A 59,076-nucleotide genomic window follows, 5' to 3' on the forward strand; every position below is an offset into this window, starting at 1 on the left:
GATTCAATAACCATCGTTGGAGTAGTTCCACTTCTGAAGGTGGATAACCGTCTCTTTATCTTAGGGTTGTTGATATATATTTTCTATAAGTGGATGAGAGATTTTAGGGGGCAGTTACTTATTTGCATAAGCGTTATCTGCCAGCTTATATCGAACCCGTCCTCTTTGGGGAGGAGCTTATGTCGAATCCGACCTCCTTTAAAGAGGTTGGGTAGGTAGTAAAGGCCAACCTTTAAATTGAACCTTTTTAACTTACTTAGACCTGTGCTATAATATTAGGCCAAGACATGAACAATTCTATTATTTCATCTTTTTAAAACTTTTTTTATGTTTTTTTATTGTATCTTTTTAGTTTGGCATATCAATAATTAATTTATTACAAATTTAAATTTAATTTAAAAATTTATTATTAGCCAATAAATTGTTGCATAATACAAGACTCCCGAAACATGCTTTAACGGACTAAATGAGTTGGTATCGACGAAACAGTCCAACTTGAGAGAAAGAGCAAAATCCAAACCAAACAAGAAAAAGAAAGAGCGAAACCACAGAGGCACAGAATATTTGGCCCAATATATGTGTATGCAAGCCCAACTTGAGCCCATTAATCACCAAAGTGAGCATTACCACAAAATCCAAACAGCAGAGCTCTCTCCATTTCTCTCTCTCATTTATCCGATACACCACCGCTCTTGTTGGCGCGCTTTGCAGTTAAGCAATGAGCAGCTTAATGGCGAGCTTCACAGCTCGCATCTCTGCTTACACCAACCACCTTTTCCCCATACGACGTCGTCCCCTTCATAACAGACGCCTCACTCTTTTTCCCAACACCACCACACTCAGACCTCACACACTAAGAATCACCTGCATGGCGGTCAGTAACTTCACTAATTAATTAATTAATTAATTAATTAAATAAATTTTTCATCTAATTTTAGCATTAGTTCAGCTCAATCCAATGGTGTGTTTCTGTAATTTTATATATTTGCGTTGAATTATAGGAACCTTATCTCATAACGAAGCTGGAATCTGCTGAGAAGACCTGGCAAGAATTATCGGTATCAAACTTGTTTTTCTTTTTTGTTTCTATGAAATTTTGTTGCAACCAGTTATCTAAATCGATTTATTATTATTGTTATTAAAAGTTTGGTTGGTGTTTTAGGTTAAGCTTGCTGACCCTGACGTTGTGTCTAATCCGAGTGAGTACCAAAAATTGGCACAATCAGTGGCAGAGCTTGATGAGGTACTTTCATTTGTAATGTGCACTTCACCTGATACTTCTCTTGACACTGTATTAAGGTGAAAATGTAATTTTAATATTTCTAAATTTCAATGCAGGTTGTGTCCACGTATAGGAGGTTTAAAGAGTGTGAAAAGGCTCTGGAAGAAACGAAAGGTTTGATTAGGTTTCACTGCTTGAGTGCTTGTTCATCCTTCTTAGTGACTTTTAGACAATTGAAGTGTGTTTGATTTTGGTTTATTTTTTATTTTTTTTTCAATCTGTTATGGATGTTAGCTTTGGCAAAGGATGATGAAAATGAGGAGGATATGGTTGAAATGATATCTTCAGAAATAGACTCTTTGTCAAGGCAAATCGCAGAGCTTGAGGATAAGCTCAAGGTTTCTCATTTACTCTGTATCAAGTATCGCTAGTTCAATTTATGTCATGTCATGCCATTGCTTATCTTTTAAAGTCCAACATTGATGATGAAGTCTATTCATATGCTAGTTGGGAAAATTAACTTCTTTTTAATATTTCAAATTCACTAATTCAAAATGTACAATCTGCTGAAATTCCAAAACCGTGAGGAGGAATTGTAATTATTTTTTATGTACTCTTTATCATCGCTGACCATCATGAGGTTTTATTCCTCTTATTTCAAAACCATGCCCCGGAATTACTTTCTTTCTCTTTTTCGTCCTGAATGCCTATTATGTTGTTGGTTATTGTGGGTTTTCAAAGTACTTCCCTCCGTTTTCTCATTTCTCCTGGTTTTTAGAAACTTACTAGTATCTTTGACAATGGTAGGTTTTATTGCTTCCCAGTGATCCTCTTGATGCAAGAAACATAATGCTTGAAGGTACACCATCTTTTTCTTTATGATATGAGATAGGGCCAAATGATCTTATATTTTTGTTTATGGCTTAGTTGAATGTTTCATCACTAAGACTTTGGTAGAGACTAGAGAGCATACTGACTTCTAAAATTTAAATATTTGTGATGATTTGATAAAGCTTATATTGCAATGTAATCTACGGGTAAGTGGATTGAATGATTGCACTTGGCTTGTGCAACTTCTTTCTTTTCTGTTCCTTCTAGTTGTCATTCTCAACTCTGAAGATTATTGTCATTGTCATTACTTTTGCAGTACGAGCAGGTACTGGTGGTGATGAGGCTGGAATATGGGCTGGTGATCTTGTAGGTACATGCTTTTATTTGTCCTTTCTAGTCCAGGGACTCAAAATAGGGCAGGCCTTTCATCAATGCCCCACATCGAATGCCCCACATCGAAAAGAAATCCTAAAAGTGACATTATGTCATATTGGATGAAACATGCTTAAAGAGCGTGGATGCGCATACACACAAAGATAATCCTATTATTGGATCATTTTCTGAATTGTTTAACTTTGACAAAAAATTATTTCTTTAATTTCTCTGTAATTGACCTTTTGATTGGTCTAGTTTAAATGTTTATTAAATGAACTGTTATTATGAAGTTGAATTCAATGTAATCTGATGCTGTTTTCATGTTAAATCAGGTTCGGATGTATGAAAAATACAGTGAGCTGAATTCTTGGAAGTATTCTGTTATCTCAAGCTCTCCGGTATACCTCATTAAAACTCTGCATAAACTAGTTTCTAATTGATTCTTATTTGTATAATTGTTAATTTTGCCATCTTTTTAGGCAGAGAAAGGAGGGTACAAAACTTATGTGATGGAGATAAAAGGAAAACGTGTCTACAGTAAATTAAAATATGAATCTGGTGTCCATCGAGTTCAACGTGTTCCTCTAACAGAGACACAGGGTCGTGTACATACTTCTACTGCAACAGTGGCAATCATGCCAGAGGTAGAGTACATATTTCAGCCTTTTAGCTAAAAGTGTATTCACAACTCTTTGACTTCTAGGTCTGAAAGCTTTATTTTGTGTCTTTGCATTTGGACAGTTGTTAGTTTCATATCACTGCTTTTGTATGCCTGTCCATATTCTGAATAATTGAAGTAGGTAGCTAGCTTAGGCCTATAGGGATTCAAAGTAGTTCTAGATTTAATATTTTCTCAATTTTAATATTTTCTCAATTTTTTGTTGCCTAACCATGTGGAGGTTAGGTTCAAAGCTGATGCTTTATTAAACTATGTCTTTTTCTAAATTCGTTTAATTTAATGCTTGGAGGTTGTATTCTACTAAATATTTATCCAACTAGAATATTCCTTCCTTTAATCTAAATATATAAATCTGAAATCTTTGTCTAGGCTGATGAAGTTGAAGTAGTAATCGACCCAAAAGATATTGAACTTACTACAGCACGTTCTGGGGGTGCTGGAGGTATAGAAATTTAATTTAAATAATCAATATTTACATTTCCTGGATCAAGAGGTTTCATACCCTCTATCATTTCTCTTGCATGCAGGCCAGAATGTTAACAAGGTTGAAACAGCCATTGATCTTTTTCACAAACCAACGGGAATCCGTATCTTTTGTACTGAAGAAAGGACTCAACTTCAGAACAAGAATCGCGCTTTTCAATTGCTCCGTGCAAAACTGTAAGCATTAGAATTGTCTCTTGTCAACCTTTTCTTCTCATGCTGTCATAAATCTTCGCAAGAGAGATATCTCAATTCCTTTCTTGAGTTTAGTGGTAGATGAGGAACTAAAATGTTGTGAAACCAAAACTGACCAAATTCTAGCAGCACATTATTAGTTGTTTCTGAGTGTTCTCTTTAACTTGCATTCAAAATGGCACGACAATCTTTTTACAGATACGAGATGAAGGTAAGGGAGCAGCAAGAGTCAATTCGAAATCAAAGGAAATCACAGGTATTCTTGGCATTTGATCCATCATGATTTGCTTCAGACATAATTTATTTCGTGTACTTGCTATATGGGAGAGCTGAGAGCCAATGGATATTGAATTAAATCTTTTTTTTTTTTGTAATATCTCGATCTCCAGGTTGGTACAGGTGCACGTGCAGAAAAAATTCGGACATATAATTTCAAGGTACATGATACAGAAATCTCAATATTTTTCTGTTGTCACTCACTCATACTTCTATGTATTTATTTTCCCCAATCTCCAACCAAAATTTGAAGTGTTTCTGTAAATTATATGCATTATAAATTTCCCTCTATAAGATGCTAGGTGAGAAAAACTGATGCTGTTTAGTTAGAAAGAAAAGTAGAAGAAATATGGCGTTATAATTTATCTTTTAAGATCTCTCATAATAACAATTCTTCAAGGGAAATGGACTTGATTAAGTGATCTAGAATTATGTTGTTCAAGTCAAAATAATCGTACAATGGTTTGAGGTAAAAACGCTGCAACACTTTTAGTGTCTCGTTTTGTATTGTTGAAATGATGGTACTTACAGGCAGTTTATGACTTTAATTTTGTTTTTCTTCTAATTAGGACAACAGGGTTACTGACCACAGATTGAAGATGAACTTTGAGCTCACCTCCTTTCTTAATGGTAACATAGAAGATGCTGTTCAGGTATGCTATCTAGCACACCTCTCCTGCCATGAACTCTGTTCTTTTGGTGTATTTACCAGTGTGCTTAGGATTTCAAAAGGAATATAGTTGGGTGTTGATTGCTGATAAAAGGCTAGGCTTCTCTAACTGAAAAATTATCATTAACCGAAAAGAAAGAAAACTAATTTCCTACATTATACCATAAAGCTGGGACCTAAACCTGCAGAGTTGCACTCTGCTTGGGCTTTTGAAAGAAAGAAAACACAATTAACCCACCGCAAAATGGCACGCACTAGATGACACTGATCAAAAGTTGCATCAATTGTACTTGAAGAAGAATGCACTATATATACTGACTACGCCTTTAGTATAAGTAAATGAACGAAAATGTTTGATCAAAACTTGGTTCCGCATCATCGAGAATCTTTCTTCTTGCAGTCTTGTGTTACAACGGAGCAGAAGGAGCTCTTGGAAGAACTTGCTGAATCTGTAGGTGCTCCTGCTGGCTGATGTAAAAGCACATTTCACCATGTAATTTTGAATTTTTTACTGAACTATCCATTTCGCAAATGGAAGAAGTGTCATATTTGTTCTCGTTAATGTCCCATTATGTTCCAAGTTTGAGGCATGGTTTGATTACAAATCTGTACATGGGCACTTCTTATACATTTAACATTCCGCTAAGTAGTTGAATGGTATTTTATGTATGTAAAGTGATGCAATTAACAGTTTTGCTGCAATGCCAATGTATCATGTATGTGCTATTGAACTGAGTTCAGTTACCACTTATCAATGACGTTTTATAAAATTTTATAATTCAAAAGACACAAATCTACAAAATTTTATAAAACGTCAATGATATTTTCTTTTAAATTAATTTATAAAATTTTTTAGATTTGTGTCTTTTGAAAAGTAAAAAAAAATATAGTAGAGTAAAACTTACTTGAAACCAAATAATATAGTGTAACACACATCTTTGATCAATATTAAAAAAAATTAACCTAATTATGTACATAAAATCCTAAAAAATACAGTTCTATTTTTCTTAATTAAATTAGCTTTAAAATACCAATAATATTTTTTCATGTGCTGCTTTTAATCTACAATTCTAGAAAAAAATTGATTTAAAATGTTATAATGTTATTATATTTGGCACAACACTTTATTTTTGTATGATAAATACAAGTACATTTTTATACAAAGTATTTAAAGTATATAAAAATGTACTCCTATTATAAAAATAATATTTAAAAAGTCATTAATTTTTATATGTTATTAAAATTTAATAAATACAAGTACATTTTTATATGTTATTTTTAATTCAATGTATTAATAGGAGTTAAAATTAATTTATATTTAATAATTTTATACTAAAGTTAATTTACTATAATCTTATTTTATACTTCTTTTAGTATATATTTTTTATATTATATAGTATTTTTTCTAGTATCTTACTGTACAATGTGTAATTAGCCATTTGATTCGAAATGTGAGTAATTCAAATCAATTTGATTCGAACTACCCTAGGCCACGTGCTCCAAGTAATTCGAGTTAATATAACTCGAACTATGCATGCAAAATTCGATACAATTTGATTCGAACTACGTTCGAATATTGCTTGGGAGTAATTCGATGTGATTCAATTCGAATTACGTGTAAATATAATTTGAATTTTATTGATTCGAATTATATAAAAGTCATATTTGGTGGAATGGTGTATCAGAATTCATTTTGGCTGAATTGCGTAAATAGTTTCCTCCCATGGTTTAATAACGTTTTTTACCCTTTTTTTTATGTACCTTTTTAACTGATTTATATTATATGAACAAAATTAAAAATTTTATATGTTACGGCCCTGGATTCCCGCGGGTCAACCCGACCCGAGCTCCACCCGGCCCGACTACACGCCTCTCAACCGACCCGGACACGCGTCCCGTACGGCTCTCCCACAGCTATGGGACAGCGTCCTTGGGAATATGAGCCTGCCCTCCAGAGGGGCCCAATACTGACATGTATATAAGGGGAAGACTGGCTCTTCCCCCAAGGTACGTCACATCCCTACGCCACATTTACTCCGCCTGCACGTATTCTGACAAGAGCGTCGGAGTGTCTTTGCAGGTGATACCCCCCTCACACAAAGTGCTCGGGACCTCGCGCTCCCGGACTGGAAGACCGTGATCAGACGAGCCCCTTCCTTCACCCCTGATCCTGACCTGAACCGTCCGGTAACCGACCTACCGAACATTGGCGCCATCTGTGGGGATCTCGTCCATGGACTTCGTACTAGTCCAGACCGGGACCGGCAGCGAGGCCGCGCCTCCCGTGCTTGGGGGAGGCGCCGTTTCGACAGAAACTCGGCAATAGCAGAGGTCGCCTCCGAGGGACACGACGCAGACTCACGAAAGACGCCCCTTCGGAGGAACTGGCGACAACCACGCCAGGATAATGCAAGAGTTACGCCATAGGATGCAAGACTTAGAACGCCGGCTAGCCGAAAGAGAACGCGACCAACGCACCCCGGAGCGGAGCCCCACCCGCTCCTGTTCAAGGAGCCGCTCGAGGCGCTCACCCAGCCCCCAATATGAGTCGGAGAGCACGGGGGGACGGGGACGAGCCAGAAGAAGAAGTCGGGACCCCATCATTTACGCCCGACACGAGAGACGACGTGCGTCGAACAGAGGCGACGAGGACGCCCGTCGGGAGAATGACGAGCCGGGGAGAACTACCCGGGGACCAGTGATAATAGGAGCGACCCCCTTCCACCGTTCCGTACTCGAGGTCCGGCTGCCGAAACACTTCGACAAGCCAACGGACATGAAGTATGATGGAACACAAGATCCCCTGGAACACTTGACGGCCTTCGAGGCCAGAATGAACCTGGAAGGGGTGGGAGACGAGGTCAGATGTCGCGCCTTCCCGGTCACCTTGGCGGGCCCAGCGATACGGTGGTTCAACAACCTCCCGCAGGGCTCGGTGACTCAATTCTCCGACATCAGCCACGCCTTCTTGGCTCAATTCACGACCAGGATTGTCAAAGCCAAACACCCAATCAATTTGCTAGGGGTGACACAGAGACCCGGAGAGCCGACCAGGAAATACCTGGACCGTTTTAATGACGAGTGCCTGGAAATTGACGGTCTAACGGACTTGGTGGCAAGCCTGTGCTTGACGAACGGGCTCTCGAATGAGGACTTCAGGAAACACCTCACCACAAAGCCCGTTTGGACAATGCAAGAGATCCAGTGCGTGGCCAAAGAGTACATCAATGACGAAGAGGTTAGCCGGGTCGTGGCTGCCAATAAACGGCAGCCCGCCTACAACCAAGCACGACACTATGAAGGCAGAGAAAGACCAAAGGAACACGCCAGGGACGGCGGTCCGAGTAAAACACCCAAACCGTTCTCCCGAGTTGGGAAGTTCACCAATTATACCCCCTCACGGCACCAATCACCAAAGTTTACCAACAGATAGCGGAAAAGGGGATACTGTCAAAGCCCCGACCTCTGAAGGACAGGACGGGAGGAAACAAGAACCTCTACTGCGACTACCACAAGGGTTACGGGCACAAGACCCAAGACTGCTTCGACCTAAAAGACGCCCTGGAACAAGCTATCAGGGACGGGAAACTTGCCGACTTCTCCCACCTTATCCGGGAACCAAGGAGACGCAACCGGGACCACGATAGCGAAGACAGATCCCGGTCGACAAGGCGACGGCAGGAACCAGAGGGTGACGATCACGGCCTTACAGTGGTAAACGTGGTAACGGCCAGGAATACCGCCCCAAGGTCAAAGTCAGCACAGAAAAAAGACGCCAAAGTCCTAGCAGTCTCCACCTCGACTGTTAGAAGTTTCCGAGGTATCCCACCCATCTCCTTCGGCCCAGAGGACCAATGGTTGACGAGGCACCGGAAAGTCCGCCCATGGTCATCACGGCCAGGGTCGGAACGGGCCTCGTCAAATGAATCCTGGTAAATACGGGGGTAGACTCGAACATCATGTTTCGAAACGTTTTCGATGCCCTGAGACTAAGGGACGCCGACCTGACGACCCACCAACACGGTGTGGTAGGGTTGGGGGACCACTTCATCAAGCCGGATGGAATCATCTCACTCCCGACCTCTGTGGGACAAGGGCAAAAACGACGAACAGTCATGGCGGACTTCGTGATATTACGAGACTCCACGGCTTATAACATCATCCTGGGGAGAAAAACCATCAACGACCTGGGGGCGGCCATTAGCACAAAGCTGCTGGTGATGAAGTTCGTCACCGATGACGGATCCATAGGATCCATCAAAGGCGACTTGGAAACGGCAGTCGCTTGCGACCACGCCAGCCTTTCTCTCAGGAAAAAATCCAAAGAAGCATCTGGGGTCTTCCTTGCTGACCTGGATGCCAGGATAGACGACAAACCTAGACCAGAGCCAGAAGGAGACTTGGAAAAGTTCAGGGTCGGTGAGGAGGACGATAAGTTCACATTCATAAACAGGAACCTCCCCCATGAGATGAAGGAGCCTTTGATGGAAATGATCAGGGCTAATGCCGACCTCTTTGCCTGGACGCCTGCCGATATTCCCGGGATAGATCCCCAGCTCGTATCGCATCATCTGGCCGTCAAGGCGGGAACCAAGCCAGTGGCCCAGAGGAGGAGAAAAATGTCGCAAGAAAGGGAAGAAGAGGTAGCCAGGCAGACGGCCAGCCTCCTAGAAGCAGGATTCATCCGAGAACTAGACTACTCGACCTGGTTGTCGAACGTGGTCCTGGTTAAGAAGCACAATGGGAGATGGAGAATGTGCGTAGACTATTCTGACCTCAACAAGGCGTGCCCCAAGGATTGCTATCCCCTACCTAACATCGACGCACTCGTCGACGCAGTGGCGGGGTACCGGTACCTGAGCTTCATGGATGCCTACTCAGGATACAATCAGATACCGATGCACCCACCCGACGAGGAAAAAACGGAGTTCATAACGCCAGGGGGAATCTATTGTTACAAGGTAATGCCTTTTGGTTTGAAAAACGCTGGGGCCACGTACCAAAGGCTGATGAATAGGATATTCAGTGAACTTATAGGCAAAACAGTAGAAGTCTACGTGGATGACATACTCGCAAAGACCACACGACCCGACGACCTCCTGAGCAATCTTGATGGCGTTTTTTCGTCCCTACGGCAACACGGCATGAGGCTTAATCCGCTCAAGTGCGCGTTTGCCATGGAGGCCGAAAAGTTCCTGGGATTCTTGATTACTCAAAGAGGAGTGGAAGCCAACCCCGAGAAGTGTCGAGCAGTTCTCCAGATGAAGAGTCCAGGTTGTATCAAAGACGTCCAACGACTTGCTGGGAGGTTAACGGCTTTATCCCGATTCCTCGGCGCGTCAGCAGCAAGAGCCCTGCCTTTCTTCAATCTAATGAAAAAAGGAATGACGTTCGAATGGACCCCAGCATGCGAAGAGGCATTCAACCACTTCAAGCAGATCTTAGCGGCACCACCAGTTCTCGGAAAACCCAAGGCCGGAGAACCGCTCTACCTCTACTTATTAGTAACCGAGGAAGCACTTGCCACAGTGCTCGTTAGAGAAGAAGGGAAGACCCAACAACCCGTTTACTTCGTGAGCAGGGTCCTCCAAGGACCAGAATTGAAATACAGCAAGCTGGAAAAACTGGCGCTGGCGCTCCTAGTCTCTTCCCGAAGGTTAAGACAATACTTCCAGAGCCATCGTATAGTCGTGAGGACGGATCAGGCGATTCGCCAAGTACTGCAAAAACCTGACTTGGCCGGTAGGATGATGACCTGGGCCATCGAGCTCTCCCAATACGACCTACAATATGAACCCCGACATGCAATCAAAGCCCAGGCGATGGCAGACTTTCTGGTAGAGGTGACGGGGGACCCCCCCGAGGAAACGGGCACACGGTGGAGGCTCCACGTTGACGGGGCCTCCAACCAAACGTCCGGGGGAGCAGGGGTCATCTTAGAAATCCCTGCAAGGGTCATCTATGAGCAATCGACTAAGTTCGAGTTTCCAGTGTCGAACAACCAAGCAGAATATGAAGCTCTCTTGGGCGGACTGATACTAGCCCGGGAAGTCGGAGCGACAAAGGTCGAAGTATGCAGCGACTCACAGGTTGTCACCTCGCAGGGGAACGGAAGCTACCAAGCCCGGGACCCCCTCCTGCAAAAATACTTGGAAAAGGTTAAAGAAATAACGAGTCAGTTCCAGGAGGTCATCGTCCAACACGTCCCAAGAGAAAGGAACACACGGGCGGACCTCCTGTCTAAGCTGGCGAGCACAAAGCCAGGGTCGGGTAACCGGTCCCTTATCCAAGGCATGGTAAAGGAACCGACGGTCGCCCTCCACTTGACGAAGTCGAGCCCCTCATGGATGGATCCCATCACCAACTTCCTGGAACTCGGCAAGTTGCCTGAAGATGAGAAAGCAGCCAAAGCTTTAAGAAGGGAGGCGGCCAGATACGCAATCATACAGGGACAATTATTCAAAAAGGGACTCAGCCAGCCCCTATTGAAGTGTTTGCACCCCGACCAGACGGACTACGTGCTTAGAGAAGTCCATGAGGGGTGTTGCGGACACCACATCGGGGGCAAAGCCCTAGCAAGGAAGCTCATCCGAGCAGGATACTACTGGCCGACAATGATGAAGGACTCAAAGGAATTTGTCAAAAAATGCATAAAGTGTCAACAAAACGCCAACTTCCACAAGGCACCGGCCTCCGAGCTAAACTCTCTGACGACTACTCGACCTTTCGCACAATGGGGAGTCGACCTCCTGGGGCCTTTCCCGATCGGCCCAGGACAAGTCAAATACCTCATTGTCGCCATTGACTACTACACCAAATGGGTGGAGGCTGAACCGCTGGCTACGATATCGTCCTCCAACTGTCGGAAGTTCATGTGGAGGCAGGTGATAACCCGTTTCGGTATCCCGGAGGTCGTTATCTCAGACAACGGGACCCAGTTCACGGACAAGAAGTTCATGGAGTTCCTCTCTGGCCTAGGGATAAAGCAGAAGTTCTCCTCAGTAGAACATCCCCAAACAAACGGGCAGGTAGAGGCCGCAAACAAAGTCGTCCTTCTTGGTCTAAAGAAGCGCCTAGACAATAAGAAAGGAAGCTGGGCTGACGAACTCTCCTCCGTCCTATGGTCTTACCGGACAACCGAGCAAAGCGCTACGGGGGAAACTCCCTTTCGCCTAACATACGGGGTCGATGCGGTGATACTAGTCGAAATCGGCGAACCGAGCCCCCGACTACTACTCGCGGGCATGAGCGAAGCGGTCGAAAAGGACCTGGTTGAGGAAACAAGGGAGATGGCTCACCTAACAGAAACGGCGCTGAAACAAAGAATAGCCCTGCGTTACAATGCAAAAGTCCTCAAACAAGATTTCGAGGAAAGGGACCTCGTCCTACGACGCAACGACATCGGCGTCCCGACCCCAGGGGAAGGCAAGCTGGCGGTAAATTGGGAAGGTCCCTACAAGGTAAGGGAGGTACTCGGCAAAGGTGCTTACAAGCTCGAAAGACTCGACGGCAAGGAAATACCCAGAACATGGAATACGGGTAGCCTAAGAAGGTTCTACTCATGACCAGACGACTCGCCGACCTGAGAACCCAAACAAATAGTAAATACTCACCTTGTTCGCATGATGATCTGTCTTTTTATTTTATCAAATGCTCGCCATATTGATTAATTTGTTTAGCTAACGACTAACTCATACTTGTCAAAAATTTTCGTACTTGTCCACTACTTTCCTACGTGCGCCGCGCACGAGTGCCCCCTAAAACGGCAGACCGGGACTGATCACCCCGGGGGCCATCTTCCTTATGGCCAAAGCCAACTACGACGACAACACGACCACGGCGATCCAAGCCATAACAAACATAAAACGGGAAAACGGGCGCGAGCCCGCCCCCGAAAGAAACAACGACAACAAATATAGCAAACGGCAACCCGGCCAAACGACTGAATAAGTATAACTTATAAAGAGTAAAAAAAAAAAAAAACGAGCAATAAGTTGTTCAGCGAATGCATTACAAAATATCCTAAGTTACAAGACTTCACTTCCTCGGCATGTCAACAATCTTTCCGTCCTGGATAGTCTTGAAAACGCCAATTGACGACGTGTCGAAATCAGGAGCTGCGATCTTTAGCTGAGCCTTCAGGGCATCTTCGGTCATCGAGATGGCGTTCTTCCCTTGCTCCTTGGTCACCTTAAGCTTCTTCTTAAGCTCTGCGGCTTCGGCTTTAGCGGTTTTCGCCTCCGAGACGGCCTGCTCCCGCTCTTTCTCCAAGGCGGCAACCCGACCCTGAGCGGCATTCAGCTGACCCTCCAAGGTCATCTCACGTTCAAGAAGCCGAGCCACGGTCTCATCGGACGTCTTCAACCTCTCCGCAACAAATGACGCTTTCTCCTCAGCAACGCTAAGCTTTCCCCCCATCTCGGACAGCTGACCCTGGAGGAGTTCAACTTGAGCCTTGAAGTCATTGTTCGCCTTAACAGAGGACTCAAGCTTCCTCCGGAGCGCCTCCATCCCCGATAACTCGAATTCAGCCTTCCGAGCTATCACGGCCCCACGAAGCAAGGTGTGGTACATCCACCTCACCTGCCTGGACAGTTCGGTCTCGTGAAAATGCTCCTCTGTCCTGGGTATCAACTGTGAGTCAATAAATTTGGTAGCATCAAAGTTCCTTTCCATTATGGTAAGGGCCCCTTCCGGGCTGGAAGACATCCTTCGCTTCTTGGGAGTATGGATGAGCTCCACGTCACTATCCGGCTGGGGGGTGAGAGACGCGTGCCCTTCAGCGGGCCCTTCCTCCCGAGTAGGGGAAGCCTGGACCCCTGCAGCCTGTTTCCCCAACACGTCGGCATCCTGGGGAGAAGGCACAGCCTGATTCTCCTTCTCCCCTGAAAGACCCTCCGACTTACCGGCATCTTTCTCTTCGGCATTCTCGTCGTCACTCGCTTCAAAAAAGGTCTTCATCATATTCTCAAGACCAGTAACGGTGGCAGACATTTCCACTGCAACAAACAACAGGCGCATTAGTCGTTAGATCGGGAAAAGAAAAACAACAACAAAGAAACATAGGCAAACAAAGAAGACAACTCACGAATATAGCTCCTGGCGGCCTCCCGTTCACCCATAAGAAGATGAGGGTTCATGGGGTTCTTTTCAAAAATGGCAAAAAGTACGTCAGCTATTTGCTTATCTACAGGCGACAACCTCTTGTACGTCACCTTGATGAAAGGATTCGACCCCGCACCAAAACTCCAATAAGTCTGGATAAGGCGCTCCCCCTCTAACGACAACCAAAAGGGGTGACGACCTTTGACGGGACGAACTTTGAAATACTTATCTTTAAAACCATGGTAGGAGTCCTCAAAAAGGCCAAATATTCTCCTACCCTGGGCGGAACGGAAAGAGAGAAACCCTTTCCTCGCTTTCCCCTGTTTGGAAGGATTGGTAAGGTTGAAATAGAAGAGGAAGACGTCCACCGACACCGGCAGCTCCAGGTGCTCACAAACCATTTTGAAGCAGCGGATCGAGGCCCAACTGTTCGGGTGAAGCTGAGAAGGGGGGACGGATATCCGGTTCAACAGCGCCATTTGAAAGTCGGAGAACGGTATCCGAACGCCAACTTGTGTAAACATGGACTTGTAAAACCAAATCCAATCGGGGACACGAGGAGAGTGGAAGTTGAGCTCATAAATACGCTCATGGGGGGCAGGGACAATGGCCTCGTAGTTGGCCCCCTTGTCAGTCCCCCCACACAAGTAGCCGGCTTGTCGGAACTCGGTCAACTCCTCCAAGTCCATTTGGTTGGGCGAGCTCCTTATATCGTCAGTCACCCAGGCGTACGGGTCGTAGGCGGCGCCAGATCCAGAAGATCGGGAAACGATGCGAGGCATACCTACATCGGGGTACCACTCCGTTAGACTATGAGGTCGGGAATCCATAGAAACCCAGAAACTACGCCTTTTCAAACTCAGATCATGGCCAAGAACAGTTAAAAACTACGCCTATCACGCAAATCACCTAAAACCTACCCGGGAATGGTACCCCTCCCTTAATTCGTCTACCCCACCACTGGAAGGTCATTCGGCTAAAGTAAACCAAGCATGCAACAATCGCAAACAACAACGACGCAGCAGTAAAACATAGCATAAACACAAGGGAAGAGGAAGCGAAAATTACCTGAATTGGTTGCAGGAACTTGAGAGAAAAAAGAAGGCACGAGAGGGCTCGAACAAGGAATTTTGGATATCAGGGAGAGAGGAAAGTGAAAATGGCAAGGGTAGGAGGAAAAGAGAAAGAAACTGTTTAAAAACCACCATAAGGAGCGCGAAAAGAGATAGGGGCAAAATGGTCTTTACGCATGGGGTTTTAACTCATTATGAGCATTTAATGCTCAGCGCGAAGAACGAAGCGGCGAACGAACGCCTCAGCAGACCAAGAGACACGCGCACAAGAAACGCGCCTCTCCCACAGTCAGCCGACTCGACGACAACACACGAACAAGGACACCATGCGCCACCGATCGCCTCACGACCATCACTGACGCGTCGGGGGCACTGTTACGGCCCTGGATTCCCGCGGGTCAACCCGACCCGAGCTCCACCCGGCCCGACTACACGCCTCTCAACCGACCCGGACACGCGTCCCGTATGGCTCTCCCACAGCTATGGGACAGCGTCCTTGGGAATATGGGTCTGCCCTCCAGAGGGGCCCGATACTGACATGTATATAAGGGGAAGACTGGCTCTTCCCCCAAGATACGTCACATCCCTACGCCACATTTACTCCGCCTGCACGTATTCTGAGTGTCTTTGCAGGTGACACCCCCCTCACACAAAGTGATCGGGACCTCGCGCTCCCGGACTGGAAGATCGTGATCAGACGAGCCCCTTCCTTCACCCCTGATCCTGACCTGAACCGTCCGATAACCGACCTACCGAACATTATATATAACATTAAAGATGATCCATGAGTCCATATTTTGTTTATCCGTTTGTGCGGGGAAAATGGAAATAGGAGCCACCTGTCACAGGAGGAAGAAGCATGTAGCAGTTTGTACAGTGTTCCGAAGATGTACGCATGCCAACGTACTCATTCTCTCTTACTCACACAACCGATTCACTCTCTTCCTTCTTCTTCGTTTCTTCTTCTCCGTTTTTCTTCTATGCTCCCTAGACTCACCCACAAGCTCAAGCTTCTACACTTACATTCTTTACCTCCTCCTTCTTCCTTCCTCCTTCGCCGCCGCCACTATCCTCCTCAATTTTCCAAATTCCCATACTACCCTTCGTCTTCAGCACCCTTTCTCCCTCTCAAACTCCCAATGGCATCTTCTTCTTCTTCCTTATCGCATTCGCAGCACAAGCACTCCAATCGCCTAGCTTCCGAGCAAAGCCCCTATCTTCTCCAACATGCTCATAACCCCGTAACTACCTCATCTACTTTCTCTCTTTTACTACTATTCCATTCAATTTTGCTTCTTTCTTCCTTCTTTTTTTCATTTAATTGCTTTCGTTATTCAATTGAAGGTTGATTGGTACCCTTGGGGCGAAGAAGCTTTTGCTGAAGCGCGCAGAAGAGATGTACCTATCTTCTTGTCAAGTACTCAATTATCTTTTCTTTTAACTTCTCCTTGTTTCCTTCCCTCTTTCTTTGCGTAATTAATTAACTGCTGGCTCTTTTGTTTGTGCTATTAATGGTGATTCCTTTCGAAGTTGGTTACAGCACTTGTCACTGGTATGTACTATATATCACTGAGAAACTGATCTTGTAACTGCTTTGATGCGCTTTCCATGGATGTTATTTACATTTTTGGAATCTAAACTGTTTTGATGCTAGGTGTCATGTTATGGAAGTCGAGTCTTTTGAGGATGAAGGAGTAGCCAAGTTGTTGAACGATGGCTTTGTTAGCATTAAGGTAATAATAATTCTAAAATTGGTTCCTATTTTTGGTAATGTGTTATTTCTGGTCTGGCATTCAAATGTGAATATTGCTTAATTCCATATTAATAATTATCCATGCCACAGGTGGATCGAGAGGAGCGACCAGATGTTGATAAGGTGATTTAATTTAAACAAACGGTGCATTTAAAGATACGTTTTTTGCATATATTTCAAAATCAGCAAATATGTTACTTATATACTAAGTTGTGCAGTATTTTAAGGGGGGAGGGGGAAACAAAAGAATTGCCTTTTATTTTTGTGGATCTAGAGCTCTGGAAGTCACCCTTTTTTGCTTAAATGGTTTGCTTGGTTTCATTGGTAGCATGTGGTTCCCTCTCCCTTTGAATCATCAAGGTGCTTAAAGTGTTCACTCCACCGGTGACAAGGTGCACTAAAAGATTTTCTCTTTTATCAGGTGTACATGACATATGTGCAGGCTTTGTATGGTGGAGGAGGTTGGCCACTAAGTGTTTTTCTTTCGCCTGACTTAAAACCTTTAATGGGTGGAACTTACTTTCCCCCTGAGGATAAGTATGGACGACCTGGCTTTAAAACTATTCTGAGGTAAGAATTATTCCACCGGAAGCTTTTGTCATCAATGTGCTTGGACAAACTATATTTTTTTTATTAAGGCTTCAGTGAACGTCAATAATTTAAAAATTCAAATAATTATTGTGGCCTTGGAAGTTCCTATTCATGTGTATTCTCCCTATACTCTCCAGAAAAGTAAAAGAGGCTTGGGATAGCAAGAAAGATTTGCTAGTTAAGAGTGGAGCAGCTGCAATTGAACAGCTTTCTGAGGCATTGTCTGCTAGTTCAGTTTCTGATAAATTGTCCGATGGAGTTCCAGATGATGCATTACGTCTGTGCGCTGAGCAGGTATGGCTTTGACCAAGTAGATAAGAGCAGTTGCACAATCCTGTTTCTTACATTTGCATGTATCTGGATCTTCTTTTTTTTTACTAAGTCCTTAATTTATATTCATGACCTTGATTCTTGAGTATCATTCAATCTACTATTTTCTTTATAGCTCTCTGAGACCTATGATTCCAAGTTTGGCGGGTTTGGGTCTGCACCTAAATTTCCCAGACCAGTTGAGACAAACTTGATGTTGTACCACTCCAAGAAATTGGATGATACTGGGAAGTTAGATGGAGCTAATGCAAATCGGGAAATGGTTTTCTTTACCTTGAAATCTATGGCAAAAGGGGGCATTCATGATCATATTGGAGGTGGCTTTCACAGATATAGTGTGGATGAGTGCTGGCATGGTAAGTTTATCTTGGACTGAATCTTTGGTATGTATCTGGTTTGTCTACGGCTGTAGTTCTACTTCTCAATTGCTCTGGCTTAACAGATGCATCATGCATTCCAATTTTGATTTTTCCACCTTAATTATGATGTTCTTCTGTGCATATTTAATGCTTTTGTTCTGAAATATTCTGGACATTTTAAATTGTTGGGCTGTGATATTTTTGCAGTTCCACATTTCGAGAAGATGCTATATGATCAAGGCCAGATTGCTAATGTTTATTTAGATGCTTTTTCTATCACAAAAGATACCTTCTATTCATGTGTAGCGCGGGATATTCTTGATTATTTAAGGAGAGACATGATTGGTCCAGACGGTGAAATCTTTTCAGCAGAGGATGCTGACAGTGCAGAGACTGAAGGAGCTACAAGAAAAAAGGAGGGAGCATTTTACATATGGTCCCGCAAAGAGGTATTTCATGCGCGTAGTTTTTCCTTAACCTTTTAATTAAGGATAAACAAACTGTAGGTCTGAAAAATGCACAAATTTTTCATTCTTCTCCCTAAAATTAAGTCGATTTGGTTATCGGGACCTAAATCAAACGGATTCCTGAATCATCTGTTGCTGAAATGGCACAATAATCTGCAGATGCGGTCAGTCAATTGAATATTTTCAAGGAATCAATTAAATCTATTTATTTTATTCAGGCAAGATATTTTTTATTGCGCAACGTGTTGTTTATCCAATTCCTAGTTACTAACTTATAGTTTTCTAAAATGACAAGCTACCTTCTAGAGTTTGTTACTGCACAAGCATACAACAACAACAACAACAACAAAGCCTTGTCCCACTAAGTGGGGTCGGCTTGTTACTGTACAAGCATGATTTAGGATAATAAACTTGCTTATTTGTTTGGTTAAAATAGGCCTCTTTTGTGTTCATCTAAATAGAATATTGTTGTTGATCTTGAGTATATGACAGTTCTGCGTAAATTCTTTCGGAAGATGTCTAGCTCTCAGCATCATGGCATTCTGTCCTGCTTTCCTTTTGTGATTTTGTAATTATATCTACAGCATCTCAACATGTAATAGATGTGTTGTAATTTATGATTTATTGTTTGCTATATTTGCAGTTGGCTTTCAACTTTTTTTTTCCCCTTTGAATATTTGGTTTCAACCATTTTGTTAATTTTAATTTTCGGTTTAGGTTGAAGACATACTTGGAGAGCATGCTGATATTTTTATTGAGCACTATTACATAAAGCAGTCTGGTAACTGTGACCTATCTAGCATGAGCGATCCTCATGATGAATTCAAGGGAAAGAATGTCCTGATTGAGAGAGAAGAATCAAAAGATCCTTCAGAGATCGCATCAAAGTACAGCATGTCAATCGAAACATATAAAGATATTCTTGGAGAATGTAGGCGTAAGCTGTTCGAAGTAAGGTCAAGGCGGGCAAGGCCACATTTGGATGATAAAGTATCCCCTTAAACATGGTTATTAATTTATTAAGAATCTTCTATGATGATACTGGTTTCAACTTTTTATGTATGAGTCTCAAGAGATCCTATGCTTCTAGGTTATTGTATCTTGGAATGGACTGGTTATCTCATCTTTAGCCAGGGCCTCCAAGATTCTCCTGGGTGAAGCTGAGGGCACTAAGTTCTACTTTCCTGTTGTTGGCACTGAAGTAAGTTTCCCCTTATACAGATGTGTCCATATATGTAGTTAGAGAGCCTTTGATATTTTAGTTTTGCCCTTTTGCTGAATGACTGTTGGTATTTAAAAAGACAGAAGACACTCTGCTTTGATATCATGGATGTCTGTAAATTATCCTGTTATGGATAAATTTTATATTGTTGTGTTGATCAAAATGGGAATTGGCAGTTGATGAGTTAGTTGGCATTGGCAGTTATAAGGGAATTGTGGATGAAGCTTGTTAAAGGAACACCTGGAGACAATTAGATCCTCTTCTTTTTTTCAGTTTTGAGTAATTGCTAATATATTTAACTTTCTCCTTTTTGTTTTGCAAATTCCAGCCAAAGGAATACATGCAAATTGCGGAAAAAGCAGCATTATTTATTAAGAAGCAACTTCACAATGCTGAAACCCAAAGGCTGAACCATAGTTTCAGAAATTCTCCATCTAAAGCACCTGGTTTCTTGGATGATTATGCTTTTCTGATCTCTGGATTACTGGATCTCTATGAGTTTGGTGGTGGAATCAACTGGCTTCAATGGGCAATTGAATTGCAGGGCACTCAGGTAAAGATTGATCTCTGAATCTGAAAGAAATTTCACAGTGCTTTGCCAGACATCGAGTTCCTCCTGAGATGTGTTACTTGCAGGATGCTTTGTTTCTTGATGGGGATGGAGGTGGATATTTCAATAATACTGGGGAAGATACATCAGTTCTTCTCCGTGTGAAAGAAGACCATGATGGGGCAGAACCCTCTGGGAACTCGGTGTCAGCTATAAATCTTATTAGGTTGGCTTCCATGCTTGCTGAAAGTAAGGCTGAGCACTATAAGCGAAATGCAGAGCACCTTCTGGTCCGTAAACTGCCACCTCTTTCCTCCTAGAAAACTTGTTTTCTTCTTTGTACAAGTTCCCAAGGGTGGAAAGTGATTATCACTTGGTAGTTGTCTAAGATTCCCCTTTACATGGTAGTGCAGGCTGTTTTTGAGAAAAGATTGAAAGCTTTGCCTATGGCAGTGCCCCTCATGTGTTGTGCAGCAGATATGCTGCGTGTACCTTCCAGAAAGCAAGTGGTTGTGGTCGGAGAAAGGAATTCTGAGGAATTTGAAAGAATGCTTGCAGCAGCACACGCATCATATGATCCAAACAAAACAGTGAGTATAATTAACTCCGTTATTGAGTTGATACTGCATATTTATTTTTGGTTGTCATCAATAACATCTGTGCGGATGTTGGTTGTAGGTTCTTCATATAGACCCCAACAACAAAGAAGAGATGGAATTTTGGGAACAGAATAACAGCAACATTGCTCTGATGGCGAAAAATAACCATGCAGCAAACAAGGTTGTAGCTCTTGTATGCCAAAACTTCACTTGTAGCCCGCCTGTGACTGATCAATCCTCACTTGATGCTTTACTATCCAAAAAATCGTCCTCTTCATCAACATGAGATATCGGTTCTCACAAGTGGATGTTAGCTAAAGCTTAGAAGCCATATTATACCCAACTTGTTGGTTCTGACTTCTGTGTCAAATTATTTTCTTCAGTGATATAGAGATTACGCTTGTCTTTTTACTCTCTATGCCAGCATTGTCTTTCAAATTTGATACAGAATGATGGAACTCTGTATATTTTTATAGTTAAAGGTTGAATAAAATAGTTATATATTAAGTTTGGTTTAGTTAAATAAGTTTGTACTTCATTTTCCTGGGTGAACTAGCACAATAAACTGAATAAAGTCACCATGGCGGGACTAAAAATTGTCTCCAATTCATCTTAGATGTTTGAAAAATGTGAGATCACATTTTGCCAAATAAATGAGATGTCACACTTTTTTTTGGTCTAAGATCACATAATTTTTCAGTAGTCAATGCATATTAAATTTGAAAATAAAGAAGAGCATAATTTCCTAAGATATTAAACGAATGGATTATGCTGATTCCGGTCATATTCAGAAGTCCATAAATCTATCTCCAAAGGAAAAAAGGGTCCTTTATCTGCTAGCTTCTAATTTGCTATCACTTCACACTTCCCACTTCCATTCTGAGACTCTTATCCAGTGAGTAGTGAATACCATGAAAGCAATCCAATTCCGTACGCCTAGGTTGTACTATGACACATTTCATCCCACAATCCACTTCCAGATACCATCATCATCATTATCACTCCCTAAACCAATGATCTCCCGCTGCAGCATAGTCCAATCTCACCACCCCAATTTCACAATCTCATACCTGATTGACTCATGTGGTCTCTCTCCAGACACTGCTGCTCTTACTTCCCAAAAGCTTCACCTTCCTTCTGCTGAAAGACCAGACTCTGTTCTCACCCTTCTCAGGGAGCATGGTTTCACAGATACCCAGATTTCAAACCTCATCAGAAAACGCCCATTGCTCCTCTTAGCAAACCCAGATATCCTCTTGCCAAAGTTTCAATTTTTCCTCTCCATTGGGATTTCCAATACCAACCTCGCAAGAACCCTAACCGCTGACCCAACCCTTTTGACCCGGAGCTTGGAGAAACAGATCATACCCTCTTACAATTTCCTCAAGAGTGTGTTGATCTCTGATGAAAAGGTTGCAGCTTCATTGAAGCGCACATCTTGGGTCTTCCTCGAGGATCACAAGAAGAACCTCGTACCAAACCTCAATCTCCTGAAAGAGATGGATGTTCCTGAATCATGTGTTACGCTGTTGCTGACTCATTTCCCGGAGGCATTGATGCAGAAAAAGGAGAACTTTGCAAAGCTTTCTAAGGAGATTAAAGAAATGGGGTTTAATCCAAAAAAGACAACTTTTGTGTTGGCCATTCATGTGCTCTCAGGTGAGGGTAACAAATCCATATATAACCGCTGTTACGAGGTTTATAAGAGGTGGGGTTGGTCAGATGATGACATCCTTGTGGCATTCAAGAAGCACCCACATTGTATGATACTTTCAGAGGATAAGATCATGAAGACAATGGATTACTTGGTGAATAAGATGGGTTGGCCTTCAGGGATGATTGTTAGGTGCCCAGTGGTGTTGTTTTTCAGCTTAGAGAAGAGGATTAAACCTAGGTGCTCTGTTGCTAAGGTTTTGTTGATGAAGGGATTGATTAAGAGGAAGTTGAGCTTGTCCACTTTGCTGTTGCCTGATGAGGACAGTTTCTTGGAGAAGTATGTGGTCAAGTATGAGCTGCAGGTGCCTCAGTTGTGGAGTGTGTATCAGAAAAAGTTGGATTTTATGAGTGTGATTTGATTTGAGTTTGCAGATAGCTATTGCCCGTATTCTAATCTTGTCTTAAATTTTTACATGATTAATAGAAGTTTACATAATGTGGCCTTGCCTATTTTTTTTGGCATCCTGGTTTCTCTGAATGTCTTGTTTGCTATATATGAATGGTGAATGCTGAATGGCATGTGTCAAGAGAGTTCAAAAAATGGAAGAAATAACAGTTATCAACTTGATACCTGAATTCAATAATCATCACATATGTAGTTAGTGATGTAAAAATGTAATGACAGCACATCCACTGAGAATCCTGATCATAAAATGCCTTAGTTCTTCTGTACACACTGCATTTGTTTAACAGAGGAACACAAAATCATATTTAATAGATGAAACAAAAAATATTATGTTTATAGACATTAAATTAATATATTTTATACTATTTTTGATAAAAACACTAATTAAAAATATATTTTATTTTTTATTTTTTATTTTATTAGATTTTTATAATTATTATTTTTTATTATTATATATTTTTTTAAATTTTTTTGTATAAAAAAATAAATTAAATTTTCATAATTTATTTTAATTTATTATTTAATAAAATACAAGAATATTAATTTTTGTGTTTTGTTTTCAATATCTTATTCTATTCTATTATCAAAATTAAACATAGTCTAAGAAACATACATCCGAATTAAGAATCAAAATAATTCCGAAAAAATTACTCGAAAATTAATTTACTCCTAAAAAATGAGATATCTCCAATTAGTCTATAAAAAATACAATCTAAATCAAATTAATTTTTTTATTAATTAAATAATAATATATTAGGTTAAGTATTATGTGTCATCTAAATATAAATAACACAAAATAACTTTAAAAATACATTATAATATAGAACTTTAAAATATTTCATTAAATAAAATGAACCTTTTTTTCATGAGTAATTTAAAATGGGCTAATTTTTTTGTTATGGAAGTAAAAGTGGTGATATACTTTAACATGGTAATTTTTTGTGTTTTTCAAAACCGTGGAAGTACACAAATTCTTGACACCGATTTCTGTACTTAAAATTTTTTAATTTTTTTTAACACAAATCCGTGGGAACGATTTGTGTACCAATTTGTGTCCAATTTCTGCTTCTCTAGTTAAACGATCGGACATTTAAGTATAACACCCCAACAATCTACATTTAACAAAAACACCACTACCACTCCAATATTAAAAAAAAAAAATTCTTTAAAATGTTCTTATCCTAGCATAATTTTTTGATAAAAGAACTGCATGAGTAAGCTCCTTGTTCTTTGTGCTCCTAACATCATCCGCATAGAGAATTAGAGATAAACAACTGAAGCTGAAATTGGTAACAATTTTGGAATTTTCTCTGAAAAAGGATCAAGAAAATGGTGGAACAGAGGAAGCCTCTCGTTCTCTCTTCCACCAAACACCTCATCAATTCCTTGTTGAGCTCTTCCCCAAGCAACGACCCTGCAACCGCCACCGCCACCGCCACTACCACTCCCCTCTTCCAATTACCTGTGGGGATTCTCCGATTCTCCGACCACCCGAATCACCATCCCCAATTACCTTCTCTTGACGATTCTGCCCTTGTTGGCCTCTCCACTTTACTTCTTAAGAGGCTCTCTGTCACTTCTGGTTCACTGGTAATCCACACTCACAAGCTCCTCTAAACTTTAACTTCAATTCTGATACCCCTTTATCGAATTAAATCTCTTCGATGTTAAAAGTATTGTTTTTTGGGATAAATTTTGTGTTTTTTATTCATTTATTTGTTTTTAGGTTCTGGTGAAGAATGCTGAGATGGGTGTGCAGAGGGTTGCTGTGGCCATTGCTCTTGATCCTCCAGGAACTACTACTACACTTGAGCCTGATTCTGATTTGAATTTATCATCATCTTCTTCTCATCCTGCCAGAGTAATGCTTGTGTTTCCTTCTTGTGATTTCCCTGCTAGTGGGGCCTTGTTGTTTGATCATGAAGTTGCTTATTTGTCTCCACTTTTAGCATTTAATCTAAATTTGCACATGTCATGCTTAAAATCCATTCTACAACATGGAGAGGACACTTTAGCTTCTTATTTCAAGCCCCAATTTTGTAATGAGGATGCTGCAAAAAGCAATGAGGATTATGTTATCAATGTTGAGTTGGCACCTTTTGCTCAAGCTCTTAGGTTTGCATCACATTTGAGGGTTTCTTTTGTGAAGATGCCAGAATGTGGCATCCTTGAATCTATCAGAGAAACTTCACCTATTGAATCTAAAGAACGGCAAGACATGATTGACTTAGCATTACAAAAGTACTTCGAAGTCGATAGATATTTGTCAAGAGGAGATGTTTTTGGGATTAACATAAACTGGAAATGCAATTCAACTATTTGCATTCCGTGCAACCAAAAATCAGATAAGAAAAATGACAGTAACCTTATCTACTTCAAGGTATATTTAGTTCATTTTTTTCCCCATAAATCTCAAGAAATATGTCAGGTTCTTGTTAGAGTGTAACTTATATCCTCAGGTCATTGCTATGGAACCATCAGATGAACCGTTCCTTCGAGTCAATAAAACCTCAACTGCTCTGGTCCTAGGAGGGAGTTCACCATCCGCCCTTCCTCCAGATTTGTTAATTGCTGGACCAGAAGGACCTGTGCCATTGCAAGGAGACACAGTAAAGATATTGGGTTCAATACTTACACCAACTTTCTGTCCATCGGCCCTTTCTTCGAAGTTTAGAATTTCAGTTCTATTGTATGGCTTGGCAGGTGTGTTCTCCGTTGCCTTATACCCTACTTTCCATGTGAATCACCATTTGTATTCACAGTTATTTTTCTTATTTGAAATAAATATACCTGGTTTGAGAAGTCACATGTGGTGCTGTTTGAATTCATTGATGGCCTATATTGTATTTCTGATCAACAGAATTATGCAGGTTGTGGGAAGAGAACTGTAGTTAGATATGTTGCTCGTCGACTGGGCTTGCATGTGGTGGAATATAACTGTCATGATCTAATGGTGTCTGAAAGAAAATCTATTGCTTTGGCTCAAGCTTTCAAGACAGCTCAAAGGTATATTTTGAAACTACAAGTACATATATGTATCTAACTATGTATATATGTTAAGCTGATTGCCTGTCTCAGGCCAAGAGGAATTTACTTCTTTGAATATGTTTTCTGATTTTTATGCACTTCTGGGATGTGATTGTTACAGATACTCACCAGCAATACTTCTTCTACGGCATTTTGATGTTTTTCGAGATTCACCTTCTCCCGATGGTTCACTAAATGATCAAAGAGGCAATACATCTGAAGTAGCATCTGTTATCAGGAGATTCACTGAACCAATTAGTGAACATGATAGCAACTCCAGGGGAAAATCAAATGGTGAATTTGTAAGATTTAACTTATATGAATGTTGTTGTTATTCTTTGATGATTACCCTTTAGTAAACCTTAAATCTTTATCATATTACAAATCAGAGAAAGAAGCAAAACAAGATAACATCAAAAGAAGCAACAGGCCAGATAAATAGTACATAGTTTTCGTAGTTTCCATAACAGGAAAAAGAATCTAATGAAAGTGAAACAGCTTGTGGGAACTCTATTAAGTTGTGCCAACCTCTACCATTTCTTTTTTTTTTTTTGTATTTCTAATATATAGGATTACAAAGATATTTACTTTTGCAACATGCTGGTGAAGGTTGAGAAGAATGTTGAGAAAACAAGCGTGCATCAAATCCTCTTGATTGCTGCTGCCGACAGCTCAGAAGGTCTACCTCCAACTATCAGACGCTGCTTTAGCCATGAAATAAGTATGGGACCTTTGACTGAAGAGCAAAGGACTGAAATGTTATCCCACTCACTTCAAAATGTTTCTGGACTCCTCTCTGATGTAAGTTTGGAATGAAGCTTCATCTTGTGTAAACCTTCTTTTGCTTCTTTTTACTTGTGGCATCGCCAATGCCAGTTCTCTCTAAATTTCAAAACTTAATTAAACTGATTTAAAAACTAAGTTATGAATAAATGATATTGAAAGCAAGGAGTGGGTAGAAGAGTTGGGCCATGTGATTAATTTGTTAAACTTTCTCCTCTCTTCTTTGTTAAAAATTAAAAATATAATAGTGGGCTCTTATGCAAAAGAAAAAAATGGGATACTAAATTTAGGATCACCATTTGTATGGTAGTATAGAAATTTTTATCCAAAAAAATATGTATAATATCCCTCAAATTATTAGGACTGGCATTTAATTGCACATTGGACTTCTTTGATTATTACTGCTGAATTTGATCAATCACATTGTTGCTTCTTGCAGCCTGATTTGGAGGGTTTTGTAAAAGAAATAGTTGGTCAAACATCTGGTTTTATGCCCAGGGATATGTGTGCTCTAATTGCTGATGCTGGTGCCAACTTATTTCCCAGGAACGATACTGAAGTGGACAAACATAGGTTTGAGGATATAGATGCTTCTTCTAGTTCCAAAGTGACACAGGAGAAGGAGAAAGTTTCACCTCAAATTCCTAGGAAGGAAGATTTGATGAATGCTTTAGAACGATCAAAGAAAAGAAATGCATCAGCATTGGGCACTCCAAAAGTAAATTAAACTGCTATTGTTTTATCAATGAAGAGTGCACACATTAGCTCATTATTTGTCTTTGAGATGAAAACTTTTCCTAACTTCATGGAGATATTAAGCATGGAACTGATTTGCAGGTTCCCAATGTGAAATGGGAAGATGTCGGTGGGCTTGAAGAAGTCAAAAAATCAATCCTGGATACTGTTCAGGTGAGCTTCTTGTGTGGCATAACTATTGATTTTACATCTTTCTTCTTATATAAAAGCACAACTCCACCCTTTTATGTTGGAGACAAAGCAACTTGAACATACATTCAGTGAAACTTGTGTTTAAATGTTCAACATTGTATATTAATCATTAGGTTGTCATATTTGTAAGTTGGTTGAGTTGAAGTCCATTCAAGTTTCTATTCATGTATAAAAATAAAAGTTAAAAGAGAGAAATGAGGAGCTTTTGAAGAGTCTAGCCTACCTCCTAAACATGGAAGCTATGAAAGTGCAATTCTGTTAAAATGGATATTGAAGAGACTTTCTCTGCTATCTATCATCTCAGTTTATTTAGCATATCTTAGCTTTTTCTAATTGATGGAAAATAATATGCTTCTGCTTCAAGTCAATTTTTTTTGTTTCAAAACATTTTCAGGCTTGTTTCTTATATATTGGTGTATTTATCTTGTTAAATAATAAGCAATCTCGGATATACTGTTTATGTAGAATATCTAATTGTTCTGAATTTCATATTTTTAGTTGCCCCTCCTGCATAAAGATCTTTTTGCATCTGGATTACGCAAGAGATCCGGCGTTCTTCTGTACGGTCCTCCTGGAACTGGCAAAGTAAGTTGCAGGGTACCCGTTAATGACAATATTCAACCTGCCTTTTACATTTTTCCCCTTACTGAAGTTTTCTGACTCCATTCTATTTTCAATTATTTTTATTGCATTTCAGACATTATTAGCAAAAGCTGTTGCTACTGAATGTTCTTTAAATTTTCTTAGTGTAAAAGGTCCTGAACTGATAAACATGTACATCGGAGAGTCTGAGAAGAATGTTAGAGACATTTTCCAGAAGGTATAGCACTAGTTTTGCTAATTTTATATCTGAAATGGACCGTTTTCATAGCATATTTGAATGTTTTAAACTTTCAATGTAATTCACAGGCCAGATCAGCACGCCCATGTGTTATCTTCTTCGATGAGCTTGATTCTCTCGCCCCAGCTCGGGGTGCTTCTGGAGATTCTGGGGGCGTTATGGACAGGGTGGTTTCTCAGGTATTTATTTACCTTTTCTAAATAATGCCATGTTTGTAGAAAACCTTCCCCGAGTTTCCTAATGCAATATGTTTCCCTTGTTAATAGATGCTAGCCGAGATCGATGGCTTAAGTGATTCGACACAGGTTTTATTCTCTTTCTGGAAAATTTATTTTAGCATTCATGTGATATTTTATTTTCCTTCTAAAAAATGGTATCTCTCTATGTGGCCTACTAGGATCTGTTTATTATTGGTGCAAGTAATAGACCGGATTTGATAGATCCGGCACTTCTACGTCCCGGTAGATTCGATAAGCTTCTATATGTTGGAGTTAACTCCGATGCGTCTTATAGGGAGCGGTAAGCACTCTACGTTTCCGGTTCTCTGTTTGGTGAAGAATCTATTATTTGATATCTTTTGTGATAGATTGTTATGCACTTCTAATATCGAACTTTCCCAGGGTCTTGAAAGCACAAACTCGAAAGTTCAAGTTGCATGAAGATGTTTCACTGTACTCTATAGCGAAAAAATGTCCGCCGAACTTCACCGGAGCTGACATGTATGCATTGTGTGCAGACGCCTGGTTCCATGCAGCGAAGCGCAAGGTTAGTACACCAAGATCATTGGATCTGCACCCATGATTCTGTGATTTTAGACTGTACTGATCCTTGGTGATTTTTGTCTAGGTTTCGAGCACAAATCCGGAGTCTTCCAGCCAAGATAGTGAAGCAGATTCTGTAGTTGTTGAATACAGTGATTTTGTCCAGGTATCTAGAATCCCCCCTTCTAATTTGGTTAACCATGGTTCAAAGTTCAAACTTTGAAGCATTTTTCCTACTGATATTGTGACTGCCATTTCCTGAAAATTTTAGGTCTTAGTAGAGCTGTCTCCTTCCCTCTCCATGGCTGAGCTTCAGAAGTATGAGAAACTTAGAGATCAGTTTGAGGGCACCTCAAAATAATTTCTCTTCTTACGTTCTTGTTCTTTCATGCAAATTGTTTTTGGCAACAGTTGAAAAGTGTTGTTAAATTAAAGTAATAAATTTTCAATATTTGAAAACACTTTAATTTAAAAAATAAAAGTAAAAAGTGTTGTAAAAATATAAAAAAGATATAATTTTATTTTTAATAATATTTTTGAAGAGTCGACAAAGTTGTAGAAGTGCTCTAGTCACAATAGACTAGACTGCAACTATATCTATAAGAAATTTATATATTACATACCTGATAGGCATAGGTCTTATATTTGGCTACCAACTACATAAGCTCATTGCCACGTTTAGATGATGAACAACTCATTGTAAACATGTTTCCGTGAATTATCTTCATTATTTTATTCCTTTTCTTTATTATGAAGACGCTTTGATATCATTGATATGTCATGCTCACGGTTGATTCTTATTTATTGAAGATAAGTAGTTTATAAATATTTGTATGAGAGTATAAAAATTATAAAGTTCATTTTAGTACGATTATGTTACGATGTTATGATATTTTAAAAAATATTGTTAAAATTAAAGTAATATTTTTTTATTGTTAAACAATATTTTTCTAAAAAGTGTTACTTAAAAAAAGTATTATCAAAATATATAAAAAAATATAAAATTTTAATTTTAACAATACTTACATAATCATCGTAACATATTCATACTAGAATATATCAAATTATAAATTATATTTTTAATATCATTTCATATAATCTACTTAAGATTATAGCACTTGTTCACTTTTAATGGAGAGTCTTCTTAATTACTAAATAAGAAAATAGTTATGCTATAAATACAAGTTTTTTTTAGCAACCAAGTCTAATTAAGTTAGCTCAAACCCAATAAAAATCAACTTTAGATTAGATAGCGTGTAAACACGTGCTCCCGCAATTGTTCAATAGCGCGAACATTAATATGAAAAATGTTTTTTCTCCCTTGATCAAAGCTGAAACTATCAAACTTCAAACGACGTTCAAAATTTCTCAAAAATCTATTAAAATCTTCGCGAAAACTTAAGGAAATCTCAAAATTACGTTCCAAATCTTCACCAAAAAATACAAAAACAAAAGATGAAAGATTATTGAAGGTACTGTCCACTAATCGTCTAGTTTTTCACTTTTTTCTTTTGCATTTTTAATTGTGAAACACTAAATAGTCATATTTCTGTTTATTTGGTATATTCATTTTGTGTTCTTACGTTAAAGTACATATTATTGTTCTTATTATACTTTTCATTTGGTGATAACATTGTTAGGTCGGTGTAAAAATGTTACGTAGTATTTCTCATATAGTTTAACCTATATCTGCATGAGTTTGAGGAATTTGAATGTGTTTTTTGTACATGTTTGAGTATTTGCATGTTTTGAACTGAGTTCGTATGTAGTAATCAATAACAACATTCGGTGTATTTTGTCTGAATTGAGATGCAGTTGGTGTTGTTATCCTCTTTTTGTTGTAACTAGACAACAAAATATTGTTGTAGTGTTTCTGATGTTATTTTGTGCATGTTTGAGTGATTTGCATGTGTTTGAGAGATTTTGTTCATGGATTTGTTGTAACTAACTTGTAGAAATTTGTTGTGGCGCTTTTGGTGTCATTTTGTACATGTTTAATTGAGTTGCATGTTTTTTTGAACTGACATTCTGTGATGTAATCAAGAAATAATAACGGTGTATTTGGTTTGTCTTTCGGCGTATTTCATGTGAATTGAGGTGCACTTGATGTTGTTGTCCTCTTTTTGTTATAACTAGACAACAGAATATTGTTGTAGTATTTCTGATATTTTTTTTTGTATGTTTGAGTAACTTGTAAGTGTTTTTGTCCATTTTTGAGGAATTTTGTTCATGGACTTGTTGTAATTAGCCCATAAAATTTTGTTGTAGTGCTTCTGGTATCATTTTGTGCATGTTTGATTGATTTACATATTTTTTTGAACTGATATTATATGATGCAATCAAGAAATAATAGTGGTGTATTCCATATGAATTAAGGTGCACATGGTGGTATTTTTAGCTATTAACCTAATTTTTTATTCCTTATAAAAAAATGACAATAAAAAAAGTTGTTGAGAGGAGTACCATAAAAAAGGAAGGACCAAAATATAATATAACCATATATATGTTAGAACAACTCAATTTTTTTTTTATAAATATAATTATGTAACATAATTTTCATTTATTTACAAAAAACTCATAATTTGAGATGTTCCACAAGATCTATTTATGATATATTCTACAACATGAACAATGATAAGAAAGCTATTGTCGAAGAATTGGGATTTGCTGCTATAACGCATATCCCAGTTTTGAATGTGCCACATAAGCTCCTGAAAGAATTGGCATATTCATTTAATTAAGAATTTCTATACTAGTTGTCTACTGAATTGTCTGTGCAATGTATAGTTAAAACAAACACATACTTTGTATCTTTGTAAATATTCAATCCAAGCTTTTCATATAATTTCTTTGCAAAATTAAACTTCTATGAAATTGTCTGTACTGTATTGAAATCCTGTTAATCTGAATGAATCCAGGTTCACAAAAATGCAGAAAAAGAAGAATTATTTCTGTAATACACCGAATTGCTACACCGAATACACCAAAAACTATTCAAATAAACACCAAGAATGCTTACAGTTTTTTCTATAAATTTTTATCAGAAGATATAAAAATTTTGTAGGTTGAATTTCTACACTTCTTAACTATTGAATTGTTTGTGTACTGTATATTTAAAATAAACAAATCTCTGAAAAAATTGAAAAAACCAATCTTAAAACAAACAGTAATATGGTAAAGTGGAACAAAACAAGAAAATATAAAAAGTAAACTTCATTTCTATATTAAAAATAAAAAATCACACAGAAATTGAAAATACACTGAAAGCATTTCCAAAATAAACCAATTTATACTTCCAAATGCACTAAAACTGGAAACGAAACAGGTTCATCAAAATAATAATTCAGATTTAGAACTCCTACATTACATTCAAATTCAAATCATTAACCATGAACATCAATTTTCACTAATAAAAATAAAATTATTCAATTATAGAATCATAAACTATTAACGAACTACATTAACTATATTCGAACCACACATCAGCCACTTAATTCGGTTCAAAACAATAATCTAATTCGTTCTGGTTCAATTGACAGTCTGAACTTGAATCATTTATTGTCTTCGAAAATGAAATATCTGTTCTTTCACTGCTTATTTTAAAAAATTTGATCCAAATATTCAAATAAGACAAAAGAGCATCGATCTTGAACGAAGAGAATGTAGAAAACAAAGAGAACACAGAAAGAAAAAGAATGCAGAGAATGCAAAGAAGGAAGAGAACGTAGAAAATGCAGAAAATGCTAAAAATTTTTGAAAAAAAAAATGAAATCCGCATGAAGAAAGCAATTATATATATTCGTACATTAAGTCAAAAGTTTGTTAGAAATAGTAATATATGGAAGTAAATTAGGTTAAAATTATTTAGTTAGACTTGATTGATTGGTTAAATGATCTGAATATAGGGATTAATTGATAAGAAAAATGGTCATTTCAGTTTTTCTGCAAAAATATAATATAAAAAAATTTAATAAGATTCACATAATGAAACTCACGGCAACGGGGCATTCCACTTTCATTTTCTTTGGGACATAGAGGATGTCTTTTTCCTTCCTTTCTTTTTCTATTTTTTTTCTCGGTTGCAACCATAGTTTCGTGCCCCACTCTTATCAATTATTTTTTGTCAAGAAATATAAAGAAATATCACATTTTATATTCTTACTAGGATATGTATATGTGTCATGTATGAGATGATATATAAAAATATATAAAATATATATTTTTTAAATTAAAACATGCAAAATGACTTTTGTTATAAAAATATTTACAAAATTAATTAAACTTAAAATTTAACTATTTTTAATATTAAAAACATTAAAATCAATGAATAATAATTTTATTTTTTTTAAAGTATAACAATTACTTATTAATAATAACATATAGTTTGTGATTAAATTAAAATATTAACTCTTATGTTAAAATCGATTTGAGCAAATACAATTTAACATGAGATAAAATTTATCTTTGAATTACCTTTTCTTTATTATCATAACAAAAAAATTATTATAAAAAATTAATTTTGATAAAAATTTGTCTAGAATTATTTAATATTTTAGTATCATATTTGTTAGAAATAAGAGAGTAATCTAAAGAAAGTATTGATTATTATTTAGTGTATTCTCCAATGAATATTGATACAATGTACAAGGATTTATATAGATGCTAGAAGAATCAAAGCAATAAAAGCGTAATAACCGACAATAAATATACAGATATACTAAATAAATATAATTGATGTTAATTGATCTAATTTACCCTAATTATACTGTAACATTCCCCCTCAAACTCAAGTGGGAGCTAAGGATACCATCTTGAGTTTGGACACTAAAGTCCAAAAACGAGTAGGATGATGAGTCTTGGTGAAGATATTAGCAGTCTGATCCAGAGTCCTAACATCTACAAGACGAACGACATTTATAAGGAAACATTGCTGAACAAAGTGACAATCAATCTCAATGTGTTTGGTACGTTCATGAAAAACATCATTATGGGCAATCTGATTAGCACTGTGGTTGTCACAATAAACATCAGTTGGGAACGACTGAGTGGCATCCATGTCTTCGAGAAGCCAACGAATCAATACAACCTCGGCAATGGTATCAGCGAGAGCACGATATTCAGCTTTGGTGCTTGATCGAGCAACGAACGTTTACTTCGTGGCTTGCCAAGAAATAAGAGAGTCTCCAAGAAACAAACAATAACCAGTAGTAGAACGACGATAAGTGGGATCGCCAGCCCAATCAGCATCTAAGTATGCTTAAAGGGTTAAAGACGAATGAGCAAAAAAATGAAGCCTATGAAACAAAGTGCCTTTGATGTAGCGAAGAATGCGAAGAACTACCGCATAATGAGTAGTATGAGGAGCTAACAAGAACTGGCTAAGAACATGAAAAGGATAGGCGAAGTCTGGTCGTGTGATAGTCAAGTAGACGAGACCTCCAACTAACTATCGATAAAGAGTAGGATTATCCAAAACAGTGCCATTCATAGGAGTAAACCGAACATTAGGCTCAAGAGAAATAGACTCAGTGAGACTATTTGTAATTCCAACTCGAGCAAGAAGATCAAAAGCATACTTAGCTTGAGAGAGATAGATACCGTCATCAGAGGATATGACTTCAAGATCAAGAAAATAACTGAGAGAACCAAGATCTTTCATCTCAAAAGTGTGGTGAAAGGATGCTTTAAGATCAATGATACCATCAACATCATCTCCAGTAATGAGCATGTCATCAACATACAAAAGTAGAAGAATAACCCCACATTTACTTTTACAAATAAAGAGAGCATTCTCATAAGGGTTTCAAGTGAAACCGAAATTATATATAGTGGTGTTAAACTTTTCAAACCATTTATGAGGAACTTGCTTCAGACCATAAAGTGCCTTACGAAGAAGATAGACTTTGCTAGAAGAACAAGGATATCCTGCTGGTGGTTTTATATAAACCTTCTTTTTAAAATTCCTATTAAAAATGCATTCTTCATATCCATCTGACTGAGAGACCATTTTCTGACCGCAACAATGGCAAGGAGAGCACGATCAGAAGTGAGACGAGCAACAGGAGCAAAATTTTTTTCATAATCAATACTTTGCATACATCCTTGAGCAACCAATCATGCTTTATGACGTTCAATAGAACCATCAAAGCGAGTCTTTATCTTTTATACCCATCTACTATCCACAATTTCTTGATCAGAAAGAGGATTAACCAAGTCCCAAGTGTGTACTTTTTCTAGTGCTTTGATTTCTTCCTGCATCGCTTGCTGCCAATTTGGATTGGTAGAGGTTTCTCGGAATGACTTAAGTTCATGGTGATGAAGAATAGTAGAAAAACATGATAATTAAGAAGATGAGGATGTGGATTTTTTACTCTAGAAGAATGAGTGGAGGGAAGAGGTAAAACAGTAGGAGCAAGATCATCGTCCGGTCTAAAATCATTGGGAGGTGGAGATGGCAAAAAAGTGAGAGGCTCGAGAGGTTGACTTGACACAGAACCTGTATTATCATCACTAGGAAAAAGATCAACATTGGGGTTAGTAAAAAATGGTAACTGAGTAGAGGGAATAGACTCAAATGAGGAGAAACTAGAGAACATGTGATGCTCCCACAATACAACATTCTGAGATATACGAATACCTCGAGAGATAGAATTCCAACAACGATTATCTTTGTGTTTAGTGCCATAACCAAGGAAACAATACATGCGAGCACGTGGTTCAAGTTTATTATGTTCATGAGGCTAAAGAAGAAAAAACAGACACAACCAAAAACTCGAAAAGAGTTGTAATATGAAGAAGTATGATGAAGACGCTCAAAAGGAGTAATGTTACCAAGAACAAAAGAAGGAAGTCTATTGATAATATATATGGACAGCAGTGAGAACAATTTTACCCCAAGTACACTCAGGACACGAAGAAGAAATAAGCATTACATGAACAGAGTCAAGAATGTGACAGCATTTGTGTTCAATCCGTCCATTTTATTGAGACGTACTAGGGCAAGAAAACTTAGATAAGTACCTTATTCAGCAAGAAAATTTAAAAGTTTGGAGTCATGGTATTCCATAGCATTATCGCATCAAAAAACTTTAATGACCTAGAAAAACTGAGTTTAAATCATAGTGGCAAAGTTAATATAAATCTGAGGCAGCTCATGGCAATTAGTCATCAAATAAACCTAAGTAAAACGTGAATAATCATCTATAAATACTATAAAGTATCGAACCCCTCCCGTAGAAATGATAGGAGCGGGCCCCAAACATTAGAGTAGAAAGATCAAAAGGAGAGCAAGCAAAAGATGAATTATTATGAAAAGATAAGGCTGGTTGTTTTACAATTTGATAATAAATGCAATCAAAAGACTCATTAACTTGACCTAAAATACCTTTAGACACAAGAGGATGTAATTTTTCTAAGGAGCTGTGGGCAAGACGGTGATGCCACAAGTGAAGGGTAGATAGAGAAAAAATAACATAGAGATTTAACGTAAAAGGAACATGAAGATTCTCAAGTTCAAACAATCTTCCGACATTACATCCAGTCATGATTATCTGTCCCGTCCGATCCTGCATATGACAACCAGAAATAGAAAAATTAACATCAAAACTGATATTAAAGTTTAATTTTGGAATAAAATAAGCATCAAGAAGATGAAGATTTGACTGTGAAATAAAACCCTTATGTGTCGCATGCAAGAGGAATCATCAACAGTGTTGACAGAAAGTGCATTTGTAGTGATAGATAAATACGAAAAAGGATGACATAAAGGAGACATGTGATTAAAGCAACCAGAATCAAAATACCATTTAGAGTTACTTGGAGGAGTGGAAAGAGCAGCAGAGGTATTACCAGAAAAGGAGAGAAGTTGCTTAAGAAGAGACTCGATGTCGGATGGAAAGACAGAAGGTGGATTGAGAGAAGCATAGTTGTTGGATTCATTAGCAACAGTAGTAACAGTAGAAGTAAGCACCGTCTTAGAGTAGTTGGAATGAGAATGGTACTTGTTCTGATATGAATGTTGTGGGTGAGTAGGGCAGGTAGTAATCAAGTGTCCTAAGAGCTTGCAATAATGGCAGAACAATTTTGGACATTTGGAGCCAATGTGACCTTTCTGTTTGTATTTTTGACATTTAATAGAAGGACAGTCTTTGAAGAGGTGTCTAGAACGGTTATAGTTTTGACAAAATTTACCTTTTCTGTCAACCCAATGAACATAGTTAGAGCCATTAAGGATAACAGGAATAGGTTGAAAAACATCCGATTTTTCCATAATAGCAGATACAAAGATGAAAGAGAGGAAAGAAAACTGCAAGATCAGAACAAAAGTCGAGAAAACGGAGGGCAAAATTGAAAAGAGCTCACCAAAACCCTTAGGATAGGCCCACTATCTGCCACATCAGCAGATGAATGACATATGGCGACGTCTGTGTGGAGAGAGAAGACACGTCAGCGATGACTTAGCATGCGGGTCGAACGAGTGGGTCGAGCTGGGCGACACGTAGGTCGGTGGGAGTCGCTGATGCTTTGACACATGTGGAGATCTGAACCGTTGATCGTTGTCGTAGATCCAACGGTGCTGGTAGCGTCTGGAGAAAGGAAAAACAAAGAAGTGGACATCGACCTTGAGGCGGCGTGTCTAGTGGTTTTCGACGACAAGTCTAGACTCGTTGAAGTGGTAATGACGAGACGAAGACGTTGGTAAGGGCGGTGACGAACCAAAATATCGGAAAATAATCGAAAAACAAGGGCAAAGAACACTGTCGGAAGAAAAACAAAAGGGACTATAAACTAATTTCCATGGAGAAAAAAGAAAAACCTATGGTCTTGATACTATACCAGAAACAAGAGAGTAATATGAAGAAAGTGTTGGCTATTATTCAATGTATTCTCCAATAATACAATATACAAGGGTTTATATAGATGCTGGAAACAAAGTAATAAAAGCGTAATAACCATCAATAAATATACAGATATACTAAATAAATATAATTGATGCCAATTGTTCTAATTGATCCTAATTATACTCTAACAATATTCATTATTGAATCAAAGTTATATGACCAACGTTGTTACCTGGTGAAACTTACAAACATATTTTGACTATTCTTGAGTTAAAGTATCTGTATATATACATAGAAACTTTTTCATGTCTTTTTGTTAGTTTAAACACCTACCAAAACTGTTAAAGATAAGATGAATATATAATTGAATGCACAATATCTTGTCACAATGATGACATACTTATTGGTCCAAAATAATTTATAATGTTTTTTCCTATTTCAATATAGATAATAAAAATTTTACTAAGAGAAAATATGATATAATTTATACTTACTCTTTATGCATAAGCAACATTATATATAAGAGTAAAGTATCGTTTTTGTCCCCAACGTTTGGGGTAAATTCTATTTGTGTCCCTAACGTTTAAATCGTCCTATTTGTATCCCTAACGTTTGTAAAAGTGATTCAATGTTATCTTGCCGTCAACTATACATCATGAGCGCTTTAGTTTGAGTTTTAAAAATCTCTTTTTGAAGTTAGAATACAAATGTATGAGATAGAATCGATGATCTACTTCGAAAAATAGCTAATCAAATGTTGAAACTAATTCCTACAACATTTACATAATTCACTTTTCTAGGGACATAATTGAATCTAAACACAAATAGTGGGTATAATATTAAAATCGACCACATCCAAGTAAGACCTAATTGAGAATGAATACATCCAACTGAGAATAATTGAAAAATATAATTTGATTTGTTAGTATAATTGATAGTAGGATAACATTGAATCACTTTTATAAACGTTAGGGATACAAATAGGACGATTTAAACGTTAGGGACACAAATAGGACTTACCCCAAAAGTTAGGGACAAAAATGATACTTTACTCTATATATAATTACTCATAATTCCTACAAAAAAAGAGGTAAGCCAAAAAGACAAAAAAAAAAAGACATACATCAGCCTTCATCGATGTTATTTCCTCACTTAATTTTCTAAATTAGAAATGAAATTAAATAAGTAAGAAATATAATTTAAACATTAAGAAAACTCATATGTGAAGAGTTATAATAAATTAACTTGTATGTGATAAAAATGATAAAATTTATAATAAAAATGATAAAAATTTAAATAAATAGGAGCAAAATAAAAGAAATAGAAGAAATAGAAGAAATAGAGTACAATAACGAATGATAATATTTTATAGTTTATAAAAAAATCAAAGAGTAAAAATAATGCATTATAGGAAGAAAAAAAGTATTACCAAATTAAAGAGCAATTGGTAAAAAAATAAAATTTTCTTCTAGTATATATATTTTTTGTAATAAATAAGTTATGAAATACAGAAATAGGTAAAATGAAAAAGAAAATAATGAAATTGTGTTTTTTTTAATAAATTGAAGAAATATTCATAATTATATAATTGGTGTGCACATAACTATTAGATAATAAATTACAAAAAATATTAATAGAAATATTAGATTTGATATTAAAATGAAAAAAGAAGTATAAATAATGAATAAAAATCTGAAATCTAAAATTAAAATATTTAATATCAAGGAAAGAATTAAAGAGAAATTTTTGCTAACAACAACTCAAATATTAATGTGATAATAAATTGAATCAAATAACATATATTTAAATTAATTGTTGTGATCAAATAAAATATTAAATAATTTGATATTTATCTCAATAAAATCAAATAAATAATTAATTATAATATTTTTAAAAATAATTAATTAAAATACATAAGATAAAAAAATTAATAAAAATTAAAATAAAATTAACTTATTTATTTCGGTCAAATTAAATAAATAATATAATTAATTAGTTATAATTAATGTGATCAAATAAAATATTAAATAATTTAATATTTATCTCAATCAAATTAAATAAATAAATAATTAATTAACGTATTTAAATGAATCAAATATTATCAGAAAACACATTAAAAAATATACCACGTCAGCTATGCTATTAATTGAAAAAACTTAATTTTAATAATATATAATAAATAAATAAATTTTATATAAAATTTAAGAATTTATTTTTTTTAAATATATGTCCATTCTTAGTTTTATTGTCATCTATATTTTGATTTTTGAGTTTCAACTATTATCATTATTTTGGAAAAAATTACTCATAACTATCACTAACAAGATTTAGGCTTAATTTGGGTAAAATTAAGCTACTTTTAAAAAAATAACTTAAACAATAAATGACTATATTAAAAGTAGCTTATAAATAAGTTATTTTGTATTTAAATTTTTAATTTTAAAAATAATTATTTTATAAAAGTGTGATAAAAAATAGTAGTATTATGAGAGAAGTCATTTTTTTTTAACTTCTCTATAATTCTTAAATAGTTTTTTAAAAAGTTGCAATTTAGTTTTGAAAATTGCACCAAACATTAATACTACTATTTTTCATAAGTTAAAAGCTCAAAAAAATTATTTTTGAAACTTCTCAAACGGACCTTAATTACTAAAAAGATCATTTATATTTAAATTATTAAAAAAATCTATTTAATAAATATTGAAGGATAAGGACAAAGTTTTTATTATAGATAATTAATAATACCCTTAAATTATGTTCTCAATTTTTCTCGTTCCTTAAATATAAACGATCTCTTTAAAAATGGATTTATTCTTCTAATCAATATTTTTTATTATTAAAAAAATAGAGAGAATAAAATGAATTAATTTCAAAACTTCCAAGACATTGATTAATCAATATTCAATACCACATGATTAATTACTTTTCAAAGTATCAGCCGTTGCAATTTCTTTGACCTCACGGTACAGAATTTTAATAGTCAATTTTATTAGCCCAAAAATGGTGAAATATATGCACGCGTGTCAAACAATAAAGCTAAGTCTTGGATTATTAATGGTGTTACTCTATCTTTTTGTGCCAATATCAATATTATTAGTTTTCTTAATCCGTAGGTTGGATGGAATAATTGGAAATGGGATGATGGCATATTCTTTTGTCTGGCCATTTGCTTCGAAAGAGTAATAAGATGTATATTCCAACCAATGGTTTATAGGGTTCACTTGTAAATGTGGCAAAATGAAAATCGATGGAATTCGCATCGCTTTCAACTTCAAATTAAAGGCTCCCAATATTGGCATCAATGGCTGCCCCACTCATCATGTGAATAATATTCCTTCATTGTCTTGGTCGTTTTTTATCATATGGTCAACGTGGGTAGCATGAACTTTTAACTTTTAAGTTTTAACCACCCTTAGCTCTCTTCTTTTCCATTTTCAATCATTAATCATTTTATTTTGATGCTCTAATCACATTACATTAATAAAAATTACTCATTTTTCTATATTTATTGTGTAAATAATTATCCAAAAAAATAATTGTAATTACACGACTGTCAATACATCAAAATTAAACTTAAGAATAATATGTCATAAAATATTATGATAGAAACAAAATAAAATTACATAAATTTAGAACAAAACAAGAAAACAAAAACATTAATAACGCCAACTTCTGTTGTAATATCCATCACCTATATGGCTTTATTCCGATTTTTTTTTTTTTTTCTCTTTGATAGTCCAACTTCTGTTGATATACGACTAGTCACGTGTAACAAATAAGTAGTGTTCAAAATTTTAGCATCCCTCCTAAAAAACTCATATTATTCCTATTCTCAATGATACCCAGTATACTTAATCGATTTTAAGTGTTAATTTTTTTTAAAAAATGACAAACAAGGAACCAAGCCATTTGCCAATGAGTTATAACTCAAATGGCATAATCTCCTCATACTCAATTAAGAGGTTGCGAGTTCGAGTCTCCTATCTTTGATAAAAAAAAAAAAAAGCCATTTCAAATGCTTTTAAAAAATTAACTTTTAATTAGTTAAATTAATTAATTATTAATCATTTATTATATTTTAAGTTTAAGATAAAAATAATTTTTATAATTAATCAGTATTAGCAAAAAAAAATAGTTCACTAGTTAATTTTTTTTGTATGTATTCCGGTTGGTACCTGAAGGTTCAAAGAGTGCTTCTTTATGTGAAGACTGAAGAGAGATCGGGTAACCGTTGGTCCGACAAGATGATAAGACAGAATTCTCAAAGCAGGAGTGGTACCTGCAAAGGTATTCCAACGCTCATGTCAGAGAACTAGAAAGGTAGGGAGTAAGTATTAGGGTAGAATAATCATACATGTGAGAGAGATGGAACTCCCCTTTTATAGATGGTGGAGGCTATCTTATCTTTGAGATAAGAAGTCCCACTTCTTATAATTCGAAAAATGGTTAGGACGTAGAGACGATTTCAGACCATTAAAATGGCAGAGATATTTTTGGGCTGGTTGTCTTGGACTCGTTAAGAATCCGAACGCTAGGTTAGGAACAGTTGCCCCAAAAGCGTGAGGGTAAGCTTGCTTAGTCTTCACGTTGATTGAGTTCGGCTCTCCATGGATCGGGAGATCGTGAATCTTGTGTGGGAAAGCAAAACGTTACTTTGTATTTTAAAAAGTTTTGGGTTTTTTAGTGGGTCGTTTTGATATTTTAGTTTTATTAACTTTGGATATCCGTTTCGTTGGCCTTGGAGGTGATCAATCTCCGGAGTAGCCGTTTTGTCGAATTCCGTTTAACGTTTTGGATTTACTCATAAAAAAGGAAAACTTTACTTAAATAGAGAATGTTTACAAGGTGAGGACCTCGTTAAAAGTTTCCGCTGCTTTGGGTAGGAAAGAGTGCCCTTTAAAAGCGAAAAAGAAAAACAAAATATCAAAAAGAAAAAATGTTAAAAGATAAGTTACCAATTCTTGTTTATGTAAGTGACTTTCTTTCTGGATTGTCCTATTTGTAACTTCTCTAAGTCTCCTTCTGGTTCTGGATCTCAGGATCGACTGCAATTCCTATACCTCTCGTGACATCGATCTGGGATTCTTGTTCTGTGCTCCCTTATAGAGACGGTTCGAGAGATCGCTTTGCTGATATGCTCTTGTTGGTAGCGTTTGTTTGTGGCAATCCTACCTTCCAGAGTTTGAACTCAGTGGTCAAGCTCATGGATTATGCGGTTTATATCTTCTCCTCGGCCGCTGAATGGCCTGCTTCTGTTAGACCGATAATTTTCTTCTCGAGACTACTACCTCAGTTGACTGTGCAGCGCGTGGTTGTGGACCATGCTAGCCAGCCTAGGAGATCGCCGTGGTTCTAAGGAGGTTGACCAGGCAGTCGATGAGGGTTAGGTTCCGAGTTTTGGTTGGGTTGTTCCTCACGAACGTTTGTCATGCTAACAGAATTTTTTATGGTCCCCACAAATGGCGCCAATGTTCACGTCGGTATGTGAAGGTTCAAAGAGTGCTTCTTTAGGTGAAGAGGGATTGGATACCTGTTGGTCTGACAAGATGGCAAGACAGAATCCTCAGAGTCGGGGTGGTACCGACAAAAGCACTCTGATACCCAAGTCAGAGAGCTAGAGAGGTAGGAAATAAATATTAGGGTAGAATGATCATACTTGGGGGAGTGATGTGACTCCCTTTTTATAGATGGTATAGGTTATCTTATCTTTGAGATAAAGAGTTTCACCTTTTATAATTCGAAAAGTGGTTAGGAGGTAGAGATAATCCCGAGTCATTCGGATAGTAGGAATATTTTTAGACCGGTTGTGTTGTGCTCGTTAAGAATCCATACGCTAGGTCCAAAACAGTATGTAACTATAAAACTAGAAAATTATTTTGGATTGAGCAGAGTTTTTACCAACACGCACAATTGTTAAAAAATTGTTATTAAGTAAATTGTCGGATCGATGCCATAAACTTTATATTCAACCCTATTACACAAAAGATGAAACATCAAATCAACTACTTAAATAGAATGTACATTGAAATATAAAATATATAATTAGTTAAAATATATGTAATATACATAATAGTTAATTTAATAGCTAATTTTTTATCTACACATAATATTTTTTTTTCTACTTTTATAGTAATCAATAATGTATTGAATTAAATACATATCTTTGGCTATGCTTGAAAAGTCCGAAACATTTAAGCAGATTTTTAAGGTGGTTCGGGACCTTTGTTGCCATGTCTAGCCAAAGTTCCAAACACCTTTCCTCTGCGCTGAAATGGGATTTGGTACTTAAATATTTTAGATGTTCAACATCAAAGATTTTATTAATTTGCCACCAATAAAAACTTATGTGTCAATATATCTTTTTCAAATTCCAATCCATTAATGAAGTGAGTTGGTCACAAGTAACTTTCAATGGTTCCTTAACCAATAATTATATATATACAAGTCACCAACAGAAACCGTATATAGAAGAAAATAATAAAAAATAGAAATGAAGGGAGAGCTATAGTAATAAGTAATTTACCAAGGTTTGTACTTTGAACATCAAATAAACAAATTTCAGCAATTAGAGCACTCTATTATTAATTATTATTTCTATATGCTTTTCAATATTATTTGATTCTTTCTTCTTCGTTGATCTGACCATATTTATAGTTGGCATTGACGCATGTCTTGATTCTTTTTCTCTGTTAGCCCTAAATACAGTTTATTCTCAAACCTATCCGGTTCAAAAAATTAGCAAAAATCATAACCTTGTGAGAGAAAACATGACTAAAACTTTCACCTTCGTGTGTTCGTTCATATTTAATTTGTTTAGTGAAACCAAATGCAGCATCATTAAATTTAGGTACATATTAATGTAAAAAAGCATAACTAACAAAGTTAATAATTACTACACCTATTCATATTTTATAAATTCAAGCATGCATTTTATTTTATAATTAAATCAAGTTTTTAACTAAATTCTCCTAATCATAGGGCTACCACGTACTTCTACTACTTCCTGTTGTCGTTGTCGTCCGCCATCATCGCTGTCGTCACTGTTGTCTTATTGTTGTTGTTGTTAATGATGTTGACGATGTTGTTATTTAATTTTTTCTTCTTCTTTTTCACTTTATCCTCTTTTATTATTATCATCATCGTCTTCATTGTTTTCATCTTCTTTTCTTAAAAATATTCAGAAAACTATAACACAAAAATTTGTACATTATATACAAAAATTTATGTCCTATATGCAAAAATTTGTATTCTATATACAAAAAATTGTATATTATATTAATGAAATACGCACAACACATACATTTTAGTGTACATCACAAAAATCTTGGTGCATAATATAGAAATTTTGATATGCACCATAAAAAATTTTGGAAGACTACATACTCACTCACCAAAGAAAATACATTCGCAGTAAAAATTTGTGTGCTATATGCAAAAAAATTGTATACTATATCGATAAATTTGTGTTATGTGCAAAATTTATTGTACTATATTTCAAAAATTTGTATGCTATAGGAAAAACACAGAAAAGGAAGAGTAGTGACGTATGCATGCGTTTTTTTCGCTGGGCTTACACTAACTTAGTTAAACTTGATTACAAAAATGCTTGTACATGTAGCATCATTCTTTTTTTTCCTAAAGTATTTAGAATTTGTTGTAAATATCTATTTAGAGATTTGTTGTTGACTAATAATTTGTTGTGTATAAAACAAAATTTAAACTTTTAATACTTAATTGTACGAAAGAATAAATTAACCACTCAACCAATTCAAATTAATTACATGCTATCTATTCTAGTATTGGCTCAAATATTTTTTTTAATTGTAGATAATGCATAAAAATTATATTTATTATTATGATGTAAGCATTAATATACTACTAATGTAAAATAAGTTTTAGTTGCCACATCATTCATATGGTATCATATATATATGCAGAAAAGTGATACAGCATGAGGAGAGGGTAGGAGCGGCAGGGGTGGCAAGTTCAGAGAAGAAGTACGACTTGGAGGGTACGAAGTAGCAATAATTACGTAGCAGGAGAGGATAAAAGAAGCCACACCCTTTTTGTGGACAATCTACTAGATGACATCTCGAAAAGGGACATTTTAAAAATGTTTGGTGTAGTTGGAGGTATTGTAGATGTTTACATCTCTCGTAAAATAAGGAAGGATGGAAAATGCCCTTTTGCCTTCGTGCATTTTGACTCCAGAGGGTGGATCACCAGGGCAGTGGATAGGTTTAATGGAATTCGGGTTAATGGGAGGATTTTGGTGGTATCGGAATCAAAATATGCTCGTAGAACTTTTCAAACACAGGAGAAAGCGAGAAGAGGGGAGGCTTGGACTGGGAAAGAGAAGACCCAGAATAGTAAAGGCGACAACTCCGAAGGAATGATAGGTTTGAAGGAGACAGGTAGGTATTCCATTCATAGGAGGGTGCCCCAGGAAAAAGGAGAAAGAAGGGCGGTGGTCGTTAAAGTCTCTACACCATAGAAGGACCTCCTAGCATGTAGCATTGTGGCGGCTAGCTTTCACCCTATTAAGTTTGGAGATGTTATGGAAAGACTATGTGAGGAGTGGTCTGGGCCAGGGAGAATTGAATGTCGTGATCTAGGTCCTTATAAATGCCTTCTGACCTTAGAATCTGTAGAGTCCAGGGATAAGGTGTTGGAAAATGAAGTCCTGCTCTCCTTGTTTGACGAGGTTAAGCCCCATGGAGGCAATATATGGAGCCTATCTAGGAGAGTGTGGGTGGAACTAATGGGTGTTCCAGTGCATGTTTGGTCTCGGGAATCTTTCTTGGAGATTGGGAGCATATGGGCATGTTCTTTTAGTGCTGCAATGATCCTTGTGGACTCTTACTTGTGGGAACCTATTCAAGAATGGCTGACCCTGAAGGTGGATGAGTTTGAGTTTCAAGTTTTTGCAAAGAAAGTGGGTAGAGAGGTGTACAGTGCCCAAGTGCATCCTTCTAAGTCTGAAGAAGGGTGGGTGAAGAAAACAAATCGAGAAGGAATATCAGTCCAGTTTATAGGCATAAATGTAGGGATGCAAGCTCGGTAGCCATGGAAGAGGCGGTTCGAAGCTCAAGTTTAGTCCAAGAGTCCAAGTTGGTTGAATAATGTGATGATTTTTTCTATGCACATGACCCTATTCTCGAGGAATTGATGACGTGTGATTAGAGCATGCCAAGTAAGTACGGTGAAAGCGGTGCAACCAGCAGACTCGTGCCTGATGAAGCATTATTAAGGGGGGTGGTTAATGAAAATGGGCCTCTTTGTTCAAAGGGTGAAACGGGGTATCAGGTAGAGAAAATTTGTGAAGACACTGGGCTGAGACTAGATGCGGCCCAAAATCTATTGGGTCTTAAAGGTGGAGTAGTCCAGGAAAGGGAGAATGCTGTAGTGCAATATGAGCGTGGGCCTTTGGGGTGTTTTGACCCATATACCTTGCGGGGCCGATGCGGAGCTCTCCTTGGAAGTGGATAGTGCAGGGAACAAATGTAGTTTAAAGGAGGTTGAGGTTTCTTTGGGCTTAGACTCCCAGTCTTCTTGCCCATTCCCACCTGGCTATGGGCCCTGTAAGGAAGGCAACCATATACACAAATTGCTCATGAGAGATGGTGACCAAGGTCTGCGACGTGAGCGAGCACCTATCCAGGGCCTTAAGTCGGTATGCCCTAACTTGGAGTGTGAGAGTGATAACTTTTCTGTTGGCGACGCTGATGAAGACGATGCGGCGGAGCTGTGTGAGGCACGAAGAACTATGAGTTTCTGTGAAGAAGGTGGCATGATCTTTTCAAAAAATGAGGAAACGATTATACTAGAGGAGCTTCAAGGATTGGGGAAGAGCACAAATAAAGCAGGGAAGCATCATGTCAGAGAAAACAAGAACCTATGGGAGAAAGGAAGCTTGACCAACGACGGGAATTACTGCAGAGTCCTACGTTCAGGTGCTAAATTTATTTATTTATGAAGTTCTTATTTTGGAATGTTAGAGGTTTAGGGGGAAGGGGGAAAGAACAGATGGTCAAAAGGGTGTGTATAAGGAATAGAGTGGATTTTGTGGGCTTGTTTGAAACAAAGAAAGGTGGGTTCGACAGAGGGTTGGTTAGAAACTTGTGGGGGGATAACGGTATTGATTGGGCTGGTGTGGAGTCTTCTTTTTCAGCAGGAGGTATCATTTGGATGTGGCGTAAAGATTTTCTTGTTTGTTCGAATATTTTTAGAAGTGATAGATGGGTTGTAGTGAAGGGTTGTATCAAGGAGCTGAGGTTTGATTGTGCTATTTGTGTGGTATACAGTCCGCACCAAAGGGATGAAAAGATAGCCTTCTGGGATGGCCTGATGGAGGTTAAGAAGAAGATGGGAGTTCCAATTATGTATGGTGGGGATTTTAACGAGATTTTGATGGAGGAAGAAAGGAAAGGAAATAGAACTCTATCGCAAAGTAGTCTTGAGTTTAAACAATGGGAGGTGACTACAGACCTATGCTTAAAGGGATTGAATAGGGCTCTCTCAGATCATTGTCCTTTGCTCTTAGCCTCTGAGGATCTTAACTGGGGACCCAATCCGTTTAGGATTATGGATGCTTGGTTGTTGCATGGAAACTTTGTTAACAAGGTCGGAGAGGAATGGAGAAAGTTGGATGGAGGCCAAATTCTAGAGAAGTTCAAGGCCATTAGGATGCCTCTTAGAGTGTGGAACAAGGAGAGATTCGTTACATTAACTATAACATTCAAAAGGTTGAAGACGAAATTAAAACTATTGATGAGAAGATGGAGAGTGGTGAAGTCGATGAGTGCTTACTGGCTAGAATGAAGGCCCTTAGGGTTTTGGCAGAACCCTGGTATGAGCAAAAGGACAAACATTGGAAACAGCTGTCTAGATCTAACTTTGCTTCAAAGATGGATAGAAACACAAAATTCTTTCATGCCCTAGCAAAAACGAGAAGAAGAGGTAAGAGGATAGAGGAGATCAGGATTAATGGAAAGATCTTTAGAGGTCCAAGAAGGGTTATGGGAGAAGTAAGAAGGTACTTTAAGCAGCTGTACTCTGAAGAGCAGTTTTGTGATATTGGGTTTGACTAGGGGCTTGTAAACAAAATCTCGAAGGAGGAGACTACCTGGTTGAAAAGGAGTCCTTCTATTGAAGAGATTAAAGGAGTAGTTTGGGAGTGCGAGCCCTCTAGGGCAGCAGGTCCTGATGGATTCAATTTCAAATGTATTTAGAGACTTTGGGACGTAATTGGGAATGATTTTTGTGAAACTGTTCTAGGTTTTTTTGATAGTGGAATAATGCCCAAACAAGCAAACTTGACTTGGGTAGCTTTGGCTCATAACGAAGGAGGGAATAATGACTTAAAAGACTATAAGCCTATTAGTATGGTGGGCTGTGTTTATAAAGTCATCTTGAAGCTTTTGGCGAATAGAATGCGTCCTTTTTTGCCAAGGCTTGTGGGAGAGGTTCAATCAGCTTTTGTGGGTGGTAGGAAGATTTTTGATGGGGCTCTTATAGCGTGCGAGGTGGTGAATTGGGTGAGAAAGAAAAGAGTGCCGGCTTGGATTGTTAAGCTGGATTTCCAGAAAGCCTACGATCGTGTAAGATGGAGTTTTGTGGAGAAAGTCTTATTTAACATGGGGTTTGGTATAAATTGGAGGGGGTGGGTTCAAGCTTGCTTAAAGGCCTCCATGTATATCCTAGTAAATGGCTGTCCTAAAAAACCGTTCAACTTGGAAAGGGGTCTTCGGCAAGGTGACCCGATTTTGCCGTTTCTATTTGTGTTGATTGGTGAAATTCTTAATAGCACGATGTGCCGCCTAAGGGAGAAAGGTTTGTTGAAATCGTTAGAGGTTGGTAGGAATAGGGTGAAGATGTCTCACTTACAATTTGTGGATGACACAATTTTGTTTTGTCCGTGTGAGTTAGAAACTATTAGAGGCTACAGAAGATTGCTAAAAGGTTTTGAAATGATGTCTGGAATGAAGATAAACTTTAGAAAGTCAGCGATTATTGGTCTTAACTGTGAAGAAGAAGTGGTGGACTTGGCTTGCGAAGTTTTAGGGTGCTCTAAAGCAAATCTGGCAATCAAGTACTTGGGCATCCCTCTTAGAGCTAATCCTAAAAGGGTGGAGACTTGGAGGCCTGTGATTAATAAAATAGAGGAGAGGCTGAGTGGTTGGAAAGAAATATTTCTATCTAAGGCAGGTAAGCTTGTTTTGATTAAAGTTGTCCTAAATAATCTTCCAATGTACTATCTAAGCATATTCAAGATACCGACAACTGTGGCTAAAAAAATTGTGTCTATGCAATGTGGTTTCTTTTGGGGAAAGGCAGATGGGAGTAGGGGTATGCCTGTTATAAAGTGGGATATCATTCAGAGACCCAAAAATCAAGGTGGTCTTGGTGTTGGCGATCTAGTGTTGAAGAACATGGCCCTCTTATTCAAGTGGTGGTGGAGGTTTGAAAAAGTGGAGTGTCCTCTTTGGAAACAAGTAATATGTTCTTGTAATAAAATTAACAGTTTGAACTTTGAATCTACTGATTGGTATGGAGGGCCGAGGCGGTGGTGGTGTGTGGACAGATATTATGCAGATTGGTGGAAAAAATAAGAAGATTTTGAGGGTGTTTAGAGAAGGTTTGCAGTTGATAGTTGGGGATGGGAATAGGACTAGTTTCTGGCACAGTAGGTGGATAAAAGGTGGAGCCCTTAAGGATAGGTTTCCTAAGCCTTTTTCTGTTACTTTTGGTAAAGATTGCCACATTAGTGATTGTGGTATTTGGGATGGGTTGTCTTGGGTGTGGCAGTTTCAATGGAGGTGTCAACTTTGGCCGTGGGAGCAGGAGGAGGTACAGGAGCTGCTGAAGTCCTTGCCTAAGTTGGGTGCCTTTAGGGGAGGTGACGATTCGGTAGCTTGGCAGTTTGATAGTTCGGGATCCTTTTCTATGAACTCCTTCTTGCAGGCTTATCTTAATCATCAAGGTCAGGGTGTTGGAGTGGTGGGTAGTAGCTCTTTTTCAAAGCTCTGGAAGGAGTCTACCCTGCCTCGTGTGAAACTGCTGTGTTGGTTTGTGATGCATGAAAAACTTAACACTAGAGAAAAACTTTTCAGTTGTGGCGTTGCCCCCCAGCCAGAGTGTGTGCTTTGTGGGAAGATACCTGAGTCGGTTCACCACCTATTCTTTGGTTGTGAGCAAGCGTGGAAGGTTTGGTCCTTTGTATTGAAGGAATTCAATGTGATGTGGGGATGGCCTGGGAAGTCTCTTAACTGCTTTGAATCTTGGTTTGGCAGGAATGTCCCTAATAATTATAGAGAGAGGTGGCTTCTGTTTTTCTTTGCTGTCTTATGGAGCTTATGGAAAGTTAGAAATAAGATTATTTTTAACGAGGAGTTGTTCTCAGTGGAGTCAGCAATCAATGAAGTAGAAGTGTGTGTTAACTACTGGTCTCTTCCTTTGGCACCTCTTGGTTGATGGATTGATTGCCTACACCCTGGTGATCTCCTTGTTTTGGTGTTGTTCCCTCTAGTGGGTGTTTTTTTTTTTTTTTTGGCTTTCGTTTGTCTGGGATTGTTGTCTTGGCTTGCCTGCATGTTTTTCTTCTTGATTTGGTTCCTTTTGTTTGATTTGATTTGTTTGAGAACTGCCACTTGTGTGGTGGTTTGCCTAGAAACCTCACCTCCTGTTGGACTTTAGTGAGGATAGAATTATCGAAAAAAAAGTTTAGACAAATAGTAAGATAATTTTGAAGTAAATATATTTTGCAAATTTCTCAACTATTGAACTATAAAATTTTTTTATGCAGATAATTTGCATTGGTTTTAGTCTTTAGATTTAATTATAGATTTAAATTGGTTTCACATGCTTGTAGTAATTATGGCTGCGTTTGTTTATAAGGATGGAAAATTGAAATAGGGATACAAAAATACAAAATCGTATTTGATAGATGAGATATGGACAAAATATTGTGACTAAAGACATTGAATTACAAAATTAATGTATTCTGTGTCTATCCTGATAGGAAGGACATAGAAACTGTAACAAGAGATACAACTTATTTTTTACTTTTTCTTTCATTATTCTTATTAATATTTCATAATTATATTTTTTTATTATTATATGCTTCTTCTCAAATTTTTTGAATGAAAAAAATAAGAATAAATTATATTTTTCTAATTTGTTCTAATTTATTACCAAACAAAATACATGAACATAAAATTTTGTGTCTCTATCTTTTGTATCTTGTTTTCAGTGTCTTGTCTTGTTTTATTCTCAGAAATAAATGCAGCCTATAAGTACTTAAGAGGGAATGAAGGCAACATTTAATTAAAGAGACATAGACACTTAGATATGAACATGATAATATATATTTATTGAAACACAAATTTTGATAGATACAGTAATATATAGATACACACAAAATATATACTTTTAGTATCATTTCTTAAAGTTGAGACACTGAGAGTTTAAGACATAAAATTTGACTTTTGTATTTCTAATTATTTTTGAAATTATCTATTTTGTCCCGATCCTCACTTTTATCACTTTATGTCCTCCCTCTCTACCTTCTCTTCTGCTTCCTCTACTGTCGCCACTGCTTCCTCTTCTCTTCTCCATCCCTGTTTCACTCGTCTAAATCTGTCGTTCTGCTCAACTGTTGTCCAAATCTGATTTCACCGTGGTCTAGATCTATGGACTCAGTCGTCAAGGACAAGAAGGATGGCGGGACTGGCTCGACCTTCATTGTCGCGTTCCTTACTCTGCGCTGTCTCCACTTTGTTCTTCCACCTCGTCGGCTCAAACTCCATCCCTCCCTCTCACCTTTGTTTTTTTTTCTTTCTCAATTTCTATTTTAATTGTTTTTCTTTGTTTAAAAAAGAAAAGACACGAAAGAGATCAAATTTCGATGATCTTAAAGGTGACGTGACACGGATAATTATGATATGGGAGATAACAAGAAAAGAAAGGTATTAAATTTTTGCATTTTATTATTTTTGTGGTGAATGATTATTTCTTTTCAGAGTGCTCGACATCAATTAGGTGGTTAAAATCACTTTATAACAGGAAATGAAGTACTTTTATTATTATTATCATCAGTTTTTTCTTGTTTTATTTATTTTGATTAAGAATATGGTTTGTTACACCTTGCGATGACTTGGATTGATTATGAAAATATCAATGGTAGTAATGGAAAAAGGTAACGGTAATGATAGTGATAATAGTGATGAAGTATAGATTATTTTGAAGAGGATAAAATTAATATTTAAATTATATTATTGTATATTATATATTATCACTAAACACATTTTATGTATCTTTATATTTATATTTCTTTGTGTATTTATATTTGTACTGTATTTCATATATTATCACTAAACATATTTTATGTATCTTTATATTTATGTGTTTTTTGTGTGTACTTATGTCTGTGTCTATCTATCTAGTATCAGAGACCCTATCCAAACGCTGCTGTGTAACAATGTTAGTATAATTTAGCTGAAAAAAAAATAGGGAAGTATGCGAAGGGATGCGCCTTAATAGAGCATGTGGGTTGTGAGTAAATATGGTTTTACATGTTTGTAGTAATTATGGTTGCGATTATTTATAGGGACAAAATACTGAGACAGAAATACAAAAATACAAAATCGTATTTGACAAATGAGATATGGATAGAAATGTTGTGTCTAGAGACATTGAATTAATGTATTTTGTATCCATTCGAACAGGAATGACACAGAGACATTAATAAGAGATATAACTTATTTTTTCTTTCATTATTTTTATTAATTTTTCATAATTTTATTTTTTATTATTATATGTTTCTTCTCAAATTTTTTGAATGAAAAAAAATAAGAATAAATTAGATTTTTCTAATATGTTCTAGTTTATCACAAAATAGAATAGAAGAACACAAAATTTTGTGTCTCTATTTTTGTGTCTTGTCTTACCTTATTCTTAGAAACAAATGCAACTTATAAATACTTGAGAGGGAATGAAGGCAACATTTAATTAAAGAGACATAGACACTTAGATATGAACACGATAATATATATTTATTGAAACACAAATTTTGATAGATACGGTAATATACAAATACATACAAAATATATACTTTTAGTATCCTTTCTTAAAGTTGAAACACTGAGAGTTTAAGACATAAAATTTGACTTTTGTATTTCTAATTATTTTTTAAATTATCTATTTTGTCCTTATCTTCACTTTTATCCCATTATGCCCTTCCTCTTTATCTTCTCTCCTGCTTCCTCTACTGCTGGCACTGCTTCCTCTTCTCTTCTCCATCCTGTTTCACTCGTTTAGATCTATCGTTCTGCTCAACTGTTGTCCAAATCTGATTTCACTGTGGCCTAGATCTATGGACCCATTCGTCAAGCACAAGGAGGATGGTGGGACTGGCTCGACCTTCGTTGTCGCGTTCCTAACTCTACGCTGTCTCCACTTTACCCTTCCACCTCGTCGGCTCAAACTCCATTCCTCCCTCCCACCTTTGTTTTTTTTTTCTTTCTCAATTTCTATTTCAATTGTTTTTCTTTGTTTAAACAAAAAAAGGCATGAAAGAGATAAGGTTTCAATGATCTCAAAGATGAGGTAACACAGATAATTATGATATGGGAGATAACAAAAAAAAGAAAGGTATTAAATTTTTGCATTTTATTATTTTGGTGGTGAATGATTGTTCTTTTTGAGAGTGCTCGACATCAATTAGGTGGTTAAGATCACTTTATAACAGAAAATGAAGTACTTTTATTAGTATTATCAGTTTTTTCTTGTTTTATTTCTTCTAGTTAAAAATATGGTCTGTTACCCTTGCAATGAATTGGATTGATTATGAAAATATCAATGGCAATAATGGCGAAAAGTAAGGTAATGATAGTGGTAGTAGTGATGAAGTATAGATTATTTTGAAGAGGATAAAATTAATATTTAATTTATATCATTATATATTATATATTATCACTAAACACATTTTATATATCTTTATATTTATATTTCTTTGTGTATTTGTATTTGTATTGTATTTTATATATTATCGCTAAACATATTTTATGTATCTTTATATTTATGTTTTTTTGTGTGTACTTATGTCTATGTCTATTTATCTAGTATCAGAGACCCTATCCAAATGCTGCTGTAACAATGTTGGTGTAGTTTAGCTGGAAAAAAAAAGCAGGGAAGCACGCGGAGGGACGCGCCTTAACAGAGCATGTGGATTGTGAGTAAATATGGTTTCATATGCTTGTAGTAATTATGGCTGCGTTTATTTATAGGGACGGCTGGACGGGATACTAAGACAGGGATGCAAAAACACAAAATCATATTTGACAGATAAGATATGGATAGAAATGTTGTATCTTGGGACATTGAATTAGTATATTTTGTATCTATCCCGACAGAAAAGATATAGAGACACTAACAAGAGATATAACTTATTTTTTCTTTCATTATTCTTATTAATTTTTCATAATTTTATTTTTTATTATTATATGTTTATTCTCAAATTTTTTGAATGAAAAAATAAATAAGAATAAATTAGATTTTTTTAATTTGTTCTAGTTTATCACCAAGTAGAATATAAGAACATAAAATTTTGTGTCTCTATCTTTTGTATCTTGTTCATAGTGTCTTGTCTTATCTTATTTTCAGAAACAAATGCAGCCTATAAGTATTTAAGAGGGAATGAAGGCAACATTTAATTAAAGAGACATAAACACTTAGATATGAACACGATAATATATATTTATTGAAACATTGATTTTGATAGATACGTTAATATACAGATACACACAGAATATATACTTTTAGTATCCTTTCTTAAAGTTGAGACACTGAGAGTTTAAGACACAAAATTTGACTTTTGTATTTCTAGTTATTTTTGAAATTATCTATTTTGTCCCTATCTTCACTTTTATCACTTTATTCCCTCCCTCTTTACCTTCTCTTCTGCTTCCTCTACTGCCGCCACTGCTTCCTCTTCTCTTCTCCATCCCTGTTTCACTCGTCTAGAGTTGTTGTTCTGGTCAACTATTGTCTGGATCTGATTTCATCGTGGTCTAGATCTATGAACTCAGTCGTCAAGCACAAGGAGGATGGCGGGACTGGCTCGACCTTTGTTGTTGCGTTTCCAACTCTGCGTTGTCTCTCCTTTGCCCTTCCACCTCGTCGGCTCAAACTCCATCCCTCCCTCTCACCTTTTTTTTTTCTTTCTCAATTTCTGTTTCAATTATTTTCCTTTGTTTAAAAAGAAAAGGCATGAAGAAAATTAGATTTCGATGATCTCAAAGGTGAGATGACACAGATAATTATGATATAGGAGAAAACAAGAAAAAAAAGGTATTAAATTTGTTATTTTATTATTTTTGTGGTGAATGATTGTTTCTTTTAAGAGTGCTCGACATCAATTAGATGATTAAGATCACTTTATAACAGGAAATGAAATACTTTTATTAATATCATTAGTTTTTTCTTGTTTTATTTATTTTGGTTAAGAATAGGGTCTGTTACACCTTACGATAATTTGGATTGATTATGAAAATATCAATGGTAGTAATGGCAAAAAGTAATGATAATAATAGTGGTAGTAGTGCTGAAGTATATGTTATTTTGAAGAGGATAAAATTAATATTTAATTTATATCATTATATCTTATATATTATCGCTAAATACATTTTATGTATCTTTATATTTATATTTCTTTGTGCGTTTGTATCTGTATTGTATTTCATATATTATCGCTAAACATATTTTATGTATCTTTATATTTATTTTTTTTTTGTGTGTACTTGACTACTTGTGTCTCTGTCTATGTATCTAGTATCAGAGACCCTATTCAAATGCTGTTATAATAACAATGTTAGTGTAGTTTAGCTAAAAAATAAAATAGAAAAGCATGCGGAAGGACGCGCCTTAACAGAGCGTGTGGGTTATGAGTAAATATGGTTTCACATGCTTGTAGTAATTATGGCTGCATTTGTTTATAGAGATTGGACATTGATACAGAGATAAAAACACAAAATCGTATTTGACAAATGAGATATGGATAGAAATATTGTGTTTAGAGACATTAAATTAGTGTATTTTGTGTCGATTCTGATAGAAAAATTAGTGTATTTTGTGTCGATTCTGATAGAAAAGACACAAAGACACTAACAAGAAGTATACCTTATTTTTTAGTTTTTCTTTCATTATTCTTATTAATGGTTTCATGATTATATTTTTTTATTATTATGTGTTTCTTCTCAATTTCTGTTTCAATTGTTTTCCTTTGTTTAAAAAAAAGGCATAAAAAAGATCAGGTTTTGATAATCTTAAAGGTGAGGTGACACGGATAATTATGATATGGGAGATAACAAAAAAAAAAAAATAAAGATATTAAATTTCTGCATTTTATTATTTTTATAGTGAATGATTGTTCTTTTTGAGAATGTTTGACATCAATTAGGTAGTTAAGATCACTTTATAACATGAAATGAAGTAATTTTATTATTATTATCCCCAATTTTTTCTTGTTTTATTTGTTTTGGTTAAGAATAGGATCTATTACACCTTGTGATGATTTGGGTTGATTATGAAAATATCAATGGTAGTGATGGCAAAAAGTATCAGTAGTAGTAATAGTAACGATAATAATAGTAATAATGAGGTATAGGTTATTTTAAAGAGAGTAAAATTAATATCTAATTTATATCATTGTATCTTATATATTATCACTAAACACATTTTATGTATCTTTATATTTATATTTCTTTGTGTATTTATATCTGTATTGTATTTCATATATTATCACTAAACATATTTTATGTATCTTTATATTTATTTTTTTTGTGTGTACTTGACTACTTGTGTCTTTGTTTATGTATCTAGTATCAGAGACTCTATCCAAATGCTGTTGTAACAATGTTAGTGTAGTTTAGTTGAAAAAAAAAAACAGGAAAGCACGTGGAGGGACGCGCCTTAACAAGACGTGTGGGTTGTGAGTAAATATGGTTTCACATGCTTGTAGTAATTATGGTTGCATTTGTTTATAGAGACGGGACATTGATACAAGTAGGGGTGTCAAAAATCCCTAGGAGGCGGGGATCCTCACCGGAACTGTCCCGAATGGGGCTCCAATGGCAGAAAATTTTTCCAGCGGGAACGGAGATGGGGGGACAAAATTCTCTCGAAGCAGATGCGGGACCCGAACGGAGATTTCCGTCCCCGTATTTTTCACAATCCCCGAATATATTAAATTACTTAAACACCCTTAATAATTTATTTTTTAATTTGGTTTTTTAGTCATTTCACCACCCATATATATATATATATAGAAAAACTAGAAACCCTAACTCCTCTTCTCACACACTAGCGCCGCTTTCGAATCTGTAGCTCACCCTCACCCTCCTCGTGAAACCCCACCCCTTCTGTGTTCTCTCCCTCGTCTTTGCACCCAGCGTCCCAGCCAACCACCTCTGACCAGCTCCGTCGCGGCCTCGTCACTATCCGTTTCAGCCGGCCCACTCACTGCGTTATCACCGCACTGCGCCCTTCGCCCTCTTTTAATTTGGTTTTTTAGTCATTTCACCACCCATATATATATAGAAAAACTATAAACCCTAACTCCTCTTCCCACACACTAGCACCGCTTTTGAATCTATAGCTCACCCTCACCCTCCTCGCGAAACCCCACCCCTTCTGCGTTCTCTCCCTCGTCTTTGCACCCAGCGTCCCAGCTAACCACCTCCGACCAGCTCCGTCGCGGCCTCGCCACTATCCGTTTCAGCCGGCCCACTCATTGCGTTATCACCGCACTGCGCCCTTCGCCCTCTTCCTTCGCCAACGTCGTTGCTTCGGTGAGTCTGTTCAACTCCTGCACTACCGCCGTCAGGTCGTCTTGCTTTGCTACTCCGCGTGGTCGTTTTGCTCAACTGTTGTCCAGATCTAATTTCACTGTGGTCTAGATCTATGAACTCAGTCGCCA

General features: G+C 37.0%; 5 protein-coding genes across 6 annotated transcripts; all 5 read left to right on the top strand.

Annotated features, from left to right (window-relative positions):
- The first annotated feature begins 613 nt into the window (after window positions 1-613).
- Window positions 614-5,462, top strand: APG3 (Peptide chain release factor 1). Its single transcript, XM_016349675.3, has 15 exons — window positions 614-874; window positions 1,002-1,058; window positions 1,163-1,243; window positions 1,339-1,396; window positions 1,517-1,620; window positions 2,030-2,081; window positions 2,370-2,419; window positions 2,761-2,826; window positions 2,908-3,072; window positions 3,477-3,549; window positions 3,635-3,767; window positions 3,984-4,041; window positions 4,175-4,222; window positions 4,631-4,714; window positions 5,132-5,462. The coding sequence occupies exons 1-15, from the start codon at window positions 719-721 to the stop codon at window positions 5,201-5,203; spliced, it is 1,257 nt and encodes a 418-aa protein (XP_016205161.1). The 5' UTR covers window positions 614-718; the 3' UTR covers window positions 5,204-5,462.
- A 10,239-nt stretch (window positions 5,463-15,701) lies between these two features.
- LOC107645607 (catalytics) lies at window positions 15,702-21,303 on the top strand. Of its 2 annotated transcripts, none has more exons than XM_016349676.3 (15): window positions 15,702-16,150; window positions 16,254-16,326; window positions 16,440-16,461; window positions 16,564-16,642; window positions 16,753-16,785; window positions 17,084-17,232; window positions 17,391-17,547; window positions 17,699-17,939; window positions 18,150-18,391; window positions 19,127-19,399; window positions 19,500-19,610; window positions 19,960-20,184; window positions 20,268-20,471; window positions 20,595-20,771; window positions 20,860-21,303. In XM_016349676.3, the coding sequence occupies exons 1-15, from the start codon at window positions 15,797-15,799 to the stop codon at window positions 21,064-21,066; spliced, it is 2,547 nt and encodes an 848-aa protein (XP_016205162.1). In that variant the 5' UTR covers window positions 15,702-15,796; the 3' UTR covers window positions 21,067-21,303. The 2 variants fall into 2 exon arrangements, with proteins under 2 accessions (XP_016205162.1, XP_020959514.1); XM_021103855.2 differs by having other exon boundaries at window positions 16,127-16,150; window positions 16,450-16,461.
- A 27-nt stretch (window positions 21,304-21,330) lies between these two features.
- On the top strand, window positions 21,331-22,954 carry LOC107645608 (transcription termination factor MTERF15, mitochondrial). The gene has a single exon (XM_016349677.3). It carries the CDS (start codon window positions 21,692-21,694, stop codon window positions 22,853-22,855), a length of 1,164 nt encoding a protein of 387 aa, XP_016205163.1. The 5' UTR covers window positions 21,331-21,691; the 3' UTR covers window positions 22,856-22,954.
- A 1,131-nt stretch (window positions 22,955-24,085) lies between these two features.
- On the top strand, window positions 24,086-29,814 carry PEX6 (peroxin 6). The gene is made up of 16 exons (XM_016349678.3): window positions 24,086-24,492; window positions 24,629-25,282; window positions 25,362-25,605; window positions 25,773-25,908; window positions 26,051-26,231; window positions 26,539-26,730; window positions 27,152-27,430; window positions 27,550-27,621; window positions 28,159-28,245; window positions 28,358-28,480; window positions 28,570-28,680; window positions 28,768-28,806; window positions 28,899-29,020; window positions 29,122-29,266; window positions 29,348-29,428; window positions 29,534-29,814. Exons 1-16 carry the CDS (start codon window positions 24,232-24,234, stop codon window positions 29,621-29,623), a joined length of 2,817 nt encoding a protein of 938 aa, XP_016205164.1. The 5' UTR covers window positions 24,086-24,231; the 3' UTR covers window positions 29,624-29,814.
- Window positions 29,815-47,715: 17,901 nt separating this feature from the next.
- LOC148554533 (uncharacterized) lies at window positions 47,716-51,575 on the top strand. Its single transcript, XM_088490365.1, has 5 exons — window positions 47,716-48,055; window positions 48,103-48,800; window positions 48,848-49,061; window positions 49,380-50,596; window positions 50,658-51,575. The coding sequence occupies exons 1-5, from the start codon at window positions 47,716-47,718 to the stop codon at window positions 51,573-51,575; spliced, it is 3,387 nt and encodes a 1,128-aa protein (XP_088346491.1).
- Window positions 51,576-59,076: the final 7,501 nt, after the last annotated feature.

This window comes from Arachis ipaensis, chromosome B6, assembly GCF_059453495.1.
Source record: "Arachis ipaensis isolate K30076 ecotype BB chromosome B6, ASM5945349v1, whole genome shotgun sequence".
In the NCBI taxonomy this organism is placed as follows: Eukaryota; Viridiplantae; Streptophyta; class Magnoliopsida; order Fabales; family Fabaceae; genus Arachis; species Arachis ipaensis.

What these genes read in the sequence shown, in the direction of transcription:
- LOC107645607 (XM_016349676.3), top strand. Translation starts at nt 15,797, where the DNA reads ATGTACGCATGCCAACGTACTCATTCTCTCTTACTCACACAACCGATT. An exon ending in ATGGCTTTGTTAGCATTAAG is followed by an intron (nt 16,643 to 16,752) that starts GTAATAATAATT and finishes TCCATGCCACAG; the next exon opens with GTGGATCGAGAGGAGCGACC. An exon ending in GAAATGCAGAGCACCTTCTG is followed by an intron (nt 20,472 to 20,594) that starts GTCCGTAAACTG and finishes ATGGTAGTGCAG; the next exon opens with GCTGTTTTTGAGAAAAGATT.
- LOC107645608 (XM_016349677.3), top strand. Translation starts at nt 21,692, where the DNA reads ATGAAAGCAATCCAATTCCGTACGCCTAGGTTGTACTATGACACATTT.
- PEX6 (XM_016349678.3), top strand. Translation starts at nt 24,232, where the DNA reads ATGGTGGAACAGAGGAAGCCTCTCGTTCTCTCTTCCACCAAACACCTC. An exon ending in GAAAATCAAATGGTGAATTT is followed by an intron (nt 26,232 to 26,538) that starts GTAAGATTTAAC and finishes ATGCTGGTGAAG; the next exon opens with GTTGAGAAGAATGTTGAGAA. An exon ending in GATGCGTCTTATAGGGAGCG is followed by an intron (nt 29,021 to 29,121) that starts GTAAGCACTCTA and finishes GAACTTTCCCAG; the next exon opens with GGTCTTGAAAGCACAAACTC.
- LOC148554533 (XM_088490365.1), top strand. Translation starts at nt 47,716, where the DNA reads ATGAGAGATGGTGACCAAGGTCTGCGACGTGAGCGAGCACCTATCCAG. An exon ending in CTGCAGAGTCCTACGTTCAG is followed by an intron (nt 48,056 to 48,102) that starts GTGCTAAATTTA and finishes GGAATGTTAGAG; the next exon opens with GTTTAGGGGGAAGGGGGAAA. An exon ending in AGCAAAAACGAGAAGAAGAG is followed by an intron (nt 49,062 to 49,379) that starts GTAAGAGGATAG and finishes AAACTGTTCTAG; the next exon opens with GTTTTTTTGATAGTGGAATA.
- APG3 (XM_016349675.3), top strand. Translation starts at nt 719, where the DNA reads ATGAGCAGCTTAATGGCGAGCTTCACAGCTCGCATCTCTGCTTACACC. An exon ending in AGACCTGGCAAGAATTATCG is followed by an intron (nt 1,059 to 1,162) that starts GTATCAAACTTG and finishes TTGGTGTTTTAG; the next exon opens with GTTAAGCTTGCTGACCCTGA. An exon ending in GGCTCTGGAAGAAACGAAAG is followed by an intron (nt 1,397 to 1,516) that starts GTTTGATTAGGT and finishes TATGGATGTTAG; the next exon opens with CTTTGGCAAAGGATGATGAA.